Source organism: Alnus glutinosa, chromosome 6 (genome assembly GCF_958979055.1).
Source record: "Alnus glutinosa chromosome 6, dhAlnGlut1.1, whole genome shotgun sequence".
Taxonomy (NCBI): Eukaryota; Viridiplantae; Streptophyta; class Magnoliopsida; order Fagales; family Betulaceae; genus Alnus; species Alnus glutinosa.
This window is the reverse complement of record NC_084891.1, coordinates 4662622-4733200: the sequence shown is the minus strand read 5'-3', so window position 1 is coordinate 4733200 and position 70579 is coordinate 4662622. Positions and strand designations below refer to the sequence as shown.

The window sequence follows — 70579 nt, the reverse complement described above, 5'->3', positions numbered from 1 at the left end:
CCCTGGATCAATTTTTCATCCACTAGGTTAACAGATTCCGTTAGTCTGCCATGTCACACCCAATAGAAAGCTAACATGTGTCCATTACAATAAAAAAAAAAATATAAAATCTAATAAAAATATAAATATTTTTTCTTTAAAAAAAAAAAAAACTAAATAAACTAAATAAAACAAAGTGGTGGCTGCCGCTTTGGGAGGCCACCCCTAAAATCCTTTGGGGGTGGCGCGTGGCCGGGGGTAGCCGCATGCCACCCCCAGGTGCTGGGGGTGGCCTTCGAGCCACCCCTAAAATCCTTTGGGGATTGGTTGTGGGTGGCCTGGCCACCCCCAAAGGCAGCCACCTCTTTGTATTTTTTTTTATTTTTTTTTTAAAAAAAAAATACAAAAACAAAAACAAACAAACAAATATTTATATTTTATTTATTTATGTTTTTATTAGATTTTATATTTTTTTTATTGTAATAGACACATGTCGGCTTCCTATTGGGTGTGACGTGGCTGACTAACAGAATCTGTTAACTTTTGGGTAGAAAATGTGTTCAGTGACTGATTTGTAATTATTGTTTACCACAAAGATCTCTCATAAACTTTTTAAACCAAAGGGAGTGAAAAATAATTATGGCCAACCCCAGGGACCAACGGTGCAATTTCTTAGCAAACATTCTTCAAATACGAATCGTGATGATAATGATGTTTCTTCTTCACATGCTTATGTGCCGTTAAATGATGCTATGTTTGTCAAGCTTGTGGTTGATAATGAAGTCAAGGCCAAAGAAGCTTGTATGGACAAAGGAAAGACAGATGTCAAGCCGAAATCCATGACTTCTCATAAAAATCAAACTTTAGATAAGTTTGTACCTACGTGTCACCATTGTGGGATCGGTGGTCAAATAAGGAGTTCACTCTCTCAAGAACAACCAACGGGGAGTTAGAGCAGAGACACGTGAGGAGCGGGTCGTCCTACAGATTGTCTTGGTAAAATTACTCGATCTATTGCTTGTAGTTTGTTCTTCTTTTAGTAGAGTGGAATTCTAGGTTTGACTGCCCCAAATAGGTTTTTCCTTGGTGCAAGATTTTCCTCTTCATCAACAAAAACATTGTTAGGGATAAAATCAACCCTAGAGACACGTGGATCCAATGACATCTCGGAGTTATGTCTCGGACATTTGTTCCGCACAATTCCGCCCAGCAAAGAAAAGGTCGTCTAGGTCTAAAGACATCTCGGAGATATGACGATGTCTCGGTCTTAACATTCCAAGTTACGGTATATAAAATATCCTGGGATCTCCCAGCCAAAACAGAGCGAACATATCTCGGATATTTGTGTCTCGGAGTAATAACGCCTCGGTATGATATCGAGTCGGTGTGATATCTCCTCGGGGTGATATCTATTGGATGTGTCAACATCTCGGAGTATAAACATCTCGGACATACACAACCCCGTTATGGTGCGGATATATCCCGAGATCTCCAGGTCAGAGCGAACACATCTCGGATATCATCACCTCGGAGGTTGGCTGAAATGTGCTACAGTCTTCTAAAAGGTGCCATGCGCCACACTCGTCTTAGAGTGCGATAAGGATAGAATCCCAGAAGATCAGGGATAAACTACAGATCCATAATTTATGGGATAAAATGGTTATTGACACGGAATCAAGTTTAAAGAAGTACAAACGCAATCAACTACGGACTTCACACTCCTACTCGAATTCCCTGAGGATATGGTTAAAGTTCAACCAAGCTAGGACTCAAACTCCTAATCCAACTAGGTGTCAAGAAGGTCCGGCCTATAAATAAAGACCGTCACACCAGGTATGAGGACACGAATTCTCTAAGCTCTTGAGATTAAGATTTAGAATACTCTGCAGAAAACTGATTTAGACTGACTTAGGCATCGGAGTGGGCGTGGTCGGCACCCCCGACGAGTTGTTTGTTCCTCCTTGCAGGGTTGAGGTATTCGGTAGAAATCAGCAGCGAATCTTTAGGCGACACGTCACCATACCGGAAACTGTACCAACAGTTTGGCGCCGTCTGTGGGAACGATCAATTGTTCTTACGAAAAACAAATCCGCGATGGTGACGACAAGACGTTCCAAGTCGATTCAAAATGAAGTACCGCCTACCAGCCGAGACGATGCTCGTGGAGAAGCAGAATCTGCAGGACTAGAGGCCCGGATAACCCAACTGAGTCAACAGTTGGCCCAGGCGCAGAAGAATGTGGAGGATTTGCTGGCTCAGAATGCTGTGCTCCTAGCCGCACGAACTCCGCCGCCGTTCAATCATGATGCAGTCGATGGGACAAACCCTGAGGGAAACCCCGAAGGGTCAGGAGAGAGAGACGGGCGAAACGAGAATCATGGAGAGAGAGACGGGCGGAACGAGAATCATGGAGAGAGAGACGGGCGGAACGAGAATCATGGAGAGAGAAACGGGCGGAACGAGAATCATGGAGAGCCCATCAATCCGAATCATGGAGAGCCCATCAATCCGGTTCCACCCACGGAGGCAGAAAGGAGGTTGCAGAAGATGGTCCAGGATCTGGGCGCAAAATATGACGTGCTGTCAAAGACGATTGACCAGAAGCGTGATGGGAAGGAGTCCCTTGTTGACAACCTCTTCCAGCACAAGGAGTCCATATTCACCAAAGAAGTGTCCAACTGCGACTTACCTGGAAGATTCAAGGTACCTGACATTCCTGTCTTCTCAGGCAGTGAAGATCCAGTGGAGCACTTGGACAATTTCCGGTCCCATGTCTCCCTGCACAAGACACTAGATGCTGTGGCATGCCGAGCTTTTCCTCTCACCTTGTCAGGAAAGGCCCGAGACTAGCTCAGGAATCTCGCACCAAGGTCGATTGATTGCTTCGACACCCTTGGAAGAAAATTCCTGGCCCAGTTCGTATCCGGGAGAGCTAGAAGAAAACCCCGAGGATACTTACTCTCTGTACAGCAGGGACCGAATGAGTCTCTAAAAGACTATCTGTGGAGGTTCAACTAGGAGAAGCTGGACACAGAGAGTGCACCAGACGACTTCATTTACGGTGCGATTTTTCAAGGCTTGAAAAAAGATGGACCTCTGATGGCAGAATTGGCGTTGAAACCGCCGAAAGATCTTCAAACCTTTATGGTGAAGATGGACAGGTACATCAACCAGGAAGAAACGCTCCGAGCCCTCCTCAATAATTCCCAGCAACAACAACAGCCGTCCACCGAGAAGCCTAAGAAAAAGAAGAATCCTGAGCCCATACAGGATGCTGGTCCCGCAGAGTATAAGAAGGCGAAGAAAAATTTTGAAGATTACAAGTGGACACCGTTAAACACCTCCATCACCGAGGTGCTCATGGAACTCAAGAAAGATCCGAATTACCAGAGACCGAGACCCATTCAAGGAAATCCCCCTCCGCACTTGGCTCACAAGTACTGTGCCTTCCACGATTCACGCGGTCATCTGACCGAGCAGTGTGTTTCGTTGAGGCAGTTGATCGAGAAATTCATTGAGAATGGGAAGCTAGTCCGATTCCTCGTCAATGAGAGGAATCAACAGGAGCGAGATCACTATCCGAGGCCTAGGAGGGAAGAGGATCGGGATAATAGAAGAAACTATCAACCGAGACAAGATGAAAGAAGAGAAAGAAGCTGAGAGCCAGCACCTCGGCCTCGGAGGGATGAAAGAAGAGAGAGAAGTAGAAGCAGGCCTCGGGGGGCGCAGCAAGGCAATCTCCCTATCATTCACACTATCTCGGGAGGATTCGGAGGAGGAGGTGAGTCCAACTCGGCTCGAAAAGCGTATGCCAGGCAACTAGATGATTTCGAAGTTTACTCGGTCCAGAAGCCCCCAAAGTCTCGAAAATATAACCCTCTGGTTATAGGGTTTTCTGATGATGATTATGCTAGAGTCTCGCTTCCGCACACAGACGCCCTTGTGGTCACCTTGACCATAGCAAATTATCAGACCCGGCGGATCCTCATTGACACTGGGAGCTCGGCTGATATTCTTTTTAAATCAGCTTTCGATCACATGGGTGTTCCATCAGAAAAGCTGGTTCCAGTCTCGTGCCAGCTACAGGGTTTTGCTGGAGAGAAGGTGTTGCCTCTCGGTTCTATCGATTTACCTGTGACAGCCGGGACTTATCCGAGGCAGAAAGTCATTATGGTGAAATTCCTAATAGTTGATAAGGTCTCGGCCTACAATGCCATTATAGGACGTACGGCTCTCAACGACTTCAAAGCTGTGACTTCAACACCACATCTCAGCATGAAGTTTCCAACAGAAGAAGGAGTTGAAGAGGTAAAAGGAGACCAGAAGGAAGCTAGGAGATGCTACAATCTGTCCTTGAAAGATACCCCGAGGCAGCACAGTCGGGGGGAAAAAACTAAGGAGGATGGAAAATAGCAATCACCGTTGGGGGAGCCTGTGGAAGCCTTGGAGGAGTTCGAGATAGGCGACTCGGGAAAGAAAGTTCATATAGGCTCACAACTCCTCAACCCATGAAGAAAGATCTGGTGGCGTTCTTGAGGCGCAACAAAGATGTATTTGCCTGGAGCCATGAAGATATGCCGGGGATTGATCCCTCGGTTATTGTCCATAAGCTGAATGTGGATCCAAATTATCGCCCTGTGAAGCAGAGAAGAAGAGCTTTTGCTGCCGAACGAAACATGGATGTTGCTGAAGAAGTAGAGAAGTTGCTGAAAGCTGGATTCATCCGAGAGGTGGATTATCCCGAGTGGCTGGCCAATGTAGTGCTGGTGAAGAAGTCTAACGGGAAGTGGAGGATGTGCGTAGATTTCACCGACCTGAATAAAGCATGTCCGAAGGATAGCTTTCCCCTGCCTCGGATAGATTTATTGGTGGATTCGACGGCCGGACATGAGCTCTTAAGCTTCATGGATGCCTTCTCGGGGTACAATCAGATCTGCATGGAAGAAACAGACCAGGAGAAAACTGCTTTCATCACAGACCGAGGACTTTACTGCTATAAGATGATGCCCTTCGGACTGAAGAATGCTGGAGCCACATATCAACGACTTGTGAACCGGATGTTTCAAAGTCAAATTGGCCGAAACGTTGAGGCATACGTAGATGACCTGCTGGTTAAAAGTGTTCGGGCAAACAGATACATAGAAGACCTCCGAGAAACTTTTCGGACTCTAAGAAAATACAACATGAAGCTCAACCCCGCGAAGTGTGCCTTCGGAGTTTCTTCAGGCAAGTTTCTGGGGTTTATGGTGTCACAAAGGGGCATTGAAGCTAATCCAGAGAAGGTCAGAGCTGTCCTCGAAATGGAGGCCCCGAGAACAACAAAACAACTCCAACGACTGACAGGAAGGATTGCGGCCTTGAACCGTTTCATATCACGGTCGACAGATAAGTGCCTTCCCTTCTTTAAAATTTTACGAAAAGCATTTATATGGAGTGAGGAGTGTGAGGAAGCTTTCAAAAAGTTGAAGGAATATCTAGCCAACCCACCACTGTTGAGCCGCCCAACCGAAGGGGAGATTCTTTATCTCTATCTGGCAGTCTCTCCCTCAGCAGTAAGCTAGGTGCTAGTCCGAGAAGATTCAGGGGTTCAGAGACCGGTTTACTTTACAAGTAAAGCACTGCATGGCGCGGAGGGGAGGTATCCTCGGATCGAGAAGTTGGCGTTCGCTTTGATCATTTCAGCCAGAAGATTGAGGCCATACTTTCAGGCTCACGCTATCAGAGTTTTAACCGAGTATCCGATGAAGAAGGTGTTGCAAAAACCTGACCTCTCGGGAAGATTGGTCAACTGGGCGGTGGAACTCGGACAATTTGATATCGAGTTTCATCCTCGGACGGCTATCAAAGGACAGGTTCTAGCAGATTTCCTGGCAGAATTCTGCAACATTCCTGAAGCAGAAGAACTTCCTAAGGAGTCAACCTGGGTTGTGTTTGTAGATGGCTCTTCTACACAGAGCAGAAGCGGAGTAGGAGTTCTCCTCAGGAATCCCGAAGGGCAAGAGTTCGGTTTTGCTGTAAAACTGGACTTCGTTACGACGAACAATGAAGCTGAGTACGAAGCGGTGATAGCAGGTTTGGCATTATCCCGAGATATGGGGGCAACTAATGTCGAAATCCGGAGTGACTCTCAGGTGGTCGTAGGCCAAGTCCAAGGGCAATTCGAAGCACAAGAAGATAGAATGGCTAGGTATTTGGAAGAAGTACGGCGATTCCAATCCTATTTCGAAAGTTTCGTCATCACAAAAATACCTCGGGAGGAAAACATCCGAGCCGATGAATTCTCAAAAATCGCGTCGCGAACAGAGGAAGAGATTGAAGCATCAAGAAGGCAAATTATTGTTCTGACCGAGCCTTCGATAGCCCAGAGGACCAAGGTTATGGAAGTAGACTCAGCACCAGAGGAGCCAAAGTGGGCAAGGGACATTATCCAGTTCCTCAGACATGGGTTGCTGCCCGAAGATAAGGTTGCGGCTCGGAGGGTGAAGATACAAGCAGCACGGTTTTGCCTTCTCGGGGAGATACTGTACAAAAGAGGATATTCCGAACCCCTTCTCAAATGCCTCTCCAAGGCCGAGTTGAATTATGTTCTCAGGGAAATTCATGAAGGTGTGTGCGGAGACCACTCAGGAGGAAGGACGCTGGCACAAAAAACCATCCGAGCGGGTTACTATTGGCCTACGATCAAGAAAGATTCAGCTCTTCTTGTCAAGACCTGTGACAAATGCCAGAGATTCGCAAGAATCATGAAAGCCAGTCCCGAAAAGCTCACCCCCCTCACTTCTCCGTGGCCATTTGCGAAATGGGGGGTGGATATAGTTGGTCCAATGCCGGTAGGAAAAGGTGGACGGAAGTTCTTGATTGTAGCTGTAGACTACTTTACTAAATGGGCGGAAGCAGAAGCATTAGCAGCTATAACTACAGCGAACGCCATAACTTTCCTCTGGAAGTCGGTGGTGTGCCGGTTTGGGATTCCTCATGCTTTCATCACAGATAATGGGAAGCAGTTTGACTGTGAACCATTTCGGAAGTGGTGTTCAGAGCTCCGTATCCGAAACCATTATGCTTCGGTACAATACCCAAAGGCGAACGGTCAGGTAGAGGCGACGAACAAGACCCTGGTAAAGATTCTGAAGAAAAAGCTTGATAAGAAGAAAGGAGCATGGGTTGAATACGTTCCAGAGGTGCTGTGGTCGTACCGAACCACCAGAAGAACTCCAACGGGCGAGACACCATTCTCACTTACGTATGGAACCGAGGCGGTAATACCTGTGGAAGTGGGATCTCCAAGCTTCCGTGTGGCTCACTACAATCCAGGACTCAACGACGAGAATGCTAAGGTACACCTGGATCTGTTGCAGGAGAAAAGAGACGACGCTCATGTCACATGGGCGGCGTATCAGAATCGAACGGCTCGGTACTTTAACAAGCAGGTGGTGCCCAGAAAGTTCCAGCTTGGTGATTGGGTACTCAGGAAGGTGAGCTTAATGACGAAAGATCCAATGGAAGGCAAAATGGGACCCGTATGGGAAGGTCCCTACAAGGTAATAGGATGCCATCAGAAGGGAGCTTATCGCTTGATGACCGAGACAGGGAAGATACTTCCGAGATCATGGAATGCCGAGCACCTGAAAAAATATTTTATGTAATTCATTGTTTTCTTTTTCAGCTTTTTACAAACAATTTCATATTCAATAAAGAATGTCTACTTCCAGTATTTATTGACAATCGCAGAAATCCAAGAATCAATCTGATTTATACTTAGGAAAAGTTTCTCGGTTAGTCCAACACCGAGAGCAGGAAAAGTCTCTCGGTCATTCAACACCGAGAGCAGGAAAAGTCTCTCGGTCATTCAACACCGAGAGCAGGAAAAGTCTCTCGGTCATTCAACACCGAGAGCAGGAAAAGTCTCTCGGTCATTCAACACCGAGAGCAGGAAAAGTCTCTCGGTCATTCAACACCGAGAGCAGGAAAAGTCTCTCGGTCATTCAACACCGAGAGCAGGAAGAGTCTCTCGGTCATTCAACACCGAGAGCAGGAAGAGTCTCTCGGTCATTTAACACCGAGAGCAGGAAAAGTCTCTCGGTCATTCAACACCGAGAGCAGGAAAAGTCTCTCGGTCATTCAACACCGAGAGCAGGAAAAGTCTCTCGGTTTGTCCAAAACCGAGAGCAGAAAAAGCCTCTCGGTTAGTCCAACACCGAGAGCAAGAAAAGCCTCTCGGTTAGTCCAACACCGAGAGCAGGAAAAGTCTCTCGGTTAGTCCAACTCCGAGATGATACGAAAAGACTTCAGAAAAGAAAAATGCCTAAGTAAAAGGTTACTTCGAATGCCATGATCAGAAAAGAAAGAGTTAAAAGGTAAAAGTTTCATTCAAAAGATTTCATATTCGAAGTTTTGTACAGGTGGATAAAAAGAAAAAGAAAAGCTCAGGACAAAGCACAGCTTCTAGCTTGCAGGATCGTCAAGAGGATCTTCTTGGGGATCTGGCGCATCAACATCCCAATTCGGAACATCAGGCATGAAGTCCTTACCGAACTCGTCCATCTCCAAGATGGCTTCTTCAGGAAAACCTACAAGCATCGGTCCAACCGTCTTGGGGTCGAATTTATATTGGGGATTTGTCACCAAGGTTCGAAAATTTTCGAAACCCCAATGGCAACCCCGAGCCCAACTCTGATCCCTAAGGTGTGGTGCATAACTCAACTGCTTCAGATAACGCTTAAGCTTTACCCGATCTGCGTCATATCTCGCTCTGAGCCTAATTAAGAGACTCTCCGAGTGATCCTGTGCCTTAACAGCTTTATCTCTCTCGGCTCCAAGTCTTTCAACCTCATCTTTGAGCTTATCCTTTTCGGCTTCGGCGTTCATAGCATTTTTGCACGCCTCGGAGCATTCGTTCTGCACGGCCGACAAACGAAGAGACAATTGATCTGCACGATCCAGCTCGGAAGAAAGGCTGGCAACAGAACGTGTGTACCGGTCATTGGCCTCCAGTACTTCTTTCCTCAAACGATCATTGGCAGAACGCATCTCGGATATAGTCGAGTCCCGAGATGCGAGTTCCTCGTCCTTGGATTGAAGAAGGGACTTTAGTGCCCCAACTTCGTTCTCCAAGCCCGAAATACGAGCTTGCACTTCGGGGGTAGGAGCAGGCGGGGACGCAGGACGATTCTCGTACTTCTGCCAGAGGGCGGTCATCTTCACAAGAAGCTATAAAGAAAAAAGTAAGCAAAGTCAGATTCAAGATGCAAACAGAATGAAAAGGCCTGGTTCCAGAAACTTACTTGATAATGAGAGATAAGAATGCCCTGAGCAATCTTCTCGGGAGAAGAAACCCCTGTATTTCCCAGATATCCCTCAGGAATTAAGTTCTTTATAGCCTCCATTGGATGACCCAAAAGGCCCCTACCCAAAACTTCGAAACCAGCCGAGACCCTAGAAGAGGAGCTAGGACCCACAGTAGGTACTGTCCCTACACTTGGAGCCGCTTCGGACCCATCAGATCTTAATCTAGACTCGCTCCTAGTAGAAGTCTCGGGAAGCACACCAGCTTCAGGAGGGACATTCTCGGAGTCGATCCGAGACTCCTCAGGCACTCCGAGATGGGGAGTCACTTCGGGTTGACCTGCACCTTGAGCTTCAGAAGCAGAGCACGGCACCTCCTGATCAACCACTTCCCGAGAGGGGCTAGGCTCTTCGACATTTTCAGCCTCAGGTACTCCAGTATGAGTTCCAAGTTGTATAGACGCTTGGGGGGTGGCAGGCCCCGTTTCAAGGTTTTCCTCAGGAAGTGGTGGTGTTTCTGGACGTTCCGAAGAAGGAGTTCGGGGAGTACCTTCGACTTCAAACTCCTCAACAAGAGGCTCAGCTCGGGGGGTGCCCACTTCTTCACCCATCTCTTCAAGAGATTCACCACATGAAGCAATAGGCTCTTGGCGCACTTCCTCGGCATCAGAAGGTCTTATAACCGCTTTACCCCACATCCGCTCGGCGTCCAAGAGCTTTTGAGCAATTCGGTCCTGGGCGGTGAACTTCCGCTTCCTGGCCGGATGTTTTACCCTGCGTGTGACTTGCATGCCTCGAGCCTCAGGAACAGCCTCATCTCCTTCTCCAGATATCTCTGGCTCCAGGGCAATCACTGTCGAAGCTCCGAGAGGAGGTTCCGCAAAAGAAGTTTCTACACCTTGTTCACCCTGATACGATGCCTCGGAGCCAGACTCATCCCTCAAAACAAAAGAGGGAGCAGCACTAGCTTCTGGTGTAGGAGAAACTTCTGGAATGAAACCCCGAAAACTTGCCGATCCCTCTTCAACGTTCACTCCCGATGACGAAACCGAAGGGGGAGTCCTCCTGGCACCCAGAGCAGCTAGAGGAATGCTCTGTTTCTTCCGCGAAGGGACATCCTCGGAAACTTGTTCGGAACTTTTGAAAGGCCTCTTCTTAGTAACAGGCCTCGGAGATGGAGGGGCGTCATTCCTCTTCTTAATAGCCCCTCTCTTGGTGATCAGCTGCTTGTCTCTCGGGATGTCGTATCCGAGAAATTGCCTTAAATTCTCCTCGGTGACAAGGTTATCAAAATCAACCTCTTTGAACTTGTCAGCCTTAACCCTGGCAGCGGACCACCCACTTATCTTCTTGACATCCTCCAGTTCGGATACACTGAGTGAAGGGGGGTCGCTTCGGTCAGGTCGTAGCAATTGCCAAGTCCGAGGCATCATACGGTCTTTAGAAAGAAGAGTGCCTTCGGGGCATTCCCACACCCTGGAAACTCTGAAAAATTGCATCTCCCAGAATTTGTTGTTCGTTAGCCCACTCTTGAGCTTGATGAAGACAGGCGGGTGACGAACACAGAGTTCAATCATCCCCTCTGATGTTTGCCTCGGCCTGTAGATGTTGAAAAATTGCAGGATACTCGTCTCCTTTTTCAACACGAGTCTCCAAAGGATATAAGAAGCGAACAGATACCTCCAGGCATTGGGCATAATCTGACTGGGTGCAACCATCAAGAAAAGGGCAAAATCCCGAGCAATCTCTGGAAATGGTAACCGTAACCCAGCGAGAAACATCCTCTCATACAAGGTAATATCGCCGTCGTTGATGGTCCGAGCTCCAGGCGCCTGATAGAACATCTTCACTGTTGGAGGAATTTCATAGTTCAGACGAAGGACACCCTCATGCTTCGCAAAAAGGGCAGTTTCCACCCTACTCTCCAGGGGAGAGAGATCCACGAAGCCGTCGGACCTTTTCGTCCGAGCCCGAGACGTAGCAGGAACAACCGAACCAGCTTTTTTAGGGGCCATGGAAGAAAGAAGAAAAGAAGAAATAGAGGATACAGGGAAAGAAAAGAGTTGAGGAAGAAGGCGACAATGGAGGATCGAGAAAAAGAATTGTCAAAGAATGAACAATATTTGAAACTTTAAGTATCCCCTCCCCACGTGTCTGAAATGCCAAAGGGCGCCATCATTTCAAAATTTCCGAAGTTGAAAAGGCGCGCCTTCCGTATTCCAGAATTAAATGCACTGCCTCGACCATACCGTTTCATGATGACAAAAGGGCGGCGGTACAGAGCTGACGTCGTCATTGGAAAAAGAAGCGGTAAGATTTAAATATTTGAACTGTTGAAAAGACGCGCCCTGCACAGTATCAGGTACAGACTGGCAGCCGGAAAGTAATTCTCTTATTTCCGTTTATTTCTGAAATCAGAGAATTAGGGGGGTAACTGTTAGGGATAAAATCAACCCTAGAGACACGTGGATCCAATGACATCTTGGAGTTATGTCTCGGACATTTGTTCCGCACAATTACGCCCAGCAAAGAAAAGGTCGTCTTGGTCTAAAGACATCTCGGAGATATGACGATGTCTCGGTCTTAACATTCCAAGTTACGGTATATAAAATATCCTGGGATCTCCCAACCAAAACAGAGCGAACATATCTCGGATATTTGTGTCTCGGAGTAATAACGCCTCGGTATGATATCGAGTCGGTGTGATATCTCCTCGGGGTGATATCTATTGGATGTGTCAACATCTCGGAGTATAAACATCTCGGACTTACACAACCCCGTTATGGTGCGGATATATCCCGAGATCTCCAGGTCAGAGCGAACACATCTCGGAGGTTGGCTGAAATGTGCTACAGTCTTCTAAAAGGTGCCATGCGCCACACTCGTCTTAGAGTGCGATAAGGATAGAATCCCAGAAGATCAGGGATAAACTATAGATCCATAATTTATGGGATAAAATGGTTATTGACACGGAATCAAGTTTAAAGAAGTACAAACGCAATCAACTACGGACTTCACACTCCTACTCGAATTCCCTGAGGATATGGTTAAAGTTCAACCAGGCTAGGACTCAAACTCCTAATCCAACTAGGTGTCAAGAAGGTCCGGCCTATAAATAAAGACCGTCACACCAGGTATGAGGACACGAATTCTCTAAGCTCTTGAGATTAAGATTTAGAATACTCTGCAGAAAACTGATTTAGACTGACTTAAGCATCGGAATGGGCGTGGTCGGCACCCCCGACGAGTTGTTTGTTCCTCCTTGCAGGGTTGAGGTATTCGGTAGAAATCAGCAGCGAATCTTTAGGCGACACGTCACCATACCGGAAACTGTACCAACAAACATTGTGTTGTGTGAGTGTTGATGCTTGTTAATTGGCTTGTTAATTTATAATTGCATTAGTCTAATTTTATATTTAATATCTGTTGCGTATTGGTTAATTGTTCCACTGCGTGTGAGGTCTAAACTATAGAGTTGCTTCAACTCTATGTATTTCTCACCAAGGATGTCACACTTGGACGTAGCGCATGCATAAAGTATGGTAATATCTCAAATAGTATCCAAGACAATGAATCCTTTTGTTAGCCGCTAGCAAGATCCAGCTTATGCATGCATTCTGCGATGCAGCTTGAGCACACTATAAAGACACTCGATGATCAGTCACTGGATATTGCATTCTACTTGGAGAATCACCCATTTCTTCGAGAATTGCGCTCATCGGTTGAAGCAGAATATAAAGTCATTGCTTCCTCTGTGAAATCACCTGGTTTAAACATCTCTTGTCAGATATTAATATCCCATAACTACTGAGCAATAAAGAAACCGTCCACAAAGCCTAAAATCTTGTGTTCCATGAACGAACAATAAATATAGAGATTGATTGTCACCTTGATCGGAAAAAGCTTCACAATGGCATGATTCAAATATTTCATGTGTCCACGGGTCAGCAGCCGATGGACATATTCACCAAAGCACTGGTTGAGCACAATTTCATAATCTCCTTCACAAGTTGGGTGCCATCAATATCCACTCCAACTTGAGGGGGATTGTTAAGGAAGGTGAGCAGCAACCAAGGGATTTGCACCAACCCGCTTAAGGAAAACAATCAAGCGTGACGTGCAATATATGGAAGACAAAATCAGTTGATATTTAAGGGCTAGCACTCGCCATTGATCCAAATTTAGCCTCCCATTTTTGTGTATAAATACCACCGTATAAAAGCTTTTCTACAACACAACAATTCAATTAATTTTTCTTCTATTTTTTGTGTATAAATACCACCGTTTCTATCTCTGACAAATTTTCACAAGTTCTTTGATATGAAGTAAGACATTAGCAGTTAAACAACTAAAAACCTAATGCTTCAACTTTTATTTTGAGCTTGCTTAACTAATAACTACTAAACTTCAGAAGTTTTATGTCTAGAACACTGAAGACAACATAAGCCATATTCTGCTTTTATCCTTTTTAATGTCATACTTTATATTTCTATCAGTTCTACTTTTGCAGACCAATGTGGCCAAGCATTTCAGGTTGCATCCCATCCAAATATATAATTCATAGAATGAGGTGTAAGTCTGTGAATTATGAAAATGGCAACTTAATTATGATTAAAGCAGATTTTATTAGCATTAGGCACTCAAGTAAGAACATTTAACTGGTAGAAAGCTGGTACAAACACTTATATTGCTCAAAGAAACAATATATATATCTTATCAAATCGTTGCAGAAGAAAACTAGTTCTTGACTGCAGAACTAGAGAACCATGACAATATTTGAGCTTACACAGATATAAGCACATACAAGAAGCATAACTGCTATGGAGTGGTGAAACAGTCACATTTCAATGTTGATTTCAGTTCGACTTGGGAGACTTTTTTATGGAGATAATAGCGCACACAGCTTGTATCCAAGTGAGTAAAAGGAGAATAACACCTGCAATAACAGAAACAATGGCCCATGGTGTGTTGAAATAATTTTGTTTCAAGTTTGCCTTCCACTTGTGCCAGGAGGTTCCACAGTAAGTGTTGAGGTCTTTACAAAGTCTAGCAAAATAGAACTCAGTGAAGTCCAAAATAACCCCATCAGCAAGTTTGTTAATAAGAAATGACCCTTCATTGCTGTCCCCAAGCCTGTTCTCAACAATTCCATACTTGACCAGCAAGTCCACATCCTTCTGGGTGTTCACAAGGCGATCCATGATGACAACATAATCATTTATGTAATTCTCCTGATAATAGCATTGCTCAAAGGCCAGTAGATTACGAATTGAGAGTTCTGTCTCATCACCTATAATAAGTTTTGGAATTGTCAGAATCCCTTTATTGAATTGAAGGTCAAATAAATTTCTGCTTGATCCAACTTCAAACCGGACTCCGGCACGGTGTAGCTCCGTCATGCTGGGCGTGGTTAGTGTTTGAAGTTTGCCTTTTTGCTGCTGCTTCTGCTTCAAATCTGGTAGATGTAAGTGTCTTAGGAAGTCCACAAAATGTTTAACTTCAGAACGACAGATTTTCCCCAGCTTGTCTTCCGTTCCCTCCAAATGCATTAGATCTATAAAGAAGTTATGTGAAAGCTCATAGATGGAGAGCCCCTTGGATGAGACTGCTACTTTGCCAAGGTCAAAAAGATCCTCAAGAATGAAGAATGGAAGCTGATTTTCAAGCAATAGCATGTCAGGCCATACATCCTGCAACATCCATGGTCTACTAAATATGCGGTCATTTTCATCTTGCAAGTCACGGAATTTGAGCCTCAATAAGACACCAATGATGAAGGCAGCATCCACAAGAATGATTTTGACAAATTCATCACTGCTTAATTGAATGGTTTCTGCATAACAACCACGCAGACTTGATTCCTTCTCCTTTACAACTCTGATAAAGGACCCCAAGCTTTCATTGGCCCGTTCAATAAAATCTTTCAGGTACCTCTTTTTATGCTCTTCCATGGCTTTTAAGCCTTCCCTACCATGATGAAGCGGGCCAATGGAGACTACCTTAGGTGTATATGCTCTTTCCTTGACATGACGTAGTCGCTCTGGAACTCTGTAGATACTACATGCAGAGAATGAGAGAGACAAGTTGTCCAACTCCTGTGTTATTGAATTTTCCAATGCATCTTGAGGATTTTCTATGTCGAATGAGGCATGATTATTTCCATCCATTTGCTTTCTTTCTGTGTCTACAAATTCCATTAAAGACGTTGAGCAATGAGAATCACTCAAGACACAATCTATTATACCTTTTTATAAATGACAATATAAGACAGAATTTAGATAGCTTTAAATAGATTTGATCATTGTCTTGCTTGAGTTTTATTCAAATTCATGAGCAAAAATGGAAAGAAGACACGATTTTATAGTGCAAGCATAGGATATTGGTTGTTTTATTTTTCTTTTTTCTTTTTTTTAGGAGAAAATTCAAATTGAATTGGGTTCGCCTCCGATTGGGGTGTCCGAAATGCACGCAATTCGGGCAATCTCATAGAGAGGGACGAGGGTGATGCAGGGCCCACTTGTCCCAAGTAGGCTCCGCAGTCTCCCTCACGCAATTCGAACATCCCAATTATTGGAAATCCTCATTTATTCGATTCATCACTCATCATCATTGGATCTTTTATAAATTCAAAGGAAAAGTATGTCAACAGAGACTGGGAATTCAACCTCTAAGGGCAAGGTCAGAGCCCTAACAATGGAAATTAGAAAAGAGTAAAAACTGGACAAACATGCAAACTCTCACATCATCCCTTTTTCTCTATTCTTTTCTTTCACTTACTGGTGTTTTTAAATATTATAAAAACAAATAAAAGAAGAGAGGATATTTGTATGCATGTCCTCTTGTTCTACCTCTTCAGAGCACTCTCTAATACATCAATTTAATTTGCAGGATATATACCAGATGCCAATACTCATTTAAATCTCAATGCTTCAATATAAAGAATTATTCCCACTCTTAGCACAAACCAAAATTCCAAATAGAAGGGAAAAAAAATGACAAAAAGATCAACTTTTGGATCAAATTAGCAACTTTTTATGCCATCACCAGAAATCGCCATTGCAGTAAACATAAGTAACTTTGAACTTTAAGAGAAAGGGTGTTAAAACTAACAAATCTAAGTGATATCAGAGGATAAAAAGATATAAACTCAAGAAAGAAGAAGGTATTGAACCTGCTGTAGAGAAGTATACAAGTATGTTTTGCCTCTGTAGATCACTGGGAAACGCTGCAGCAAAGAGCTTTACTCTTTTTTGGATAAAATGCAGATTTGCTTTGCACCCAAAAGATCAGAGCCGCCTCTCTCTTTGATAAGCAAAGATCAAACTCCCTCTCCCCAGTTGTATGATACATGTTCCTCTAAAAGTCAAGTCAACTCAAGTTTTCCTTTCAATTCTGTTTCCTTGTACATTCCTAGATTAAGGCTTTAGAGGATGATTTGTCTTTTTGTTTGTTTATATAATAGTTAATGTAATTTTTGAGTGTTTTTTGTTTTGGGTTGTTTGTTAATATTTTTGTTTTAAAAAAAAAACAAAACAAAACAAAAGGGAAAAGAAAAAATATTATCCAATGCAGGCCCCATGGCATCTGTACAGCCAATAATTGCAACCAGGCAGGTTGTCACCCTTCCTTGGATAGAAATATTTGTTTCATCACCTACCTTCAACTGTAGCTCTTCTTAACGGTTTGAGAACCACAAAGAGAAAAGACCACCACCATGAAGCTATAAAAGCAATGCAATTAGGTGTTACTTCTCCATGTTCTTCGTCTTCTTTCTTCTTTTACTTTCCTTGATTAGCCCATTTATTTCTCATTAACAAATAGATGTGTTACCAAGTAAATAAATTTTGTACAAGTGACTGGAGTTCAATCATCACGTGTGGGTTCAAACTCTTCCACAATGAGTGAGACCCAACACGTGAAATATTTAATTAAAATGAAAAATGAATGTCGGAAACAAGGTTCAAACTTAGGACTTAAATTACCGCTTATCCCGAAAGCTTAATTAATATTCTAACCGGAAATGGCAATTTCATAATTCTTTTGTTTCATCTTATTGTTTAAGGGCTTAAGGGAACCAAAGAAAGCATCAGATAGAATCACCATTTGCCTTGCATTTCACTTTCTGTATCAACGTGCTCTTAGAGTACTCTGATCTATAGGTGAAAGAACTGAATTTTGAAAAAATTAAATGCAATAAAATTTTCGAGAACTTATTTTGGCATGAATGTTTGAACAAATTAAAATGAGAAAAGTATTACATTTCAGCTCATTTCAGGTCCGATTTGGGCACTTCTAACAACCATTTTCACACATTATAGTATACAAATGAGAAGGCATAGATCAGGGCAATCAACATGGTTGAGCAGATATGCATAGACGGCTAGCTTTCAAAGGATTTGTGTTTTCTGGCTTTCTCAATATCCCTTCCTTGACGAGACCACAATTTACAAGAAAAGTCCCAAATGTACTCATCCTCCCTGGTCTTAGAAGATCAACATTAACTTCCTGTAACAAACCTGGTACAAAAGCCACAAGAATGAAATGAGAAAAGTGGCAGATAAAATCAGAAGAGAAATCCTCATATGTAGTACTCAATTGGGTAAAAGGATAGAGCTGGATGTTTGTGTTGAAAATTGCGTCAAATTCAGGTAAATCAAAGACACAAAATTTATCTGATTCGGCAAATGTCCACCGGCGAAGGCGATCACACAGAAATTTCTTTAACTAAAATAGACAAAGATGGTCACAAATACTCAAACTCTAACTCCCAACACACCCAAAAAGCCTCACTCTCTCACCCAAAAGAGTTTTTGACAACAGCAACAGCAACAGCATAGATCTCACTTGCAATCAATTCGGAGGAATAGGCATTCAATGGTGTTGTGCACCTCAAATCTTCATGGGACCCTAAGATAAAATGGCATCAAAAGCAGTGTTACACTTACTTACCGCATAAATACAAGGCTCTTTCAGGCTGTTCAGAACTTAGAACGGGGCATATACTTGTTGAACGGATGCTGTTCTTTACATGCAATGAGCAATGTTGGTGCTGTTCGTAAATCTGTTAGTATTGAAAAATTGTATTTTTTAGGTCAGGAGGTTGATAGCAAGATCTCAAATAAATTATTTGGCTCAAAAGGCATAAGTTCTTTGATAAGTAAAATGAGGTGAAGCATTACCAGTTAATAACTAGAAACCCTGAAGCTTCAATTTTTGCTCACACCTTGGTTAACTAATAACTAAACCCTTGACAACATTCTTTCATTTATCCTTTTCAATCACATACTTTATAATTCCTTCAGCTCTCTTATTGAAGTGCAATGTTGTCAAGCATTCAGATTGCATCATTAAACTTGGAAGATCACCCAATAATTCATATGATAAGGCCTAAGTTTGTGAAGAATCAAAGGCATCTTAACTCAATTAAAGCAGAATTTATTAGCATTAGGTGCTACAGTAAGATCATTTAACTGGTAAAAACTCGCGGTACAGCCAGAGCATATATAGCTTGCAGAAACAGAAGTTTATCTTAATCAAAAAAAAAAAAAAAAAAAAAAAAAAAAAACACAGTTTCTTGAAAGAACTAGAAGACCATGAGAAAATTTGAATCTACACAGATATAAACAGAAGAAGAAGAATAACAGCAGCAATAATAGAAACAACTGCCATGCAGTGACCTATCAATGTTTCTTTCCATCTTAAAAGGTGGACATGATGGAACACGCTGTTTGTACAAAAGTGAGTACAAGGAGAATAACACCTGCAATAACCGAAGCACTGGCCCATGGTGTGTTAAAATAATTTTGTTTCAAGTTTGCCTTCCACTTGTGCCAGGGTTCAGTTCTTCACAAAGACTTGCAAAGCAGAAGTTATTATTGTCAAAAATAGCCACCCTGCCAAGTTTGTTAATAAGAGTCAACCCTTCATTGCTGTCGCCTCCTAGCCTATTCTCAGCAATTTTATACTCAACCAGTAAATCCACATCGTTAGGAGTGTTAACAAGGCAATCCATGATGATAATATAATCATTCATGTCATTCTCCATATAATACAATTGCTCAAAGGCGAGAAGATTGAGAGCTCTGTTTCATCACTTAAAATAAGTTTTGGGATTTCTAGTTTCCCTTCACTGAATTGTATGTCAAATAAATTTCTGCTTGACCCCACATTAAACCTGACTCCAGCCTGGTGTAGTTCTGTCATAGTGGGCGTGGTTGGTGTTTGAGTTTTGCCTTTAGGCTTCTCCTTCAAAGGTAGATACAACTATACAAGTGTCTAAAGAGATCAACAAAATGTTCAACTTTGGAAGAACGGATATTCTTAAATCTGTCTTCCGTTCCCTCCAAATACATTACCTCTTTGAAGAAGTTATGTGAGAGATCAATGATGGAAAGTCTCTCATTTTGCAGGAATGAGTCTGTTATTTTGTAAGCGCCAAAAAGATCCTCAAGAATGAAGAGTGGAAGCTGAAGCTGATTTTCAAGCAATCGGAGGTCAGGCCATACATCCTGTAACATCCACGGTTTATTAAATATGCAGTCATTTTTACCTTGTGGCTCACGGAAATAGTGCCTTAGTAAGACCTCAATGATGAAGGCAGCATCGACTAGAATGACAAATTCATCACTGCTAAACTGAATGGTTTCTGCATAGCAACCACGCAGTCTTGCTTCCTTCTCCTTTACAACTTGGGTATAGAACTCCAAGCTTTCATTATTGGTCCGTCGGATAAAATCTTGCAGGTACCTCTTCTTATGTGCTTCCATGGCTTTCAAGCCTTCCTTACCATGGTGAAGTGGGCCAATGGAGACTACCTTAGGTGTATAGGCATTTTCCTTGACATGAAACAAGATGTTGACAAATTCCAATGTTGTGATTAAACAAGATGTTGACAATCGCTGACAACACAATTGACAAACGTTTCATAATTTAGAGCACAAAACCAAAACTTAGAAAGATAGCTATCTATGGCAAAGCCCGAAAATAGTTTTGATCATTGTCTTGCATGAGTGTGTCTATCAACCACTTTGAGCTCTATGGTACTTCAGCTTTATCCAATTTCTTTTGAAAATATGGAATGAGGAAAAAATTTATATATAGTATAGTGTAGAATATAGGCTATTTATTTTTATTTTTTTATAAGTAAGAAAACTTTATATATAAGCATAAGGAGCTCCTAAATACACCGGAAGTATACACAGGAATAACCAAAGCTAACCTATAAAAAGAAAAACCCAAACAAACTCATAAGGACCAACCCTAAAACCTGCATGTAGCACCCACAACACCCATAACCGCAAGAAACCCAAAGCCCAAAAAACCAAAAAAGCCCCCCAATATTCACCCAAATCTACCCAAAAGCACCCAATCCCAACAGAAAAACAAACCCAAAAATACAAAAAAGCCCGAATTACATCTGAAAAGCAAACCCAAAATACAAATCAAACCCCAACTACAAAAGAAAAGCCACAGCTATAGCCAAGAAAAAGAACAAAAAAAAAAAAAAACTACAGTCAGTAGCGCGTGACGTCACGCGCACCGCCGAGTGGCGCTACTGTCGCCGACGCGGCGTTGAACCAACCGGAAAAACTGTCGGACGTCGCGGAATCTGCTGGAAAATCCGCTGAAGGGGCACGTGCGCGGCGAAGAGGTCCCCGACACCGTAGATCTAACTCCTAAACTTCAAAAAATCCCTTGGCCACGTGCGCCAGGACGGCGCGTGGCGTCCACCCACAACAGCGCTAACAACGGGGAAAGCCATACCATGACGGCGAAACCACCGGTGAAGCACGTGCACTGGTAGGAGGACCCAAACACAGTAGATCTACAACCCATGATGCAAAAGAACCAAAACCCACGCACGATAGCGCAGCAGCCAACCATAGAAACGGCGTCGACGGAAGAGACCGGAACAAGCCGGAGAAGGCCCAACCACTGAGAACTACACCCAAGAAATAGATAAACCCTAAGAACCCAAAGAGGCAAAGGGAAAGAGAAGAAGACGTGAGGAAAGAAGAGAAGAGGAAGGGAGGAGGGAAGAGGGGAAGAGACAAAGCTCTTCCCTCCTCCCCTAGAACAGCCACAGAAGGAGGAGAAAGAGGGGGGAAGCAGAGGAATTTGAAAAAAAGAGTGAAGAGCTTCTCTCTCTAAAAAATAGAGAGAGAGAGAGATTTTGCATCTGCATAGGCTATTTATTATTTTTTACTCATTGATTTTGCTTTTAAGGATCAAAGCTCAACCGTTGTTGATAAAAGGAAAAAGAGTATTTCATTCAGTTTCATCACAGACTTCTTTCAATATGTTTGAGTTATAATCTTAAAAGGAAAAATTTATGAATATGTTTGAGTGCAAGGTCAGTGTCCTGGCAATGGAAAACAGCACAGATAAATACTTCCTACAACTCTTTTTCATTAAAGCAAATATAAAGACCTTCCACAAGATTCTGAGGTCTTAAGTAAACCCAGTGCTTATAATTTTTGTGGGAATGGCAGACAAACTTTTGGTTTTAAAGGTTTACTCATCAGGCAATCGATTCATGCAAATCCTTATGAAAAGGGTTAAAATTGCACAGAACTGCAAAAACTCTCTTTTCATCTCTTTTTCTCTTTGTTCTTTTCTTTCACTTATTGGTGTTTTCTTAACAATCTTTTGGTTGTTAGAACGGAAGAGAAACATATACATTTTATTATTTGGGGGCCAAGGGGAAAAAAATGAAAAAGAAAAGAGGCTCTTTCTGTTTACATGTCCTCTTGTTCTACCTCTTTAGAGCATTCTCTACTACATGAAGTTTATGTGCAGGACACCAGATAGTGCACTCAGAAATCTCAATGCTTCAATTTAAATCCTATAACATTGATAAAATTTTCAACTCTTAGCACAAACAAAAACTCTAAAAGAATAAATGTCAAAATGAGATCAAAAAAAAAAAATTGCTCAAACTTGAACCACATCATGCCACAACCAGAAATCACCAGTGCAGGAAACATATGCAACTTTTGAGCATCAACAGAAAGGGTGTAGTATATGCAAAAACAAATAGACCTAATTGATATCAAAGGATAGAAAGATATAACCTCAAATAAAAAGAAAAGAAAAAGAGAATTGCACCTGCTATATAGAAGTAAGTTTGTTTTGCCTCTTGTGCATGAATGGGAAATGCTGCATAGACCTTTGCTCTTTAGTGACCAAAGCTTCCTCTCCTATTTATAAGTAAAGATCAGAGTCCCTGTCCCCAGTTGTAAGCTACAAGCTCCTCCAAAAATCAGGCCAACTCCAGCTTTTCTTACATTAGTTTCTCTGTGGCCCAATGCATGCCCCTCAGCCGCAGTAAAGCCAATAGTAGCAGCCTGGCAGGCTCTCACCCTGCCTTGGTTAGAAATATTGTCATTAACTACCCTCCTAGTTAGCTCTTTTAAGAGAAATTTACCAAGTAGATTGTTCCTTAACGGTTTGAGAGCCTTTAGGGTTCAGAATCCAGAATATGGTGAAAAGAAAACACACCATGAAGTTATAAAAGCCATTCAAGTAGATGTTTCTTCGTCTTTTTTGTCTTCTGGCTTCTTTTATTTTTGAAATAAGCTCAGTATTTCTCATGAACAGATTGAAGACGTGTCGTCATGTAAATAAACTTTGGTTGATGTCGTATCAATTTCGTTTGTTAAGGGAGAATAGTCCAAACATAAAATACTCAAAAACTACTTTTATTTTTATGTCACATCAAAACAATTTTTCAACCAAAAGGTACCCTTATGAGTTTTTCAAATTTGTTTTCCCTTGTGAGCCATCCAGTTGCCATGGGGAAAAATTAACAAGATATGGGATATATATATATATATATATATATATATATATATATATATTCTTACGGCAATGTGGGGTCAAAAATGGCAATTTCCCAATTCAGAGTTGTCTTTTGTTTCGTCTTTATTAAAGGCCTTAAGGGAACCCCCAAAAAAGAACAAAAGTAGTGAGAATCACCTCTTGCCTTGCATTTCACTTCAAGGGCTTAAGGGAACCAAAGAAAGCAGCATCAAGAATCACCATTTGCCTTGCATTTCACATCAAGGGCTTTAGGGAACCAAAGAAAGCATTAGCAAGTATCACCATCGTCCTTGCATTTCACTTAAAGGGCTAAGGGAACCAAGGATAGCATAAGCAAGAATCATTTGCTTCACATTTCACTTCCGGTATAATCCTGCTCTTACAGGATTGGGATATATAGGGAAATGAACTGAATTTTGAGAGGGCGATAAAATTTTTAAAATTGATTTTGGCACGAATGCATACAGTTTGAACTCATCGCCATTGAAATTTTTGACAAAATGAGAAGTATTACATTTCAACTTATTTCAGCTTAGATTTTGAAGAGCTCTGAAGAGGCTTTGCCACCGGTCGGGCAGGGGCACTCCTAACAACCTTCTTCACATCATACTTTACGGATGAGAAGGCACAGATCAGGGCAATCAACATTGTTGGGTAGACATAGACGGCTTTTGTAGGATCTGTATTTACTGGCTTCCCCAAAATCCCTTCCTTTACAAGACCCCAAATTACAAGAAGTGTCCCAAACATGTTCATCCTCCCTGGTCTTAGAAGACCCACAAGCGCTCCTGCCACAGAGAAGTAGCTTCCTGCAAGAACCTGGTACAAAAACGACAATATTGAGATCAAAAAACCGACGGATAAATCAAAAAAGGAATCCTGAAGGAACTATATGTAGAATCAAATTAGTTAAAAGGATAGACCCGGCAGTTCATTCAAGGGTAACATGATAGTTATGAAATTAAAGTAACTTGAAGGACAAAAATGAAAGCAGAACTAATCAGTGATCTATATTCAAGGCTATCTATTTGAAATTGTCAGTTGCAAGAGGGCCCTTAAGTGGCAAGGATAAAGAAACTCAATTATCTAATCTTCTTAAACTTCATCAACAACCTAACAATGATTCTAATCACATAAGGAGAAGATAGATAAGTCATAACTGAAGGAAATGATTGGACAAAGAGGATTCATGTAGTCAACCCCGAGGAGTTCGAAAAAGGCTAGGTTGAGTTGTAGTGAATAATTCAGAAATTCATGGGAAAATGTTGGGGAGAACCAGTTATACTGCTCCAATAAGACAAGATTTCCAGGAAAGAAATCAATGGCAGATGTTAACGTCAAGATTGCTAGGAAGCATCAAAACAAAAATTGGCTGCCACCTTGATATTTTTCTCCATTATTGGAAATCTCGCAAATGATGTGGAATCATTATATTAATGACATGCAGACCATTAACAGGGTGGGCAGGAGGAATAAAGCACACCAAACAGAAACTAGTTCATGATCAACTAAAATATCTAGAGTCTATTGTCATATCGATGGCTGTTTTAGACCTAGCAAAAGACATTAATTGAGGGACCATTAATACAATATTAGGTGCCTCCATCCCCCCCTATAGATCTTTAGACTTCCTCAAACAATCTGAATATGCATTAAAACAATTAAAAAGGGCAATGATCAGTTATTAAACAGAACCTCTAGGCGTTGGAGATCAGTTACTGCAGGAGCTTCCTTCACACTGGTCAAGTTATAGATATCTAACAGGTTATCCCAGCTCGGAATAGTCATGTTCTTAACAAGGCCATTTGCAGCAGCACCAGGGTACAAAAGGGTCTTCACAACAGCAACAGGAAAGATCTCACTTGCAATCAATTGGGAGGATGTTACATGCAATGGTGTTGTACACATACCAGATCTGCATGAGACCCTGTCAAAGTAAAAATATAAGTACCTTACTCAAATGCAGCAATAAACTACAATATTATCTTCAGTAATTGATGTATTTACAAATCAACACAATCATGGAATAAGAAGAAACATCTTTAGTCAGTGTACCTACGCAGATTTTAATCAAGAAAGGGCATTGGAACAGACAGAAAACTCAATATGTTGAAAGAACTTCTAGAAAATGCACATAGAAGTTATTGGGATATACTTGTCGAAGGGTGCCCGGTTGACTCTTATTAAAAGTACGCTCTCCAACATTCCCACTTATTACTTATCTTTGTTTCCTATTCCAGTGAGGGTGGCTAATCGTCTTGATAAAATTCAAAAGGATTTTCTTTGGGGAGGCATTGGTGGCGAGAAAAAATTTCATCTAGTGAATTGGAACAAGATTTGTACGCCTTTGTATGCAGGTGGGTTGGAAGTTCACAATCTCATCCAGTTCAATCGAGCGCTACTGGGTAAATGGTTGTGGAGATATGGTAGGGAGAGAGAGGCTTTATGGCGGTTGGTGATTGGTGATTGATGCCAAATTCCAGAGTCTGGAGGGTGGGTGGTGCTCGAAAGAGGTTTCGGGTTCTTTCGGAGTGGGTGTATGGAAACATATAAGGAGGGGGTGGGAGAAATTCCGCAACTTCGTTTGTTTTGAAGTGGGGAGTGAATCAAATATTAGCTTTTGGCAAGATTGGTGGTGTGGGGATGGTTCCTTGAAGCAATGCTTTCCAGCTCTTTTTTCTATAGTAAGGAACAAAGACGCGTTGGTGGCGGATAATTTGGTGGTTCATAATGGTGTACTTCAGTGGAATGTTCTTTTCACAAGACAAATCCAGGATTGGGAGATGGACATGGTCCTTTCTTTCTTCGATCGATTATATTCCACTTCGACTCGTCAAGGAGAGAGTGACAGATTAGTGTGGAATCCCTCCAAAAAAGGTTTATTTGAGGTGAGATCCTTCTACGATGAGCTCATTAAGGAAGATGGCCCTTATTTTCCTTGGAAGAATATTTGGCGTGTTAAGGCTCCAACAAGGGTGGCTTTCTTCGTTTGGTCAGCGGCTTTGGGCAAAATATTGACGCATGATAACTTGCGTAAGAGGAATGTAATAGTACTGGAGTGGTGCTGTTTATGCAAGAAGAGTGGGGAGTCTATAGATCACTTGTTGCTTCATTGCGAGGTCGCCCAGGCTCTTTGGAGCTACATTCTTATTTTATTTGGGGTTGAGTGGGTTATGCCACGAACGGTGTTGGAGTTGTTAAAGAGTTGGGGAGCGGCAATGGGGAATGGTCAAGCTATAGAGGCTTGGCGTTTAGCTCCTTTGTGCTTGCTTTGGTGTATTTGGAGGGAGCGGAATGCTCGTCTGTTTGAAGATGTAGAGACATCTATGGTGGAGCTTCGGAAGCGGCTGATCGATACTTTATATTTTTGGATAGCGCCACACCATAGTTTGAGTGTATTTACTTATGTAGATTTCTTAAATTTATTTTCTGTTCGACCCTGTTAGGGGCTCTCTTGTATACTTCCCGTGTATAAGGGTTGCGCCCCTCTGCGCTTTTTAATAAATTGCTATTACTTATCAAAAAAAAAAAAAAAAACATAGAAGTTATTGGGATAACATGAAATGAAATGGCCATCACAGATTTAGGACACTCCAGGGGAAAGTAATCTTAATAATATGTAGGCTTCTGCCAAGTATGGACAACTACTGTCGTGGAAGCCCACAGCATCAAAGGTGTCCCAAAATACCCTCAGAAGCAGTCAGCTGCCCAAAACAGTGCAATCTTGTTTTCTAGTTAAACATGCTGGTGGCGACTCGCCTGCTAGTGGAAAATAGACAGGTTTTCTCACATTGCTGTTAGGGAGAAGTGTTTGTGAAATATTGTCCAGGGAAAAGTTGGAATGATAAGATAAAATGGCATCAAACACAGTGTTGCACTGTATTGCTGAGTACTTTGGTAGAAAATTTGGGAAGGCATCAAACACAGTGTTGCACTGTATTGCAGTGTACTTTGATAGACATAACGATGTGGGCAACAAAAGAAAAGGTTTTATTTTTTATTTAAATTTTAGAAGCAGTGGTATTTCTTTGATTTTTAGAATTTATAGAGAAGGGCTGTACTATTTTTTTTTTTTTTATAAGTATAGTATATTTCAAAAAAAATGCAAAGGGACGCAACCCAAAGTACAAAGGATGTATACATGATGTCCCTAATCTAAAGAGAAAGAATAACACAAATTTAAAAAATCAGAATAAGAACAATCAAACATAGACTGTAGCGTCACTCTCCACGTAAAGAAGGTTTATATCTCCAACTTCTTCAAATTACGCGAACCAGTCTCACAATCTTCAAAACTGCATACATTCTATTCCTTCCATAGACACCACATCAAACACAATGGAACCATTCTCCAAATCGGCACCAACAACCGGTTGCCCCTTTGCCCCCTCCAACTCCCCAACATCTCTATCACAGATCGAGACATAACCCACGCAACACCAAACAATTGCAATATTGTACTCCACAATTCTATAGCAAGAACAAATGATCAATGGACTCTCCACAAGTCTTACACATATAGCACCACTCGATCAACAATAATATTCCTCTTGCGTAAATTATTCAACGTTAGAATTTTACCTAAAGTCGTCGTCCACACAAAGAAAGCCACTCTCGGAGGAACCTTAACTTTCCAAATACTCTTTCAAGGAAAAGAAGCTTGTATAGGAAGAGATAATACCTTATAATAAGACATCACTTCAAATGATTTCCTTCTCGAAGGAATCCAACAAATTTTATCCTCTCCTTCATACCTTACTTTAAGAGAATACAACATCTCAAAAAATATAGAGACCACTTCCACCTCCCAATCATTTGTACTTATGGAACAGTTCTTTGTTATGGGTTTCATTCCTTATTAAGTTTCATTTGTTATTTACTTCGAGATAATTAGTCAAAGCCTATTAAGTCTGAGTCCAATTAATTGTCTATTTATATGGATATAATTTTTTTTATAGAATATAAAAGACGTGTTGCTAAAATTTCAGAAGCTACAAAGCTTTGTTTGAGGTTTGTATAATGCAACCCCAATTCAAGGTGTGATGCCAAGGAAATTTTAGATGTGATACTTAAGAAAACTAGGAGTGAATCCTATATATCTTGTATCTTCTTCTTTTTCTTTTTTCACTTTGAGTTCTAGCAACTTTATCTCCCTCTAAACCCTAAGATCCGTAGAATAGAAACCCTTTCATCCATCCATCAAGTAGACTCTAAACTACACAAAAATTGAATTTACTGTGTCTCGGGTTACTGCTTACAGCCCTGGAACATTAGTCCAAAACTTGCACCTAATTTGGTTGGCTATTTAAACAACGTTTTCAGTGTTTAAACACAAAAAAAAAAAAACACTTTTTAAACATTAGTTACCCAAATAAGTTTCCAGATGCGATCTCACAGAAAACACTTTGGAGTAATTACCTTTCCCCCCCTCCCTCAACTACCGGCAATTGTCTACATGCCACCACGAACTGACACATCGACCAAAAGAGAGCATGGAACTAACATTTTCATACCGTTACCCCCTTTCCATTAGGGAATCTCGTTAAATCGGACGGAATATTCTATTTTTAGACGTTAAATTTTGTTTAAAGACAAAAATGCCATCAATCAGTAATTTAATAAAAAATATTAAACCTAATATATATATATATATATATATATATATATATATATTTTAAAAAAGAAAAAGAAAAAGAAAGGGAGGCTGCCACCTCTTAGGGCGGGGGCCGCGAGCCACTCTCAAAGGTGGCACCAGCCACCCCAGGTTCCAAGGTGGCCGCGCGGCCACCCTAGGTTCCGGGGTGGCCGCAAGCCACCCCCCCCCCTAAGGTGGCCCCTTTCTTTCCTTTGTTTTTTTGTTTTTTTGTTTTATTTGTTTAATTTTGAGCGTATTTTATATAAATTTTGATTTTAAGTTGAGGGGTATTTGAGTCTTTTCATGAATTTGACTGACGGAAGGGAAGTAACGGTATGAAAATAGTAGTTTCATACTCTCTTTTGGTCGAGGTGTCAGTTCATGGTGGCATGTTGACAATAGCCAGTAGTTGATGGGGGAAAATGTAATTACCCCAACACTTTTTAGTTTTCATTTTCAAAAAACAAACCACAGTAAAAAAAACAAAATAACACTTTTAGAAAACTTCCCCTACTTTCAAATAAGAATGTTTTCAAAACACATGCTCAAGTTTTCAAAAACAAGTGTATGATCCTCCTATTAAAAAGAAATAAATAAATAAAATTAAAAAAGAAAATGAGTAAAAAAGAAAATGGAAAAATAGGTTGTGGTGGGCACGACTCAACCACAGCCATGGCTGGGTCGTGCAACCGCCACAGCTAGGTCATACCCAACCACCACTGTGGTTGGGTTTCCCAGCCACAGCCATGGTCAGTTCCTCGGCAGCGGCTGGGGTCGTGACCAACCATGGCCACCGTGGCTAGGCACGACCCAACTGTGGCGATTGGGTCATATCTAGCCGCAGCCATGCTACGCACAACCTAACCACAGTCATAGCTAGGTTACCCAGCCACCATGGTCAGGTCATGACCTAGCCTCTTTTTTTTCTCTTGATTATTTTTTATCATTTTTTTTATTTACTTGACAGAAAAATGGACGAAGGTCGCAAGTTTAAAATGATTGTAAACTAAGGTCCTAAATTTGCAAATTTTAAAATTGTTGTCTAAAAGTCAAAATCGGGTAAATTACAAGAGGGTTCCATAACATTTTCTCAAGATAAAAATAGAAACTCATGGATGGATTCAGTAATTTTTCGTTTTTGTTTTATTTTTTGGGAAAAATACTCATACCCTCAAACTACTACTCCATTCTCAATGTCCCTTCCAAACTATTGATTAAGTCAATATCCCCCCCCCCCCCCCCCCCCCCTCCCCCCTAAAACTATCAAAATTTGTCAATGTTCCCCCCAATGACAAAAATACCCTTCATAAAAATTTAAAAAATAAATAAAAAAATTAAAATTTAAAAAGTAAGGGGGTGGCTCGGCCAACCCCATGGCCTCATGGGTGGTTCAGCCACCCCCTATTTTGGCCAAAGGGGTTGGCCGAGCCATCCCCATTTGGCCAAGGGGGCCCCTTGGTTTTTTTAGTTCTTTTATATATATATATATATATATATATATATATATATATATATATATATATATATATATATTTTTAGTTTTTTTTTTTTTTTTCGAATTTATAAGGGTATTTTTGTCTTATTAAAAAAATTAAGGTCATTTTTATCTTTTTACTAGCTTTGGGGGGGACATTGACAAATTTTGATAGTTTGGGGAGAAGGGGGGGACATTGACAATAAGGTAGTAGTTTGAGGGGAGTACATGTACTTTTCCTTTTATTTTTTTATGTTTTGAAAAATTGTTTTCAATGTTACTTCCAAACACTTTGAGTATTTTTCTGTCAAAAACACTTTTCAAACATAGTCATCCAAACAAGTTTTCAGATGTGAACCTCATTCTCAATTTTCAAACGCTGAAAACACTTCTCAAAAACTCATCCAAACACACTCTTGACTTATCCTCTTTGTCTCTCCTCCAAATCCTACCCTAAATCTTGCCTTGTTTTAGAAACTCTAGATTCCCTCCTAACTTTTATTTACCTTTACCACCATGATGTCTTGAAGCTCGCTCTTCCTAAAGCCCACAACAAATAACTGTCCAGAAACTCTTGCAATTTCACCACTCTTTCCAGCCCTTTAAAAGGCTTCAAAATTAAAACTTTCATAAGCTGATTTGAACCATAACCTCAATCCTAGAAGCATCCAAAGCCTGCTGTATTACACCAATTTGATGTCAAAGCTTTAAACTCCTTACCAGATCCAAAAACAATCCCCTTTTATATCCTTAAAGGCTATCAGTCACACACTACCCCTTTCAACCCATCAAAACCTAACCTAAATTGATTAACATCCAACAATATCGAAACTTGAACTGGAATAATGTACGTATATAGATAGTGTTTAGTAAATATTTCTTACAAGGATTTAAAAATGATGAAGCTAAATTGTATACTTCCATATGGTTTCTGTTTGTAAAGAAGTCCAAAAGAGTGGATTACACTTCGATTTAATGATAGGAATAGTTCGTTAAGTTACAAATACAGATAACAGGACTTGACTACTAAAAAATAAGTTCATTGCAATAGAAAGCATTACATAAGTTCGGCTAAATAGATTGATCTAAACTTCACATCGATAACAATATAAAGATCATGACACCAAGTGCTAAGCTAGTAATATATGGGAACACATTAAGTACTTCCTCAACTTGAAGGGCCTCCTCTGAATTTCACAATTTATGAAACCATTCAAGATTTTAGTCCCTCAAACATCATGTTTATTGGAATATAATTTCATTACCAATGTTTAGGTGCTCAATTGACGTAGCTTAATTTGTTGCAAATGAGAGGATATGAAACAGCCTATTCGCTTTATGATAGCTATGCATTTTTGTCATGACCTAAAGAATTGCAAGCCACATCTACGTACTATCCAAAAAGTCTAGTCACAATTAGAACTCTCTTTAATTGCTTATATAGCTTGGTTCCACCTACTACACACCAAATGTAGAACTTAAGACATGCTTATGCAACAGCTTCACAATCCACAGAATTTTGATATCAAATCTCTCACTCAAATCTTTGATATCCTCATCAAGAATTATGTTGCACTGTAGTACCCCTACGCAGTATGATGTTACTATGTAGGTTCGACTATTTGTCACAACTCATCTGCATGATATCCTAAAAGGACTAGTCACAATTAAGACTTCCTTGAAGTCACTTATATAGCCTAGTTCTACCTAGTGCACACCCAATGCAGAACTTTCTCATATGTCCACACAACGGTTTCGCAATCCACACACTCCAAAGCATCATAATCTTTCCCACTCAAATCTCTCCAACCTGATCATGGCCCACGTTGCACTGTAATACCTTTACGTCGTTTGGCTTTACTAGGTTGGCTTTAACAAAGTTTGCCACAACCAAAATGAGTAATCATAATTAGAACTCCTTTATAAGTTAAAATCACTTATATAACCCAGTTCCACTAAATTTTTTTTTTTTTTATAAGTAAGAATTCATTAAAAAACGCAGAGGGGCGCAACCCTAGTACACAGAAAGTATACAAAGGAGCCCCTAATTAAAGGACCGAAACGAACAAGAAAGTAAAAAATCAGCGTACGGCATACTACCCAAGCTATGCGACGAAACTAAATATATTTTTTTTTATGAATAATAAGATCTTATTGAGAAAAAAGGGTTAAACCCACTAAATATATATCCAATATAGAGGTTTTAGCACATGCTCATGCAATGCATTCACAATCCACACAATCCGAGGTATCACAATCTCCTCCACTCAAAATCCTTAATTTCCTTGTCACAACTCACGTTGTACTGCAATGTCCCTATGCCACATAAGTTATTAGGTTGGCTTTGATACCATTTGTCACAACATAGGGACGTGCTAATTACATCAATGAGATACCCCAAAAGGATTAGTCACAATTAGAACTGTTGAAATCGCTTACATAACTGTTACGATCTTGAGTGACTGAACGCGTAACGGGTTTGTGAACTGGAAAATTACCAGGATCGTTCTTCCTTAATTTCCCTATTTTAGAGAAAAGAAAGATAAAACAATTCTAGTTTGTAGGATTTTCGAGGAATCCTGAACCTCCTTTGTAGAGCAATTAGAGGAGCTCTAGACTCGTACAAACACAAGGTTTGAATAATTTCTTAGTTACCTCCATTCCATAGCAATGCAGCTTATTTACAGAAATACAATAGAGTTCTACTTAAAACAGGACACTAAGACTCCTGGTAGCATACCAGTGACTCACATAAAGATAAATACTAAAAAGAAGATTAACAAAGAGATAAAGATAACTGCTAACAAGCTAAAGATAACTTGATAGACTCCTAACAACAAACCAAATAGAATTGAATTACTAATACCCCACATAGATAAAGATAAACTAGAGAAACTACTACTGCATTGCAATCCACCACTCAGCATTCCAGCCCCTTAGCCACGTACACGCAACAATAACCCTATTCCACCCACTACACATCTAATGTGGGACTTAGTATATGCCCTTACAACGCCTTCAGGCCCTTCACATTCTACATAATTCAAAACTCTTTCTCACCATTGTGATAAAATAATAAGTGTTAACTACAAAATCGAAGGACTCTTAATACAATTGTTGATGAAAGGACACCATCATTCTAGTTCATAACAACTTCTTCAACCAACACAAAGCTGGAATTTTACACAACTGCAACAACGCTATTAGAGATTCAATACAAATATCAATATACAACATAATCAATAAGGATGCAGTGGGGTGCGTCTTTCCACCCCATCCCTACCCCCACAAGTTTAAGCCTCTCTTTATATGTCACATACACAAAATGAGGCAACATCTTAATCCCCTCCTCGCCCCCATATTAAAATTTTCAATACCCACCCCCAATCCACCCTGCCCATTAACCCAAAAAGCCAAGCAATTCCAAGAAGAAAAATAAACTCTAAAGCAACCAAAGCCTAGCAATTTCAAGAAGGAAATAAGATAAAAGAGAGAGGGAAAAAAATGATGGCTATTTTGGAGCAATGAGTATGTCTGCATGGGAGATAGAGAAACGACTATTGCATGGTATTTGGAAGATATATAGTGCCCATTTGGTGTAGCTTTTTGAAGGCAAAAACATGTTAAACGAGAACATGGAAACCGAGCGTCTTGTAGCTAAGTTCAAAATGTGAAAATTGCAAAATTTAAGATTCAAAAGCGCATTTTGGAAAAGCAGGAAGGGAGATGCTTCTCCAAAACGCACATTTGTCCACATTTTACCAAATTCGCTTTCTCAAAAAGCTATCCCAAACAATTAGAAGAAAAAATTGTAAATATATTAAAGATGTGGTGGGACGAGGCCACCTAAATCTGTCCTCGCTTCATACCCCAAGACAGGTTATAGTTAAAACCCTAATATCCACCCATGCCCGCCCCATTAAGAGCGAAGATGGCACAAGTAACCCTTTTAACCCGCCCATCGCCATCTGTAATAATGAACCTTCCTTTAATCCTTCTGGGCGATTATGAAATTTCCAAGCAATAACTACCCAGGTGCTAAAACCAGCAAAAACTAACTAATTTCCTATCGCAAACAGGTTGAGTAATTACATTTTGAGGAGAACTCAACAAGGAACTAGATCACTTTTCAACTGTGTAGTTCTTTTCTATAACAACCACGATACCAATAGATAAGATCAAGATTTACATGTAAATTTAAGTGCCCATATGACAGCATATCTTTTTTGCATTTTTTTTCTTCAGGGCTGCCATTTAATAGCATATCGAATTCAAAAACAAAAATGGAAGAGTAATGAATAATCAGTGAATTGGGTTTGTGGGGCAGAGGATGTGATAAAAGAGTCTGAAAAGGTTGTACCTGAAAAGAGGGATCTGAAGGATGATTAGGAAGAAGTAGATGCGCGATGCTATCGATGAGAGATTGCTCGCCAGTCTCTTTGCTGATGACGATGATGATGATGAAGAAGAAGAAGTTGCCATTATTGGGAGAGAGCGAGAGAGGGGCTCTGGTGCTTCTTGACGCAGCTGCTACCTAATCAGTGGCCCTAAAGGCTTAATTTAATTGCATCTCTTATTTTATATTGCATTCATATATATATGTTTATTTAATATATTAGACATCCAAAAAAAAAGTTTAATTAAGCTGGATAAATATCCTTTAATATTTGTTACGCGAAATAGCAATTTTATTGAAAAAATAAATAAAATAGACATGCAAAAAAAGATATATATTAGTCATTTTACATTCAAAAAAAAGTTTAATTAAGTTGGATCAAGATCCTTTAATATTTCATACGCGAAATAGCTATTTTATTGAAAAAATAAACAATTATTATTATTATTAAAAATAAAATAAAAGAAAAGATGCAAAATTAGTCTTTGTGATTAGCTTAATTTATAAATCGATTTCTATTGTATCAAAGTGAATTCAGAGGTCTCTAGAATATGTCAAAAAAACAATTTAGTCACTGGATGCAAATTTCGTTAAAACATTTGACGGATTTTGTTAAGTGTTACGTCGAAGCCAATAAATTGACGACATGTATTACTCTTATATATATATATATATATAACTTTAAAAAAGAATAAAAAAAAATAAAGAAATTAGTTGTTGTTGGTTCTGCAGCCACCTCCATGAGCTGGGGAAGGCTCGTAGGCCACCCTTTTACTTTTTTCTTCTATCTTTTTTTTTAAAAAAAAATAAATATAATTAATATAAGTTTTTTATATATATATTTATATTTTTAGTATATTTATATTTTTTTTAATTAAGAGTGGCATGTGTCGTCATTTTATTAGCGTTGACGTGGCACCCAACGGAATGCGTCAGATGTTTTAACGAAATTTGACTTCATGGACTAATTTTTTTTTTTTTTTTTTTATTTTTTTTTTTTTGCATACCCCAGGGACTTCTGAATTCACTTTGATACGATAGAAAGCGATTCGTAAATTAAGCCAACTACAGAGACTGATTTCACATTTTTTTCCTAAAAGAAATTTGAATGGGATATCGGTTCATATTTTTTAGTTTAGTTGTAATACCGAAATAGAATATTGAGAGTGTCTTTGACACTGCAATTTCGCAAATCAAAAGTGTGATTTTACACCAAATCGTAGAAACTATATCGTTTAGAAGTTTGTTTTTTAAAAATTAAAATTTGGAAACGTAAAAAAAAAAAAAAAAAAAAAAAAAAAAAAAAAAAAAAAAAAAAAAAAAAAAAAGGTGTTTTCAAATCGCATGCAATGAGGTACGTTTTTTAAAACGCACAATTTTATAGGCTAAACTGTGATTTTAAAAGCCAAACTGTAACTGCGTTTTAAAAACTCACACATTTTGAAATTGCAAACTCAAACAAACAACAAATATCTACTTCATTTGCTTGGTAGAGTACAATACATTGATAAATAGAATCATATTGTAACCAAATTTCTTAAAATAATCTACCCAAAAAAAAATTATAATACAAATCTATTTTACATTTTTAAGAATTTTTTTTATTTATAACTACTATTTTAATTTGTGCATGATGATGATGATGTGATCAACAAAATGAGCGAATAAGAACCAATAAAGTTTTATTCTGAATTAGGTTGAAAAAATTTTATTCAATTCAATCTATTAAACTAACATGTACAAATATAATATTTGTGATTGCATGCATTTTTAATCCTCATAAGCAATTTTAACATGACACGTGATTTTTTTTAAAATTTCAAATTTTTTATTAGAACACGTTATTCAAATGCATATAAAAATCACATGTATTTTGAACATATGTCAACTTAAAAGGCTAGGTTGAAAAGAAAATTTCCTTCGAGCTAGTTTCAAGAAGAAAAAAAAAATTTAATCGACCTAAATTAGTCTGTTTGATTTGGATTTCCAGGTACTAAGAATCGAATTGCGCCCTTAATAGGCTTGTTTTTGCTATAAGAAAAAAAAAAAAAAAATTTGAAAACCCCTAAAACATTGTTGTGTATGCCTAAGGACAATTAAAAACGGGCATTAGGATTGGATCATATTGAAATACTTAGAAAACATCAATATTTCATTGAATTGAAAGAAAAAATAAAATAAAAATTACAAATATTATCCTTACATTTTGATGTTAACTAGTGTCATTTTGATCCTTAAACGTTCAATTTGAACACGTTATCCCTTAATTTCTTAAACATTACATTTACGTTGAATTGAACCATTTGTTGAAACTAACAAATTTAAAATCGTTAAATGATATTATTGTCCTTTATTATTTATCTAAATTATAAAAACAACCACTCTTTTCTGTTAATAAACAGATTTTCCCCCACTTCTTCTAATAACCCCTAAAATCCGATCAGCTTGAATTTGCGATTTCAAAAAACACTCCCTTCGTGGCATTTGAATTTGCAGTTTCAAAAACCACTCCCTGAGTGGCGGACTGGTTTACAACTAATTCTTAAAAACTAATCTACTAAATTGTGAAATGTTCTTTCAAATGTAAAAATCACATATTTTTTTAATAACATGTATTTCTCACATATTTTCTAATAACATTAATAGATATTTTAAAAACACATATCAATTACTTTATTAAACTAATTTAAATTAGCTACAAATTAGTTTGTAGCAATATATATTAGACATACATGTACATACATACATCTGCGTTAGGTTTTGCTTTAGAAGAAGAGGTGAAGGACATGTGATGTGATTTTTTTTTTTTTTATAAGTAGATTTCATTGAAAAGAAAGCGTAAAGCGCCCATACGTACACAGGAAGTATACACAGAAGAACCACAGCTAACCCGAAAAACCCAAAAAAAACCCAGGAAACAGCCCCCACGTCAAAACTTAGAAAACAAAGAACCAACTAAAATACCACCAGCAAAAGAAACCAAACAGCACCCAAAACACCAAGAAAACCGGAGAACAACCCACCAAAAAAAACCTCAAAGCAACCAACCCACAAAAGGAAGGCAGAGGACAGAGAGGCACGCAATTCAGGCTAATTTGAAGGCAAGAGGACAGAAGGGCGTGGGCCAAAAAACAAATGATATCCCCTCAAATCTGACAACTCTGGCCGGGAAAATCTACTCTAGTCGAGAAAATCTCCCTGATCTGGGAACTGTGGTCGGCACTGATCAGGGAACTATGGTCGAGAAAATCTCATCTGATTTGGAAACTAAGATCGGGAAAATTTGTCACAATCCCAAGAAATCAATTATTTTAAAAAGTGTGTCATCATCTCTTGGGATTTATGACACATCATTTTGAGACCTATTTTTGAAAAAAAATTTGAGAATTCTACCATTTCTCTATTCTCATTGCCCGACCAAGTTATACAGGTCGACCGTGAAAATTGGGGGGCCGGGGGGGGGGGGGGGGGGGGGGGGGGGGCAACTCGGTACACAGAAGATGGTGAAAGTGACCTAACTCTTACGGGAACAGCCACTGTACTGACAAGGACACACAAGCAAGCACCCATGGCATATGAAAATGCAGACTCGAAAGCTTCCTATCAATAGCAAATCATTACTAAAAGTGCCAGAGGGCTTTCTTCCAATGAGTTAAGAGTCTCAAAGAGGGCCATTCTTAATCAATAGATCCAATCCTACAAGGAAAAACGCATCTACGCCATCACAGTTCGGACGCCAACCAGGCTATCTCAACAAACACGGACAGTTCCACAATTATGGGGTACTTTTCTTATACTCATGCCGGTCGCGGATGGTATGCATCCCCTGCCGGTCGCAGATGGTATGCATCCCCACCCGGTCCGGGCATAAAAAAGCCAACTGAATATCTAACTTTTTATAGTTTCAAACAACATGGAGAGCCGCATATAGATCTTAAAAAGTACAGAAATAAAAGAAAGATGGCTTAGTTTAGATGTGGTCGTCAGCTTGGGTGCATCGGTGCATGTAGAGCTAAATTAAAACAAAACACCATAAATTGAGAAATAAATTGAAAAGGAAATTCAAGAGAGAAAAGTAGAGGGGGGGCTGCAGCGATTGCATGTGACGGGCAAGAAATCAATCTGCCTGCAATCTTCGACGGTGCAATGCTTCCCCAGATAGCAGCATTACTCCATACTTGTTCAGTGTTTAGTTGAGACCCTAAAACATGGTATAGTTGGTATGGAAAATATTTCACCGTAGAAATCAACTTAAAAACCACCCCAAAGTAGTAAAAAACACCGCAATAATTCCAAAAAGAAAAATCCACCACAAGAAAACCAAAAATTGTAAGAAAGTATGACAAGAGAAGGGGAGTTCTTTTTTGGGGAGGAGAAGGGAAGATGAGAGCGACATGGAGGGGGGACATGGAGATATGCGGTTGGAGGGAATAGGGATGATAAGCTAGAAGCGAAGGGAAGACATTATTAAGACAATGAATCAAATTCCACAATGTTTATGTTTTGTTTTTTATATTTCACCTGCATCAAATACGGGGAAATTGAGGAGAAAAAAATTCCTGAAAAATACATGAATACACCCTTTAAGGGATAGATTTATGTAATGAGATCCATCTAACTTTAATTTTGCCAATGGTATGGAACAATTCACGATGAATCAAAATGACCCAAGATTGCAGTATCCATGCAAAACCAAACATAAAGCTAAAATAGGAATTAAACCGTCCAAATCAAAACTTTTTAATTAGTTCCTTGAAAGAAATAGAAAACATTCTCAAGCATCAACCATCAACCATCAAGCCTCAAGCCTCTCAGGCTCCTCCACAAAAAGCTTACCAACTGGTTTGGCCAACAGGTCTGTATGCTCTTGGAACGGAGACTTTGTGAAGCGAGTTTCCCTCCAGAATTCAGGTGTAAGAAACCCGTAACTTAACATTAGACATTCAAAAGTTGCCTGCAGAGAGAGAGAATGATCAACGAGTAACTCAATCAAACAAACCAAATTGATTAGAGACGAGTTAAAAACCAAACCTTCACAAAGTTTCCAAGAGTCTTAGTGGAGCCCCTGGATGAGGTAAACACGTCATCAATCCCAGCAAACTGGAGGACCTTCTTGGGAACCCTGGCAGCCACAATTCCGGCTCCACGTGGTGCAGGCACCATGCGCACCGTGACGGACCCACACTTGCCGGTGACCTTACACGGCACGGTATGGGGCTTCCCGATCTTGTTACCCCAGTAACCCCTCCTAACGGGAATCACAGATAGCTTGGCAAGTATGATGGCGCCACGTATGGCGGTCGCCACCTCCTTTGCACACTTAACGCCGAGACCCACGTGACCGTTGCTGTCGCCGACCACGACGAAGGCCTTGAAGCGAGTGCGCTGACCAGCCCGGGTCTGCTTCTGGACTGGCATGATCTTCATGACCTCGTCCTTGAGGCCAGGGCAGAGATTGTCCACGATCTGGTGCTCCTTGATGGGCAGAGAGTGCAGGTAGATCTGCTCCAATGACTTGATCTTCCCGTCCTTGACGAGACGCCCCAGCTTTGTCACTGGCACCCACTTCTCCTCCTCGTCACGACGTCCCCTGCGCCGGCCTCCGCGGCCACGGTCTCCCCGTCCACGGTCTCCCCTCGAACGACCACCACCGAAGCCTCGCCCGAATCCACCGCGGTCACCTCCACCTCGGTCAGCTCCACCGCGGTCAGCCATGTTTGTGGTGGTAGAAATATGAGAGAGAGAAGAGAGAGAGAGAAGATAGGGTAGGGTTCGAGAGAGTGAGAGCGCGCAGAGAAATGGAATATCGGCACTTAGGAAGATGATTGATTTTATACGGGGAGAGGGGACTAGGGTTTTGGGGAGGTGTTTGGGTGATGTTTGGTTACGGGGTTGCCTAAAGCCTGTTGTGGGGTGGAAGAGATTTCGGCTTCTTTCCGATTGTTTGGATGATGGGATTTTTGATTGGCTTCTAATGAAGAATAGAGTTGGTTGTTATGTGAAGTACCGCTGTCAATTTTTTATATAAATTGTGAATTGGACTTGAATTTGATACTGATATAATAATGAATAATGATTCAATGCCATCTAAATATACAATTTTTCATCACCTTGTCTATGTGATAAGGTGATCATCCACTACTTTTTGAGTTTTTTTATTTTTTAAAAATAAATTAAAGTGGGGGACCACCTTGCCACATAGATAAGGTGGTGAAAAGTTGTATATTTAGGTGGTAGTGAATCTTTACTCTATAATAATAGATAATTTTTTATATGTCTTGTAAATTTGACATAAATTTAATATAAAATTAGAAAATTTGAATTAAGGAGTTTGAGACATTTAATTAAATGGGTTCGGTTAGTGTTTGTATTGACGACCTTTTTTTTTTTATTTTTTTTTTAACATACTAAATGGATCATCGCAATAGCACGGCTACTTGTCGCTCAAGTAATATATGGTACGCGCCCATTACATCTACCTGATAATCCGAGTTACATGTAACAGAGGAATACAATAATCATTGTGCAGCGAAACACATATCAAAGCGAAAATACACTTTTACAACGTAATTGTTAATCACAAAAGAGTCATATACAAGTCTATCTGTTTAAGGCTTCTAAAGCATATTACTTTAATTACATACCAAAAGACTGGCTCTACAAAATACAAGTATTATGCAAGAAACGAGCCAACAACAAAAGACTACCACAATGGGACATCCGAGTCTGCATCACTGCAGCTCCAACTATATGCCTCAGTCGCAATACCTCAAATATTGTGTTACAGGATCATCCGCTAAACCTATAGCCAAAGCATCAATATTTGTACGCATATGATTATATAAAATAATAAAATATACTAATGGGATTTTGGGCTGAAAGAAGCACTAAACTTATGTCACTTTGACTTTGGATTCTGTGTTCACATACTTTGGGCTTATTTGGCAAGGAAGATAAAATTCTTCCTCATTCTCTTTACTTTTCTAAAAAACAATCAACTTCAAAATATTCTAACTTTATATCACATTAATAATTTATTATTATTATTTAAATAATAAAAAATTCATTACAATATAAAAAAAAATTTCACTTTTTCATACATTTATTTTATTTTATTTTATATCACATCTATCACTTTTTATTACTATCTCCAACTCGTACTCCCTTACCAAGCAATGTCTTTGTCTGAGAAATAGTATGCCTTTCCTTAGTTTATTTTTCTTCAAAAAATTTAGATAATTCGAAAGATCATAGCCATTAGGTACAATTGAATGGAGCAACCATGAATGAAGAACAGTAGAAGGTAGTTGCAAAATAGATTGCTTTTGTTCAAATGGCCTTTCTTGGTTTCTTATTTTGCCAAGGTTCAAAATTTCGACTCCAAGTTATGAAATTATATATATACTTGATGTTAGACCAATACAATAAACAAATGAATAGAAAATAAATGGATTATGTGAAAATTAAGTTAAAGAGGAGAGGTCCTGATTTGGTTGATTATTATTTTTTATTAAGCAAATCAAGACTGAGCTCAAAGAGGATGATGAAATACTTATTATTTGAAGAAAAAAAATGAAAAAAAAAAAAAAAAAAAAAAAAAAAAAAAAAAAGAAAGAAAGAAAGAAAGAAAAATTGAGTGTGATTCCTTGTTAAACTCTTCTTGTCTAGCAATGGCGGAAATTATTTCAAAAACTTAACATTCTAGCGGCAATAATTAATAATGAGTAATGCTACATATTATCCCCTTGTCCTCCTTTTGTCCTCCCAAAATTGATGTGGCTCTTAAAAATCACCATTGAATTTTTGATATATCACTCTTGGATTTTGATCAAATGGTGAGATTTTAAGAACCACATTAATTTTGGGAGGAAAAATAACAAAGGGATAATGTGTAACATTTCTCATTAATAATTATTATATGCAATAGGCTTAAAGTGAAGAAGCTTATTGATCAGAATACGATATGGTGGAATATGACATTGATGAAGGAAAATCTTACAAAGGAATAACTTTTATTATAATTTTTTTTATAACATTTCCATAATTGATGAAATATGATTAAAAAAAATAATGTGACTGGTCAATTTAATTAATGAGCGACTAATTTGTCAACTATACACTTTTTTTTTTTTTTTTTTTATCATTTTACTAATTATAGACTTTAACGTCAGTTTGCAAGGATATTATAATAAAAATTGTCATATTTTAATATTTTTTTACCAATAAAATGTGATCTCTAGGTATACTATTACATTACGAGCAATGCTATACGTACGCTGCACTTTTATCTTATTTTGTTGATATGTTATTGTCAATTAACTCTTGGATCATCCATTATAAAATTAAAATTTAAAAATAAAAATAAAAATCAAGGGTTGTTTGGTAGTGTCATATCAACAAAATTGAATAAAAGTGTGATAAAAATGTGGTATATAGAATTTATTGTATATTATTTATGAATAATGTTATATACCACACTAATATTCCATTATATTGATGTGGTAGGATCCAGTAGTTATTTTTTTTTTTTGAAAAATGCTACTGATCATTCTGTAGTTCATATGTTATATATCTTCGTACAACTTTTTTGCAAATTAACCATTGGACATGTGGGTTTGATTTGCAAAATGAATGAATCGCATATGGACAACTTAATGATAAGTAGCATATCTTCTTTTTCTTTTTCTTTTTCTTTTTTTCGTAATAACTGATCTAAATGCAACTAGACTTTACCACATCAGTACAAATAAGATATATGTATATATATATATATATATATATATATATATATATATATATATGGAAGAGGCTTATTATCGAGCTTTTCTTCAATCTTATTCAACTGGTTTCCTATGGAATTTAGGTACTGGTTGGTGTAATTGGCTTGCTCAATGACTTTCTTAACATCTGTGTTCTCAGATGCAATCTTAAAGGGTGATGCTTTGACCGTAGTGGTTCTATGTTGGAACACTATGGCTTCTTATGGAGGGTGACTTGAAGAAATAACTGTGTTATCTTCTTTTACCCACTTCTCCTTAGAGATGGTTTGAACCTTGTTTTCTACAGGGTAAAACTCATCAACAAAATCGAAATAAGAGATGTTCATCTCTATTTCACATAAGTGTTTCTTAAAGCGGCTTAAGATAATAAATGTTTTTAATCTGACTATCACGTTAGCATTATCATATAGATGTGAGTGGTTTTTACCGTATACTCTTTTGAAAAGTATTTTTTGATTTTGTTTTAAAAAAATGGTTTAATGTGATATAAATGTAAGAAATAATTTTGGATGGTTCTACATTTTTAATTTTTATTAATAGTTTTGGGGCTCTCACGTGTGTATTTTATTTTTATTTTAAGATTAAAATTATAATACATATTAAATCAGTGTTGTGCTCCATAACCTAACCTTATAATCAAGTGGAACATTGAGGTGGTTTGAATGACATTTAAAGGGCAGATGTTATTACTTGGTGTGAAGTCAATCTCAACATAGGGCCTCACCCTTGAGTTAAAGGGACAAGGGCTCTAACCATTAAGGATAGGCAAAAACTTTGACAAAAAAAACAAAAAAAAAAATAAAATTACAGATGTTAAGTGTATAAGTAAAGCAAGTGTCGACGGGCAGGGGATTGTTCATCAGATTCCACCCTTTTGTTTTCTTAGCGCCGCTGGCCGAGCCCTAATCCTTTTATAAGCGAGTCCTTTCAAGACCCTTTGTTGCCTCGTCTTAGTAGGATGGTTGAATATCACATTATCTTACATCAACTCTACACAAAGATGCATAAGGTGTAGGATCCATGCATGTAGGTTCCATATACATATGTCTCATACTTAATATGTCTTGGTATAGAGTTGATGTAGAGTAATGTGATGTAGGAATATCGTATCCCGTCATTCATAGTTACCTTCATTTTTGTGGTTTGATGACGTGATCTCGATCGAGGATCGTCTCCATTTATATTTCAAATGAAATAGATAATACTAGCCTTGTTTGGTAAACTCCTTGTGTGTGTAGGGGTGGGCAAATTATCCGATTACCGACTACCGAAAATTTACCGACCGCCACCAAACCGACTTCGACCGCCTACCGCTTACCCAAAAAAAAAAAAATTCGAAATTCGAAGTTAAAATTATTTCCGATTACATTGTTGGTCGGTAATCGGAAGAAAACAAAATTTCCGTCGGTTACCGACCAACCGACAGTGTATATAATAGAATTAGTCTACTAGATTTTTTTTTTTGCCGCTGTTCTCTTTTAGTCTAAAACTCAGTACCCATTACCATTACCCACGACGTCGTTTTCTATATACTAAAACCCACTACCCAGTAGGCTAGTACCCTGTACCCATGACGTCATTTTCCAAACTCTCATTGGTATATATTCATATTTTTTGCAAAACCCTACATTTCTCAAGTCTCAACCCAGCCCTTCTGCCGGCCCCTTCTGCTGCAGTGCTGCCTCCCTTAAAAAAACCCTAGAATCACTCCCAGCCGCTCGTCCGCCCACGCCCACGCTAAGCCGCCGCTCACGACTCACGCCCACCTACTGCCCGCCTGCCTTGCTCAGCTGGCCACGGCCAACGCCCAGCCCGCCAGCCGCACGTCTTTCTTTCTCTCTCTCTTCTCAGATGATGCAGTGACTGACGGGAGACGGGGATCTAGAACGTCTCTCTCACTCTCGTCTTCAACTGAATCGAGATTCGAGCCATCGGCATCGGTTAAACCAGTCCCGCACTCCCGCTCATTTTTTCCTCTTTTTTCTTTGATTTATTCATTTTCGGCGGATTTGGGTTATTGGGTTTGTTCACTTTGTTGTAATCTTAGGCTGTAAATCTATAATCTTGTTGAATGAATGGTGTGGTGAATCTGTAATCTGTAATCTTTGTTCACTTTGTTGGAATTTTAGGCAGAAAATATGTAATCCTACTGATTTTTCCGACCTCCCTTCACCGATTTTTTCGATTCTTTCGAATTATCCGAAAATGTCGAAAAATTTCTTTCTCGGAATAAAGTCCGGTAATTCCCCGACTTTACCCGACTATTTCGGTCGGAAGTCGGTGAAGGGGTTTCCGACACCGACTTACCCGATACCCACCCCTATGTGTGTGTGTGTGTATATATATATATATATATTAATAGTAATAAAAACTATTAAAAAAATGATTGATGTGATATAAAGTATAAATTTTTTTTTGAATTTTTTGTAAGGAAAAATGAAAAAAATTGTTAAAAAGTAATTGATATGATATTTTGACATCCTAAGACACAACTCTTAATCGCATTGCCAACGTTGCAACTTTTCCCCTAGCTAGCTTTAGGGTTTTTTTACTTTAAAAAAATAAAAAATAAAAATTGTCACGTGGGTAAGGTGATCAAGAGTTGCGTCTTAGGGTGACAATGTATAATATCTCATCGATGTGATATAAAAAAATAATGTTTATTGCACAACTTTTGTACAAGTCGAACAATTTTTTTTTTTTTATGATCAACCATTAAATCTATTTTTCTACATGTGAGCCATAAATATCCAATGACTAATCTTAATAAAAGTTGTTAGAGTTGTGCAAAAATTGTGCAAGAAACATTATTCCATATAAAAAGTAATTGATGTGATATAAAAAATGAAATGTTTTGAAGTTGACTTTTTTAAAGAAGAGGGGAGGAGGGGGGGTTCCAAATAGGTCTAGTATTCATATAATGATTAAGATTTAAAATTAATACATATAAGTTTATAACGGAACGGTATAAATGATGTTACATTATTTAATTTTTTTTTAAAGATGTGATAATATTAACATAAAGTACACTATTAGATGCACAAATTTTAAATATCGACGGTAAAATAAATACTATTTAATTCATTTAAAATGAAGAGAATCTTTCTCTTTTAATTGCTTGCCTTTTATGTGATTTTGGACCTAATAAGCCATTTAATGGGTAGATGTTAATTCTTGTCCTTATTTTATATTTTATTCGGGACAATGATATGACACGTGCACTCCTCCGATGGGCTCGAATTACTGAGGGGGAAATGAGAAAGAGATGTAAAATACGTACTTATATAGATATATGTTACTCTCTTATCTTTTTATTTTTCAAAATTACTATTGTCCCACGTATCTAACAGTAATTTAAAAAAATGAATAATTACATCATTAGTTTTTGAGGTTAGTCATAATTATTTTTTATTTCCTGTAGCTCAAAAAATTTATTTGAGATTCTCGTGATAAACAATAATTATAAATTAATCCCTGAACACATTTTCCATTCAAAAGTTAACAAATTTCGTTGGTCAGCTACATTATGCTTAATAGAAAGATGACACGAGTCAATTAAAAAAATATACAAATAAATAAAATAAAGATATTAGTTTTTTTAAAAAATAAAAAATACAAAGGGTGGCTGCCCCGCTCTTTGTTTTATTTTTGTTAAAAAACAAATATTTATATTTTTATTAGATTTTATATTTTTTTGCTCTGGAGTGAACCACTGAAACGCAGTGGCCAAGCAAAAATGATGCAGAGAGCTTCACCTCTCTGTTCTTCAAACTCGCTTCTTTCGTTACCCACCACTCTTTCGACCAGTCAGCTACTCGGAGCTCCGTTTCGAAACCGAACCACCCGGACGGCCATAGCCTCCCACTCTGTTCATTGGCCCTGGAACCGTCTGCAAAGTTTCAGGCTTGCCCTTCCTACTCCGCACAGCACTGGTAAATTATAATTCTTTTTGGTTTGTTTGGTCTTTTGGGTAGTGGGTTTGTTTCATTTTTCAGTTTTGTGGCTTGGAAACTCAGGAAGTGGGTGAAAGTAGTGAGCTTGATTAGGAATTTATAGAAATTTGATATATATATATATATATATATATATATATATATATATATATATATATATATATATATATATATATATATATATATATATATAGTTTTGTTTATGTGTTTAATTGGAATAATTAGTCTTTTGTGTGATGTCGTGTGTGTTTGTTTGTGAATTGGCTCTGGCTTGAGTTTGTTGAACAGGTAGTGCTGTGTTAGAATTCTCAATTCTTCATGGTTTTATATCATGTAAGAATCTTTTTTGGACTGTTATCTATATCCTGGATTTCTATGATTAGAAGTTTGTTTATTCAACATTAAGTATAAAAGGTTTTAGCATATCAGCGAGATTAATCAGAACTCGCTCTGGTTGGATGCTTTATTAGATGTTGATTTTTTTTTTTTTTGGCTTTTTTCTCACTGCATGGCTGTGTAAACTATAGAGATCGAAGAAGTGTACAGTTTTGGGAGTGTGAGTTTGAAGTGAGGTTTACTTCACTTGAGCATCTGGATTCTCGAGATAATGTTAAAAAAAGGAATTGCGTATAGAACATATTCATTTTACGTACACATGCATGTTTATGGAAATATCAGCGCATTAATGGGTCAGGAGAAGTTATTCTTTTCTTTTCTAAATGTAATTCTGGTGCAATTAAGTTATCGTTAACAATTCCACTTCAGTTACAATAACCTTTTTCAGATCAATACTTTCTAATTCCCTGACGTTTGATATCCTTTTGTACTCAGTCATATAAAGGGTATACTTTATTGTTTGTTTTGATGCTTCAGCTACTCAGGAGGCTTATGAAACCTCTAAGACTGGATCAGAGTTTGTTGAAATTGGGTACATATATAATGTTCATGGACTTCAAGGAGAGATTCGTGTGAAACCCAGCACCGATTTTCCTGAATTGCGGTTTTCTAAGGTAAAACAAACTATTTTTTCAGAAGACTTCTTATATTTGGCCGCTTGTTCTTGAGTATTCTGCATTATGTTATGAAAAGCATTGTTTTAATCTTATTAGCCTGGAAGAAGATGGTTAAAGCAACGAGTTTTGGGTCAAGAGGTAGTTCGAGAAGTTGAATTGGTAGAGGGAAGAGGACACCCTGGGCAGAAGAGCTGGATACTTAGATTCAGAGGAATTGACACAGAGGACCAGGTGAGGTTTACTATAACATTTGTTTTTGTTTGTTTGTTTTGTTTTGTCTCTTTTACTCGTCTTAGTACGTTTGCTTCTGATTCCATTGAATATGTATAGAAGGTATATTTGGATGTTGTTTGTGGAGGTCTCGTGAAGAAATTTTGTTATCTATTTAGGAAGGAGGAAGGCATACAAGTTTGAGCCTTCTTCTGGCAAAAAACCATCATGTATATGTTAGATTGTTGAGCTTTATTCTTAGTCTTCCGTCGGTACATTTCTTCATCAACATTGTTGAAACTTGTTTGCTTTAATTAAAAAATTATATATAAAAAAAATTATGATGTATTGATAACTAACAGCTACATCAAATGGAAGGTGATTATTAGTATATGTTGACAGAAAGGTTGATCTTTTTCAAATCAGGAGCTTATCTTTTGTCTTTTAAGTTGAGCCACACTATCGAAAAGGTGAGCAATAATAATCAAAGCCCTTGCTTTCTGACTGAAAATTAACTCATTTGAGCCTTTCATCAAAATATTTTTGTAGAAGGTTAGTGCGACTTCAAATTGGATGGTGTAATTGTGCATTGTGCTATACAAGCTTCTAGAGAAAAAAAAAGGAAGTCCCTTTAAGATTTTGAAGTTACCTTGTCTCATTGTAACTCAAACTCAACTTGACTCAATGAGCATATCCCAAATGCTCAGGGTTGGCCATTTTATTCTTTCCAAGATTCTTGTCCTTCTTGTTATAAACTTGACATTTTTGGCAGTGTTATGGAGATACTCACAGTATTCATGTAGCCCATTTTATCATATTAACATGCATACCTGTTGTTGTGATTTTTTGAAATGTGTTCAGGCTAAGCAGCTTGTGGGCTCAACTTTTCTTGTCAGGGAAGAAGATAGGCCAGAGTTGGATGAAGGCGAATTTTATACTCGTGATCTTATTGGCATGAGAGTTGTTCTTAAGGTTTGTGCTTATTATTATTTTATACAGATCAATTCCATGTGTTATTTTTAACAAGCGTTTTATTTGTAGTCCGAAGGTCTGTCTGTTTCAGAAGAGTTGGTACAAATAAAAATTTCTTCACTACATAACTTGGACTTTGACATTGTGTTTGGTTTATGGTACAAAATGACAAGATGATTTTCTTAAAAGATGATATACGTTGTTTATATATATATGTGTGTACACGGAAATGTATATTTTATATACACGGACACACACAATAGATGTGCTTGTTATCATGTTTAGTCTTCTACTGCTGTGGTTCTTTTCATATTTGTTTGTTATTTTTCTCTTCTTTCTTTTCTTTTCTTTTCTTTCTTTTTTTTTTTCTTTTTTTTTTTTTAATGAATTTTGCCTCTTTTGGGACTCAAGCTTTGATATTTTGAAGGCATCAATTGTGCTTCTCCTTTCAGGAAACTGGTGAATTTGTGGGAACTGTTGTTAACATTTACAACAGTGGGGCAAGTGATATTTTACATGTCAAGCTTGATTCATCTGTAAATATGCTGGATAAAACTGGAAAGCCAAGGACAACAGAAACAGTAGCATCTGATCACCTTGTGTATATTCCATTTGTTGAAGCAATTGTTCCAGATGTTGATGAGAATAGAAGAGAAATGCAGATTACACCCCCACAGGGACTCCTTGAGTTAAATTTACGCTTTGATGAAAGATCCAAGAAAGAAAGGCGACAGCTTGTGAGGCATACTCCTTTTAACTTCTACTACTGATTAATTAAAGTTTTTAAGTAATATCAACTTTCTGCGAAAATTAAATACATTCATGCATTATGTCCAAGTTGTGTATTTTACTGGATTTTTTTTTGTGTGTGGGGTAAACGGGAAGGTCAAATCGAAACTTTGGCTTTTCTAACTGTATTTTGGATGCTCGTATGCATATATATGTTTTCATTTCCACTATCAATGATCTACAGATTCTTTTGGGTTATATTATTTCCTTAATTGCTTGCTCCTCTTTATCTAGGTGCTAGTTACCTGAATGATATTTATCTGCAAGGTCAGTGAACTTGCTTTATAACATATGTGTTTGAGGGAAGGCAATTGTTGTGTACTTGTCTTCCATGGCTTGAAAGTTCCTTTCATAGCTCGATTACGAAAGGGAACTCGTACGATGCTGTGGGTGGTTCTAGGTGAATTGTGTGGTTCTAGGTGAATTGGGTGGTTCTACGATGCTGTGGGTCATATGTGCTTGGACATTACTTCCTCTCTCCTTTTCTTATTGGCTTGTGTCGAAGAAAATTTTACTAGTTTACTTTCATATTATCTAAGCTCCTTACTGGCAATCAATGCTGATTCTCTTTTAGAATAAAGCAGTTGGAAGTGTTCTAAATTGGGACCTAGCTCCATTCCAATGCAGCTTGAATATTTGGTTTTGATTAGTTGGGTTTTCCCTCTTTACATGTCTTTCCTTGCAAGTAGATCTAGAGCTGAAATTAATAGTTTATGGTACAGACATGGAAAATCTGAATATAAATGTTTCATCTCATGTAAATTGCATATTTGATACTTGTGTAAGTATAATTACACACCTAAAAATATACAATTTATAATTAATCCCTTTAATGATATTTTAATTTGTTTTGGTCTTTAATATGGGACTGCGGGTAGAATATGAAGAAAATGTGGGTGATTGGGATGAAACATTGTACATTTTGAGACTTGAGTAGAGTGACGCTTTTTTGAAACTGAAATGTTATTGTCATTGTAGTGAACTATACATATGCCTTCTAAAAAAATTTCAGTGGAGGTCACTATAGTACATTATCCAATGTAGATTATTATTATTCTTTTTTTTTTTTTTCTTTTTTTTTCCAGATTTGTTTGCATATATTGGTTTCTGTAGAGTCAAAGTCATTCATTTTTTTGATATATTTTAGGAGTGGAAGGAAAGGAAAAAGTTTCAGAAGCGCCTCATAGCAGCAAAAAAGAAACTATGTGAAATGGGGCAACAACATGTATTTCACGGGTTTAGATTTGGGGAGAAAGCCCAAACGAGCTTGCTTGCTGATCAGATTGTTGGTGTGAATTCCAAGTTGCTTCAACAGGCATTGCAGAATATTGATGTACCCTCTAAGAGGTAAAGTTATTATGCACTAAGAACATTAGATCATTGGATTTATGTAGGGAGCTGGAAAGGTTGTAAATTTTTTCTTTATATCTGATACTATTTAGGCTCAGAAAAATAAAAAATCTGATACTATTTAGGATTTTCTCTCTCTTTTTGTACACATGGTGATTCAGTTGTTTATGTGTTCAATATATATATATATATATATTGAACACATATTTTTGCTAGTTCATTACAATTTGTAGTACCAAAGCTGTTTCCCTTTGTTTACTCTACCAGAAGTGTTGAACCTGTTACTTTCACCTGATTTCTTGAATCAGATGGAATGTAACTGAGTTGTTTGAAGCCGCAGAAGCCAAGCCAAAAAGTACTCTGAAAATATCCGAAGAATGCCTCACTTCAAGTGCAAGTAAGGAAAAGTTGGGTGCAAATTTGATTTTTCGAGAAAAGGGAGTCCATCTCATGTCTAAAGGGAAATTGGCCATTGTTTTATTTGTGGAGGAAAGTGAGAAGCAAGGAGGGGGCTATGACTCTGATCTTGTCGACTCTGAAAACTATGAGACATCACCATCTTCCCTCCAGAAATTGCTTTTTGATGATCAGAGTTTTGTAAAGGTGGTATGGTACTCATTTTTAGTTTTTCATTTGTATCATTTTCTATTAAATTTTACAAAGATGAAAAATCTATAACTTGTATGTTCTTTGATGTAGAATCTATCTGTTATATGTTCTCTCATTGTAGTATTTGCTATTGATTTATGATCACGTCATGTCCTGTCTATTGTGTTACTAATTGCATGTGAAGGGGATGTTTTGTTATTATGTGTATCAAGATTTTTTGCTTTTGTACTCCAGTTTTAAATCTTGATCGTATATGTTTCCTTATTGAAACTACAGCTTTTAAGAGGTTCATTTTCCACAATATCTGTTAAAGAATAGGGGCATTGTTATTAAGATGGATCTAGGAAGTAATTGTTGGGGACCCAACTGATGGAGCGCTCTTAAACTTAAAGTAACGTATGCCAAAACTTTTGGGGCACCAAAGCTATTTTAAATGGGCTAATTGGTAAATAAAACAATTTCTTGTACAAATATTAGAATTTCGGCATTTTGCCCCCCTTTCCCCCCCGGAACCCCTGGCAACTTAGTTACTCTTTCTCTGGCTGTTAGAATGGTCTCAAGATCAAGCTCTTCATAAGACTCGTACGAAGTTTTTGATTGCTTTTAGCCTAAACATGCTCCAATTTCTTAGGCAGAAAGCTACTTAAGTAGCATTAGCTCTCCACTAAGATAAGCATTTTAATTTGGACTCTTTAAATTTTTGTGTAGTCTCGTTTAGAGATTTTTTTTTCAACTTAATCTGATGAACTATGTCCATTGCAGATAGAAGACCATGCATCTGTACCCTTGATTTTGGTTTCCTCAGCTGTTGGAATCCAATCATTAAGAAAGCTGTTCTCTGATAACGATTACTTTGGCTTTGAATCCCAAAAGGTCAGCATTTGCAGCATCACATGAAGAATACCTCTTTATAGTTTGAGATGTGTTGCTTAATGAGTGAACTCATTTCAGAGTATCTTTCTTCTTTCTTTTTTTTTGGCTTAGGAAAATTGAATGTTTTAAAGTCATGGTACTGTACGAGTAGTTTCCATTGTTGTCTTTATCAGGTCTGTTATTAAGGATACCATGGAGAGTCAATGCTTAACAGCGTAAATTAGATAAATATGCAAGATTATAACCTTTTAAGCATTCCTATGTTTCAGCTTCTCAAAACTAGAGTCAAATTCAAACTGTTTTTAAAAAACAGCTTTTACAACCTTTTATGGAATGGCCTTGCACAACCATGGTGTGCATGGTTCAATCTAATCGTGTGCCATAGAGTCTTGAGGGTCATCTGACCCCCTTTGATATGTGCAATTTGTGCTAGAATTTTAAAGAGGGTAAATGTTTGTATTTTGTGGTAAAAAAAAAAGGGATATAGCTTCCTACTTAACTTGCATATAGGAATGTGTTTTGTTGTCTTCTAAGAAGTCCCAATTGATATCATTTCAACTAAGATTTGTGATTACTCGTCTTCTATATGCTGCTTACTTGGCTTTCATATGGTCTAATCCTCTCATAGGTCTGGTTTCTGAAAGAAGAGAAGCTGCCAGTTGTTAGCAGTTCGCTGGAAGAACAGAACAGGCATAAGATTTTGATGAAATCTCCATGGGAAATACTCCAATCACCTGTTGGTTCTGGTGGAGTTATTAGCTTGCTTTCATTGCACAACATTCCAGATAATCTTAGCGAAATTGGTGTGGAGTACATTGAGGTTAGATATTCATTATACTGTTCAGATTGTGTTGTGACACAATTTAAAATTTACATGCTGAAGCCTGAAGGTGCTAGCCTAGCCAGTTGTTAAGGTCTCTTGGGGATTGTACTTGAGAGACTTTGGACCAATTTTATACAGTTTGCTTTTTGTGGAGCAACCTTTTTTATTATTTATTTATTTTTTTAAAAAAATTTCCATTTCCTTTTTCCCCTTGTCACTGAAAACACAGAAATAATTTGGACTTGTAAAAAGAGTTGCATATGCCTCTAGGCTCTAACTTTGCTTATGGCTTTCAGAAAGTCTAGGGGTTTATGTTGCTAGAGTCATGTATGCTTTTCATTGATTCTTTTTAGCCAATAAACATTCACAAGTGAATGCATGTTAACCATGGAAAACATTTACCTATGGATGGTATGTAAAAGGAAGGACACATGCAGACGCCGAAATGATTGTATCTAACCCTGTTAAGTCAGTGTGTCTATCATGGGGTCATCTCAACCTCAACCTCAACCTCAACCTCAACCTCGCTTTATTTTCAAACTTTCCTCTGGGATCATATGCTAGTGAAACTGATGCTTATTTGTAAAAAAATGTTGTTCTGATTTACCCTTCTAATATTTGAGTGTTATCTTTCTGTTTCATATTTACATGAAGAGAACAAAATCTGTTGCTTGAAAAGAATATACACCATTTATATGGTTGTCTCTCCCTATAATGACACAAGGTGAAAGAGAGCTTCAGATGTCAGGCTGCATTCTAATCTTTCTTTACCATCTCTTCATACATCTAATATATTTGTTGTGCTTCATATGTTCTTGCAGGTATGCAGCACCAGTCAAAGATACATTGGCATGAACTCACTTCTTCTTGGCTTTGTTAATTCGCGCGAAGCAGATCTCGGGATCAAAATATCAAAATATGCAGAAGATTTTGAGGGAAGTTTCGACGTGATATTCTCGATGAACTTTATGAAGAAGTTAACGAGATGGATCGATAAGCTCCAGTTCTTTGCAATCCAAAAGCCAAATTCTCATGTTGAAAAGGTTAACAAAGAGTGGGTTGATGTTATCCCCTCATCCTCCAACTCATATGAGCTTTGTTCTACGATTTACAGTTCCCTAAATGCCTGTTCTTTTGATAAGGTTTGTGTAATGGAGATCACAGACTAATATATTGATCAATTAATTTTACAAAATTATCACTCCCAATAACAAGAGAACAAATACAAAGCTACTATATATCATTGCCATTTTTCATCTTGTTTATGTGTTGACATATAGGCCTTACTGATGCTCTGTTTTTATCAAGGGATATTATAATACAGAATCCCCAACATTGAAAATAAATTAAATCAACTTCTGGTGGTGTGGCATAATCAGATTATGTTTAGGATAATTCACTGGTAATGAAAATAGATAACTACTTGAATGCAGTAGATCTTATGGCTGGCAAATTTTTGCACAATTCGCGAATCCGATACGAATTCAACATGAAATTGTGGCTCAGGTTGAGGGTCTGATTCGTTTGATTAAATAGGTTGGGTTTAGAATGACTTATAGTCTTATATTCATGTCTTAACACAACTTGAATCTAACACGTCAACGCAAATTGCTAGCCCTTTGGTTCTTGTATGATGTACCCTACTTACCGTTTTTATTTGTTTGTTTTTAATCTAGTTGGGTTTGTGCGAAAAAAAATTATCTGAATAAGAAATAAAGAATAACTTCTATAAAGACATAACATAAACTAGGTATATTGTGCCCTCCAATAACATTAGGCTACATTAGCGTATTACATCATAACAAATTTAGACGAAAACATCGAATCAATTGAAAAAAAAAAGAGATCAAACACATCCATTTATCCGTTCCTATGTCTCTCTCCTACTCTAGTTCAGTCACACCCATTTTTACACTTTATTAGGTGGCTTTTAAAACTATCATTGAAATAAAGACCATTCAAAATTCAATGGTGGCTTTCAAAGTAACCTAAAAAAATGTGAAAAAGATTATAAAAAGGGAAAAGTACACATAACCCCCTCAAACTACCATTCAATTGTCAATGTACCCCATAAATTACCAATTGTGTCAATCTCCCCCCTTAAACTACCATAAAATGTCAATGTCCCTCTTAAGACTAACAAAAAGACAAAAATGACCCTAATTTTTTTTTGAATAAGGCAAAAATGTCCTCATAAATACAAAAAAAATTAAAACTAAAACTAAAAAAATTAAATAAAATAATAATTAAATAATTAAATAAAATTAAATAAAAAAAGAAAAAAAAATTTTAAAAAAAGAACAAATTTTTTAATTTTTTTTTTTTTAAAAAAGTAAACAAAAAATAACTGAATTTTTTTTTTTTAAAAAAACAAATGAAAAAAATAAAAAAGAAAAACCAGTTTTTATTAAATTAAAAAAAGACAAATAACAAATTTTTTTAAAGAAAAAAAACGAAGAAACAAAAAATAACTGAAATTTATTTATTTATTTATTTTTTAAAAAACCAGTTTTTATTAAATTAAAAAAGGAAAAAGAACATTTTTTTTAAAGAAAAAAAAAACGAAAAAACAAAAAATAACTGAAATTTATTTATTTATTTTTTAAAAATTAAAACAAATGAAAAGAAAACCAGTTTTTATTTAATTAAAAAAACCAAAAAGAACAATTTTTTTTTTTTAAAAAAAAAAGGAAAAAAAACTGAAAATTATTATTTAAAAATAAAAATAAAAAACAGTTTTAATTTTTAATTTTTTTTTGGAATAATTTTTTGTTATTTTATATTTTTTTAATAGTTTTTTTTTTTAATTTTTATTTTATTTTAATAATTTTATGAAGGACATTTTTGTCATTAGGGGGACATTGACATTTTCTGGTAGTTTAAGGGGGGAGATTGATACAATTGGTAGTTTGGGGGGTACATTGACAATGATGTGATAGTTTGAGGGAGTTATGTGTACTTTTTCCTTATAAAAAAAGAAAATGTGTGTAGCGTTACTCTTAAGAAATAACCGGTCATTCATCACGGTTGACACAAGTCATTTGAGCCCTCCAATAGAAAAGAAACACGTCAGCAAATCACACCAAATAACATAAAAGACGAAAACACAAGATCTCACCTCACCTAAACCCCTAAACCTCGGTCTCAAAAGCTCGCACATTTTTACTTGCTCTTTGTTAGGAACCCTCAAATTTGCAGCGCCAACGGTTGGTTCCCACGGCTGCACGCCGCCGCTTCCAGCTTTCCCCTCCGCCGGAGAGAACGCCGTCAGCCACCGCGTCAGCCCCCGGAAAATCGTGCTGCACCCCAGCACAGCACAGCTTTACCACGAGCGGTCCACCTCCTCGTCGATCACCACTTTGCACAGGTAATCCACTCGCACGATGGCTCACTGCACCGTATAGAAAAACACCCAAAAAAGAACTGCTCTGATACCAGATGATAAGAACCGTAGTTCTTGTTCACGGAAATCGGAGAAATAAATTAGAAAAATGAAAGGTATGACCGCTTCGAGTGGGTCTGTCCTCCACAAATTGCTTATGGCAATTGATAGAAATTGTTATTCTGTCAAGATGCTTTTATAGAGTAGAAATAATCCTAACCTTCCTAACACTCTTTATCAAAACTGAGCTTCACACACAGAATTTTCGTAGCAGAGCGAAATGGAGGTGCCTCCAATTGACAAGGTACATGTTGCATTTTTAGGGTTTTAGGTTTTTGTTCAGTGTTACTTGTGTCAGGTTTTTGACGGTTTTGTGATGGGGGCTATTCAATGTTTGCAGGAGATTTCTGAGGAGTTAGATTTGAGAATAAAGAAGTACCTTAGAGGCGGTGCTGCGAATTTGAAGGTGGGCTTTTCAGGGATTTAGATTGTCTTGGACATTGTTCTTTTTGTTTGTCTGTTTTATTTTATTCGTTTCATTTGGAAATGTGAATATCCATGTTTGCACTTTGCAGGGTTTAGAAGATAAAAAGCTCAAAGGTCAACTTGCCCATAGAGAAAACTTGTTTGGGAAATCTGCCAAAGCTGCTGCTAAGTATGAGAAGGTGAATTATTGTTGTTTCTTTTTGAACTTCAAACAGTTGTTTTGAATTTCATTTTAGTAAGGCATATTTGTTTAAAGTTCAAACAAATTTGCTTCGTGGGGAAATTTTTGTTGTGTCTAAATTGATATCTACCCTGGTAATCTGTGTTTTACTTTACATTGTTCAATTCAATCTTCTAGCAAATGTGATAATATCTTCCTGGGATTTGAATGACAAACATAACTGCAATCAATTTATACAGTGGCTTATGCCAAGTGAGGGAGGGTATTTGGAGGCTGATGGTCCAGTAGAGAAAACATGGAGAATCAAGCAAGAAGATATTGGGCGTGCAGTAGATATCTTGAGTGCAAGGAATCAACATGATGTTATTTTACCAGGTTTACATCTACTTTCTGATTGCTTTCTGTGATTATTAAGTCAGTATCATATGGAGGAAATGTTATGTGGTATATATATATATTTCTCGGGCTGTCTTTTCTTAAATATATAATCTTGAAACTCTCTTACTAAGAGGTAGTATGTTTCTGGCCCATGTAATTTTCTTCAATTATGTATGTTTTTAACACATGAATGCAGAATTTGGTCCGTACACAATGGATTTTACCTCGAGTGGTCAATATATGGCTGTTGCTGGACGCAAGGGCCACCTGGCTATTGTTGACATGAAGAATTTGGAAGTACGGAAAGAGTTTCAGGTATGCCCTGGTACTTCAAAGTTGGGGTGACCGTTTAGGAGAACCAGAAAGATGAAACCCTTTAGTTAGTGACATAGAAATGCTGGGATTATATATTTGTTAACAATTTCTTCTTTTGTATGTTAGATGTATCAAAATGTTATCCTATATAAAAGGCCCTTGTCTTTCTCTTGAAATCGATTTTTGAGATCATAATATGGATGAATTTTAATTGGTTCCCGTAAAAGAAGTTGGACTCTAATTATTTGTTTAGGTAACTTATTCTTTTGTTATCTTGTGTAATTTATTTGATTGAGAGTGGGAATCAGAAGAAATAAAGAAATCAGTATGCAAGTACTTCCTACTTGCTTTGACCTTTTGATGCTTCTGCTTCTGTATTTGGTTTAGCGAGTTTGATAGTGCAAACCTTGAAATGAAAGTAGTTTTGATTAAGCTAGCGTGAAGTCTAGAACTCAAACTTGCTATTTTGACTTTGACTTTGACTTAACTACCCATAGGCTCAATTGCCAATATTCCAGTGAAATGTTGCCGAAGTCAGTTTACCCAATGCTGTAAGGACACGTTTGGTATGCAGAATAGACTCCTGGAATGGAATGACTATTCCTATGTTTGGTTGCACATTATGCCGAGGAATAGCCATTCCCATGAGTGGAATAACTATAACTATTCGTTGAGGAATGAATGGGTTTTCTAAAGAACCCATTATTATTTTTTTCCCTGCAAACCTAAAATAAATAAAAAAACAGAAAAACATTAAACATTCTATGTGTGGCAAACGTTTTCCAGTTTTTTTTTTTTTTAATAATTATAATTATAATTATTTTTTTTTTATAAAACTTGGGTATTTTAGAAATTTTTATTCAATTCTAGTGAGAGAATATGTGTTGTAACCAAACTAAAAAATAGGAATTGTCACTCCATTCCAACTCTTTGTATTCCCAATAATAGCCATTTTTATTCCTAAAGGAATGACTGTTCCGTGTACCAAACGTGCCCTAAAAGTTTTGTTAGGTCTTAAGGAATAAATAGATCTGAAGCAATGAGTTGTAATTGTCTATTATTCATTAACAAGTTGGACCTGCAATTTTTTCATAGAAAACTCTGTTGAGTTTTTTTATAGACAAATTAAGCCATATGAAAACTAAGAACCCATAATTCAATTTTATCATTTGATTGATCCATAGGCTCAAAACTTCGTGCAATATGTTCAAATGCTATGTGAAATGACTTATACCCATCGTATTTCTTCTTAAGTGAGATGTTTATATTTAAAACAACCCTTATTTCCTTTGCAGTTTCACATTGTAGGATTAGAACTCATAAGTGCTTTTGTGATGCCATATAGTTGTCAACACCTTGGAAGAGTTTTAACTTTTCCAATTGTTCTCACGGAAAAGTAACATTATTAATGTGTATCAAGCTCGTTCCTTCTCCTGTACTATAAAAAAGCCTGGTGGGAGTTGATCTGCAGCCTCCCACAAAAGGGTGAATGATGAAACCTCTAGACCCAAAGGTCATTACGAGAAACATCTTTCTCAGTTTTTGGTTAAAAGAAATAAAGCAATTGGAGGAGCTTCAATTTTTGGGCTTTTGATGAGGTGCCTGCTTCTTTTAGACAGGCGCATATTAGTGAGAATCTCTTTGGCTTCTGTGAACTTGTGCTTCATTGTTTGACTGGTTCGGCATTGTAACTAAATTTGGATATTTTTTACTCCATTGGTAGTGTGAACTTTGTAAGAGAAATGTGAACATTCAATTTCAGTGCAAGTTTATGATAGATGGTTTCTAGGTAGACCTACTATGTCACAAGATTTCTTCTTGTATAGTGCTTCCTAAATAATGAAATATATGATTCATGGAGTGATCAAATGAAGGGTATGATACAATATGATAGATTTTGATTTCTAGCCATGGATGTTTCTGTTTCTTTGTTCTTTAAGTGGGAGGTGGGTTGTGCCAACTGAGGTGCATTGAAGGTTAAAAAGCGATTGCATGAGGATGCAAAATTGCAATAGATAACCAATGTTTTATTATTTTCTAGGCCTTCTAGCTCGGGTGCCTTTTTATTTATTTATTTTTTGTATTTAAACTTTACTGTTTGACCGCAGGATTACTGATTTGCTAATTGTTGATTGTTTCAGGTTAGAGAAACAGTGCGTGATGTGGTATTCTTGCACCATCAGTTGTTCTTTGCTGCTGCTCAGAAAAAGTATGGCCTTTTTGTTGGTAGAACTGTTTGCTCTATAAAAATCACTTAAGCTGAACATTACATGGTAAATCTATATAATATAATCTCCCCCCCCTCCCCCCCAAAAAAAAATAAAAAATTGTAGAAGTTAGATGCACATGTTTACGTGGTTGATACCTGTTGTCTTTTGGATGTGATTTCGGTACAAAGTTTATATGGTTCCAGTTTTAAGTCATCTTAACTACTTAGGAAATGGGGTTCAAGCATAATGTTCAGTTTTTCTCATTTTCAAATGATGAATTGAGGTTTGATGCAAGTTGATATCATCTGCTTTGCTTTAGTCTTTGGACTAACTGATAACAATTCCAGAGGTTGTTAAACCTGCTTAATCCAGTTTTGAACTGCACTTGTGGGTCTCATTCTGCTTATTCCTTTTGTGGCTGCACAGAGATGAAGCAATCACATTTTAATGCTGTTTGGGTTCCTACTTTTCTTCACCTTTATTGCTCTATGAGAATTGATTTTATTGCTTTCGTCCAGTTTTGGACTGAACTTGATGATGTATTGTCCTGTGATTATCATATTTCTCCTTTGTGATATGATTTGTTGATGAAAATTTTGAAACTCGATTCTGAAGAGCATGGTTGCTTGCGATTATTTATTTACTTATTTATTTGGTTTTCTGTATAATTGTTTGTCCACCAAAGATTTAGGGCTTTCTATGGTCATATTATTTAAAAAAATGGCTATAAAGGACTGGCATACTGCATTGAGATGGTCTATTTCAGTTATATGCTTTTGACCAAGCTTTTTACTCTTTATTGACTTGCCATCCTGCTCCAAAGAGCACCTTGTTTTTCCATTGAATCATTAGTCCTTAGGTCTTTGGTTGAAGCCTGGATCAGTGTCTATTTTGGTTTTCCGTTTGTCCTTCTAGACTCTAGTGCTACAGTATAAACCATAGCACCATAGTTTACCTGTAATCAGGTTTTTGTAACTTGTGACCAACTCTTCTTCCTCTAAACTTTTTGCCTCTTTGGGCCAACTTAAGTCTTCATGGATTCGTGTAATCTGGTTGTCCTTGTCTTTTCCTTACCATCTTAATCTTATTATTTCAGACATTTATTCAGGGCAAATGTTTGTTAACTTTTCAACGTGTTTTACCATTGCTTGTGGCTGCAAGTAGGTATTTCCCAATATGATCTGATAAAAAGGTGTTACCATCAATAGTTGCCTGCTACTATTGGTAAAACTATTAAATTTAAAGGCTATGCTTTTGGTGTACGTCTGTTTTTCTGTAATTTAATCATTTCTGTGAAGTGTTATTTCAAATTTTTATGTTTTTTTCTCAGATTGATTGACAATATTCTCAGAGCTTTAATGAAGCTATATCTGAATAATATATAGCTAACCACTCTCATTAATGACAGATATACATACATTTATCGTCCAGAGGGTGTAGAAGTTCATTGCCTAAAGGTGAGCGTACTGGCTGGGGATGAATTGTTGTTTGCCTTTTAGAGCTATAGTAGTGTTCCTTAATTCATATGGATTAATGATTTTACTCTGATACAACATGTGTCTACATTCTTTTATTGTGTCCATATGGGTCTATATACATACATACATACACACGTGTGTATTGGTCATTAACACCTGTATCAACAACTGCTTAAGTGTAATATATAGTGTACGTAGATTCAAAATTTTCTGCCTGGATTTATATTGATTGGACAAGACCTGCATTTGAAAATTGCTGTATCCATTGTATGGACAGTGCATACATATAAAGGATAATTGCACCGTTGGTCCCTGTGGTACTTCATAATTATTTTTCACTCCCTATGGTTTAAAAAGTTCATGGAGGTCCTTGTGGTATGCAATAATTACGTTTTACTCCCTGGGTCGATTTTCCGTCCATTTTGACGGAATCGGTTAGCCCTACACGTCAGTGTTACGTGTCGCCAATAAGATGGCGACATGTGTCTATTTTAATAAAAAAAAATAAATTTATTAAAAAATAAATAAATATACTTTTTTTTTTAAAAAAAAAAAAAAAAAAAACCAAAAAGAAAAGAAAAGAAAAGAAAAAAGGGCAGGCTTGGGGTGGTTGGGCCACCCCAGCCAATGGGGGTGGCGCGCGGCCACCCCCAGTGGCCAGGGGTGGCGTGCGGCCACCCCCGGCCACCTCTGGTGGTGGCCGCGGCCTCCCCAGTGGCCGGGGGTGGCCATCGGGCCACCCCTAGTAGATTTAGGGGTGGCTCGAAGGCCACCCCCAGGCCCTTGGGGGTGGCGCGCGGGGGTGGCCGTGCGCCACCCCTGGTGGCCACTGGGGGTGGCGCTTGTGACACCCCCATTGGCTGGGGGTGGCCTGGCCACCCCAATCCTGCCCTTTTTTCTTTTTTTTATTTTTTATTTTTTATTTTTTATTTTTTATTTTTCTAAAAAAATAAGTTTATTTATTTATTTTTTAATAAATTTATATATTTTTTTTTATGAGAAATGATCCCTACACTCATTTCTCACAACAGCCCCACAACAAGCTGACGTGGCTGGTAATATTTTATTATTTTTTTTGTTTTGTAAAAAAATAATAAAATATTACCAGCCACATCAGCTTGTTGTGGGGCTGTTTTGAGAAATGAGTGTTGGGATCATTTCTTTTTTTTATTAAGATGGACATGTGTTGCCATCTTATTGGCGACACGTGGCGTTGACGTGTAGGGCTGACAAATTCCGTCAAAATGGTGGACGGAAAATCGACTTAGGGAGTAAAACGTAATTATAGCATACCTCAGGGACCTCCCATTAACTTTTTAAACCATAGAGAGTGAAAAATAATTATGGCATACCACAGGGACCAACGTTGCAATTATCCCTAGATATAAAGCTCTTCATGTGGTCTGGTCCATCCCCTAAGATTTTTCGTCTTTTTTCATAACTTGGTTAATTGCGGGGGTTTATTATTATTTTTTCGCTTCAGTGGATCCAATGGGTGGTATCGTTTATTTTACTATCTTATGTGTATTAGGCAGGCTACATGTGGTAAAATATCAAGTACTTATCAAGAAATATAGTAAAATACCAAATCAGAGAGAAAACCATGTCCACCAAGAATATTTAAATGCGGGTCCATCAAACTCTTGTTACTGAATGTCCCGTATTGTATGCCCCCATTTATTTGGTGGTCTAGATCAAATGCATATAGGCAGACCTAACATGCTATAGCACAGGTCATGTCTCTCAATGGGACAGGATTGAAGGTCCATTATCCACATTTTATGCATTATTATTCTTCAGGCTTGTCAGTTCCTCAGCTTAAATGTTGAACTGAGAATCCACATGGGTCCACGTACGGGTGCAGCTCACTTTCAATTATCAACTCCAGATTGAATGTGACAAAGGAGTTCGTGGTGCTTAATTTGTTAATGTCTTTTGTATTTTAAATTCTTAATTGAGATGGACTATAATTAATTTGTGCTTCAATATTTCAGGAACATGGTGCAGTGTTAAGGCTTCAGTATCTGAAAAACCACTTCCTCTTGGTATCCATAAACAAATTTGGGCAGCTCCATTATGAAGATGTATCAATGGGTGCTATGGTAAATAATTTCCGGACCGGCTTAGGCCGTACTGATGTAATGCGAGTGAATCCCTACAATGGAGTTGTTGCTTTGGGTCATTCGGGTGGAACAGTTACCATGTGGAAGCCCACCAGCTCTGCTCCCCTTGTCAAGATGCTGTGCCATCATGGGCCTGTTTCAGCCCTGGCATTCCATCCTAATGGCCATCTCATGGCCACAGCTGGGAAAGATAAGAAAATTAAGCTTTGGGACTTGAGGAAATTTGAGGTTCTCCAGACTTTTCCGGGCCATGCAAAGACCTTGGATTTCAGTCAGAAAGGTTTGCTTGCATGCGGAACTAACTCCTTTGTACAGATTCTATCTGATTTGTCTGGAACTCCCAATTATAGCAGATATATGGCTCATTCGATGGCGAAAGGTTACCAAATCAATAACTTGTTGTTTCGACCGTATGAAGACGTTCTAGGCATAGGGCATTCCATGGGCTGGTCTAATATTCTTATTCCAGGATCTGGGGAACCCAACTTTGATTCTTGGGTGGCTAACCCATTTGAAACAAGCAAACAGCGGGGAGAGAAGGAAGTGCACCATCTTCTCGACAAGCTTCCACCGGAGACAATTATGCTGGACCCTTCAAAGATCGGTACAGTGAGGCCGGCAAGGAGGAGAGAGAAGCCAACAAAGAAGGAAAGAGAGGCGGAGATGGAAGCTACCTTAGAAGATGTCAAGGGCAACATTACCCTGAAGAAGAAAACAAAGGGAAGGAATAAATCAAGCAAGAGGGCAAAAAAGAAAGAGGAGATTGTTGCTAAAGCTAAAAGGCCTTTCTTGGAGGACATGCAGGAAGAACAATTGTCCAGAAAGAAGCAGAAAATAAGTGAGGAAGTTGAGCTTCCGAAATCTTTGCAGCGGTTTGCTCATAAGAAAGCATCAACTTGATTTTGCTAGTCTAGTCAAGAAATTGGTTTTATTTGCCGATTAGCTCATTTTTGAAATAGCTTTGGTGCCCCAAAAGTTTTGGCATACATTACTTTTAAGTTTAAGAGCGCTCCATCATTTGGGTCCCCAACAATTACTTCCTAGATCATGAACCTCTTAAAAGCTGTAGTTTCAGTAACACAATAATAGACAGGACATGACGTGATGATAAATCAATAGCAAATACTACAATGAGAGAGAACGTATAACAGATAGATTCTACATCAAAGAACATACAAGTTATAGATTTTTCATCTTTGTAAAATTTGATAGAAAATGATACAAAGGAAAAACTAAAAATAAGTACCATACCACCTTTACAAAACTCTGACCATCAAAAAGCAATTTCTGGAGGGAAGATGGTGATGTCTCATAGCTTTCAGAGTCGACAAGATCAGAGTCATAGCCCCCTCCTTGCTTCTCACTTTCCTCCACAAACAAAACAATGGCCAATTTCTCTTAAGAAATGAGATGGACCCCCTTTTCTCGAGAAGTCGAATTTGCGCCCAGCTTTTCCTTACTTGCACTTGAAGTGAGGCATTCTTCTGATATTTTCAGAGTACTTTTTGGCTTGGCTTCTGGGGCTTCAAACAACTCAGTTACATTCCATCTGATTCAAGAAGTCAGGTGAAAGTAACAGGTTCAACACTTCTGGTAGAGTAAACGAAGGGAAACAGCTCTGGTACTACAAATTGTAATGAACTAGCAAAAATATGTTTTTAAATATATATATATTGAAGACATAAACAACTGAATCACCATGTGTACAAAAATATAGAGAAAATCCTAAATAGTGTCAGATTTTTTATTTTTCTGAGCCTAAATAATATCAGATATAAAGAAAAAAATTTACACCCTTTCCAGCTCCCTACATAAATCCAATGATCTAACTAAAGGGTTTCATCTATCTAGTTCTCCTAAAGGGTCACCCCAACTTTGAAGTACCAGGGCATACCTGAAACTCTTTCCGTACTTCCAAATTCTTCATGTCAACAATGGCCAGGTGGCCCTTGCGACCAGCAATAGCCATGTCTTGACCAGTCGAGGTAAAATCCATTGTGTACAGACCAAGTTCTGCATTCATTTGTTAAAAACATACATAATTGAAGAAAATTACATACTACCTCTTATTAAGAGAGTTTCAAGATTATATATTTAAGAAAAGATAGCCGCAGAAATATATATATATACACACATAACAGGTCGTCCATACAATACTGACTTAATAATCACAGAAAGCAATCAGAAAGTAGATGTAAACCTGGCAAAATAACATCATGTTGATTCCTTGCACTCAAGATATCTACTGCACGCCCAATATCTTCCTGCTTGATTCTCTATGTTTTCTCTTCTAGACCATCAGCCTCCAAATACCCTCCCTCACTTGGCATAAACCACTGTATAAATTGATTGCAGTTATGTTTGTCATTCAAATCCCACAAAGATATTATCACATTTGCTAGAAGATCGAATTGACCAATGTAAAGTAAAGCCCAGATTACCAGAGTAGATATCAATTTAGACACACAACAAAAATTTACCCATGAAGCAAATTTGTTTGAACTTTAAACAAATATGCCTTACTAAAATGAAATTCAAAACAACTGTTTGAAGTTCAAAAAGAAACAACAATACTTCACCTTCTCATACTTAGCCGCAGCTTTGGCAGATTCCCAAACTAGTTTTCTCTATGGGCAAGTTGACCTTTGAGCTTTTTATCTTCTAAACCCTGCAAACATGGATATTCACATTCCCGAATGCAACGAATAAAATAGAACACACAAACAAAAAGAACAATGTCCAAGACAATATCAATCCCTGAAAAACCCACCTTCAAATTAGCAGCACCGCCTCTAAGGTACTTTATTCTCAAATCCAACTCCTCAGAAATCTCCTGCAAACATTGATAAAGAGTGTTAGGAAGGTTAGGATTATATAAAGAGTCTATATATATAGGCCCCTCATTTACATCATAATGTGTGATTCAATATATAACTTTTCTCTCAACATGGTATCAGAGTATAGGTTCTGAATCACCTTTATTTTTAATTTTTTTTTTCGACCTCTTTCCACCAATTTCCCGGCGCCGTCGTTGCTTCCGCCATACCTCATTGCTATGTCTTCCTCGGTTCTTCTTCTTCCAGTCCTTGTTTCGAGCTAATGCATATACCCCTCGAAACCTTGGGAAACGATCGTGCTAGAGCCGCTGAGAACAACCCAATCGGAGTCTTCACTCTCCGCCACGTGCCGTCTGAAGATTCTGTCGCCAGACACTTCTGCCATCCTACTACCAGCCGCTACAACCGTTTGATCGCTCCAGTTGCCACCCAGATCGATAGATCAACCGCCTACCTGCTCAGAGCCACCAAGAACGTCCCAATCCGATGGTAGACGCGCCTCCACACGTCGATAGAAGCTTCCTGCCTCCTGGTTCACGCGCCCACGCGCCACCTCCAGCTGCACGTGCATCACACGCGACAGTCTCCTTCTACTGTGCCACATCAGCCATAGTGATGTTGGCCCTAGTGCCACATCAACACTTGCACCACGTCAGCCCTTGTGCCACGTCAGCACCCGTTGACCGTTGACTTTGACTACTACATCAGTTGACCAAGTGTTTTCTACTTATTTTTTTCGTTCTAATTTCATTTTTTTGCTATATTTCTGCATTTGACTCTCCAGATGGCACAAAACGAGATTATTCTTACTCATATTCATGCTACATTGGATGACACCAACTACACTGTTTGGTCTCAATCTATGCGGAGTTTTCTTAAAGGCTGCAAGCTCTGGTTTTATGTGACTGGGGATATCCCCAAGCCAACTAAAGTCACTGTTGAAATTGATGATGTTTTCCGCACTTGTCTTATTGATTGGGACAACAAACATCATCAAATTTTTATGTGGTTTCGTTACACCACCATTCATTCTATTGTGGCATTATTTGGCAGTTTTGATGATGCTTAGGGTACTTGGGATATGCTTACTTCTCGCTACTCCTCTTTTGATGGTTCTTGGGAGTACCAGCTTATTCTTGATCTCTATCGTCTGAAGCAAGAATCAAATTAGACTATTACTGACTTTTTTGCTCACATGCAATTCTTGTGGGACCAGTTGGCTCTTTCTGATCCTGCTTGGAAGGATCCTACTGATGCTCAGATATATATTGAACGCAGAGATCAACATCGTTTCTATCAGTTTTTGATAGCTTTGCGTGATGATTTTGAGCCTGTTCGTGGGCAACTTTTACATCGTGCTCCTCTTCCCACTTTGGGCCAGGCTGTCTGTGAGCTTGTTCGAGAGGAGACTAGATTGTCTACTTTACGCTCTCATCACACTTTGCATACTCATCAAGTATTAGCTGCTTACTTCCCTGATGCTTCATCTTTTCAGACTAAGCACTTTGACAGGTCCGGTCGTGGACCTCCTTTCAAGAATCGTGACAAAACTTATTGTCGCTATTGTCGCCGTCGTGGGCATACTATTGACAAATGTTGACGCAATGCCAAATCTTTTGCATCTGCTGCAGCTGTTACCACTACTGAGTTTTCACCAGCAACTCTATATTCTTGTGAGTTTCAACAAGTCGATTCATAAGGATAACATAATCATTGATGTAGTTCTCACTGTAATGGCGTTGCTCAAAGGCCAACGAATTTCGGATTGTGAGTTCTGTTTCAGCACTGAAAATAAAACTTGAGATTTCCAGTTTCCCTTTCTCTTTGTCGAATTTTATGTCAACTTGATTTCTGCTTCTTGGCACCTGAAACGTGACTCCGGCCTAGTGTAGCTCTGTTTGGGTGGGCGTGGTTAGCTTCCGAAGTTTCATTTCATCCCTCTTACTAGGCTTTAATTGCACGTGTCGTAGGAGATCAACAAAATGCTTAATTTCGAAACAACCAGAAGAGAACTCTTCCCATCTGTCTTGTATTCCCAGCGATTCCATTATGGATTTGAAGAAGTATTCTGTAAGCCTACCGAGTGTTAGATTTTCCGACAGGACTTCTTTGCTGTAATTTTCGAAAAGATCATTGAGAATGAGAATGAACAACATGTCTGTTGGTACAGTTTCCGGTATGATGTGAATCTGCACGTTCCTTTGATGTTCTTCACGCTTCTCAATAACTCTGCAAAACAACAAAACCTAGGGACCCTTCCGGGGGTCCCGCTCCGATGCCTAAGTTAGCTTCTGTGGGGAAATAATGCTTTGTGCATAAAATTGAGTCTCTTTTTTATACCTGGGGTATGAGCCTATTTATAGGCATAGAGGTGGAGTCAAACCTGGATTAGGACTCCTGCTCCTTGTTGATCTAGAACTGCTGTCAGAGTTCTAATTGGACTTTAATCCTTTATTAGACTTCTGATCTGATATCTTCTTAGACTTCTGATCTGATATCTTCTTAGACTTCTGAATCTCCTCTTTGGATCGGGTTGAGTGGGATTTATCCCCAACAGTTACCCCCCAATTCCCTTATCCAAAGCTTGCTTGAATAATGGGAATTCCATGTCTAAAGAAACCCGATCTTTGTCTCCTTCTGAAAACCTGCTAACCTGCAAAACCCGAGGGTTAAATCTTACCCCCCAATTACCTTCTTGTTTTTCCTTAGGGTTTTCTCCCTGTATCTTGAAAAACCTGCAAAACCCGAGGGTTAAATCCGACCCCCCGAGAAGTTTCTTCTTGCTCTCGGCTAGGATTGATCCGAGAGGCTCCTTCTCGGCAAGGACTGATCCGAGAAGTTGTTCTTGCTCTCGGCTAGGACTGATCCGAGAGGCTCCTTCTCGGCAAGGACTGATCCGAGAAGTTTTTCTTGCTCTCGGCTAGGACTGATCCGAGAGGCTCCTTCTCGGCAAGGACTGATCCGAGAAGTTGTTCTTGCTCTCGGCTAGGACTGATCCGAGAGGCTCCTTCTCGGCTAGGACTGATCCGAGAAGTTGTTCTTGCTCTCGGCTAGGACTGATCCGAGAGGCTCCTTCTCGGCTAGGACTGATCCGAGAAGTTTTTCTTGCTCTCGGCTAGGACTGATCCGAGAGGCTCCTTCTCGGCTAGGACTGATCCGAGAAGTTGTTCTTGCTCTCGGCTAGGACTGATCCGAGAGGCTCCTTCTCGGCAAGGACTGATCCGAGA

At 38.3% G+C, this 70579-nt stretch overlaps 5 protein-coding genes and 1 pseudogene across 10 annotated transcripts; 2 read left to right on the top strand and 4 right to left on the bottom strand.

The window, feature by feature from the left end:
* Window positions 1-13879: 13879 nt before the first annotated feature.
* On the bottom strand, window positions 13880-16673 carry LOC133870163 (UPF0481 protein At3g47200-like). 2 transcript variants are annotated; one of them, XM_062307221.1, is made up of 2 exons: window positions 16436-16673; window positions 13880-15442 (listed from the first exon to the last, which is right to left on the bottom strand). In XM_062307221.1, the coding sequence occupies exon 2, from the start codon at window positions 15429-15431 to the stop codon at window positions 14121-14123; it is 1311 nt and encodes a 436-aa protein (XP_062163205.1). In that variant the 5' UTR covers window positions 15432-15442; window positions 16436-16673; the 3' UTR covers window positions 13880-14120. The 2 variants fall into 2 exon arrangements, with proteins under 2 accessions (XP_062163205.1, XP_062163204.1); XM_062307220.1 differs by having other exon boundaries at window positions 13882-15448.
* Window positions 16674-18843: 2170 nt separating this feature from the next.
* Window positions 18844-20030, bottom strand: LOC133871429 (UPF0481 protein At3g47200-like; annotated as a pseudogene).
* A 3469-nt stretch (window positions 20031-23499) lies between these two features.
* Window positions 23500-34753, bottom strand: LOC133871334 (uncharacterized). Its single transcript, XM_062308761.1, has 3 exons — window positions 34555-34753; window positions 24781-25012; window positions 23500-23904 (listed from the first exon to the last, which is right to left on the bottom strand). Exons 1-3 carry the CDS (start codon window positions 34674-34676, stop codon window positions 23608-23610), a joined length of 651 nt encoding a protein of 216 aa, XP_062164745.1. The 5' UTR covers window positions 34677-34753; the 3' UTR covers window positions 23500-23607.
* Window positions 34754-39185: 4432 nt separating this feature from the next.
* On the bottom strand, window positions 39186-40408 carry LOC133870819 (small ribosomal subunit protein uS5w-like). The gene is made up of 2 exons (XM_062308047.1): window positions 39622-40408; window positions 39186-39544 (listed from the first exon to the last, which is right to left on the bottom strand). Exons 1-2 carry the CDS (start codon window positions 40303-40305, stop codon window positions 39386-39388), a joined length of 843 nt encoding a protein of 280 aa, XP_062164031.1. The 5' UTR covers window positions 40306-40408; the 3' UTR covers window positions 39186-39385.
* A 6660-nt stretch (window positions 40409-47068) lies between these two features.
* On the top strand, window positions 47069-55221 carry LOC133870204 (uncharacterized). Of its 4 annotated transcripts, XM_062307279.1 has the most exons (11): window positions 47069-47302; window positions 48197-48333; window positions 48433-48567; window positions 49408-49518; window positions 49971-50255; window positions 51455-51654; window positions 51966-52263; window positions 53029-53139; window positions 53768-53959; window positions 54617-54686; window positions 54784-54909. In XM_062307279.1, exons 1-10 carry the CDS (start codon window positions 47107-47109, stop codon window positions 54635-54637), a joined length of 1686 nt encoding a protein of 561 aa, XP_062163263.1. In that variant the 5' UTR covers window positions 47069-47106; the 3' UTR covers window positions 54638-54686; window positions 54784-54909. The 4 variants fall into 4 exon arrangements, with proteins under 4 accessions (XP_062163263.1, XP_062163262.1, XP_062163261.1 ...); XM_062307278.1 differs by lacking the exon at window positions 54617-54686 and having other exon boundaries at window positions 48475-48567; window positions 54784-55221; XM_062307277.1 differs by lacking the exon at window positions 54617-54686 and having other exon boundaries at window positions 51966-52260; window positions 54784-55221.
* Window positions 55222-57097: 1876 nt separating this feature from the next.
* LOC133871784 (probable U3 small nucleolar RNA-associated protein 7) lies at window positions 57098-65627 on the top strand. Of its 2 annotated transcripts, none has more exons than XM_062309200.1 (9): window positions 57098-57329; window positions 57619-57648; window positions 57745-57810; window positions 57920-58009; window positions 58251-58386; window positions 58586-58704; window positions 60846-60913; window positions 62323-62371; window positions 64387-65627. In XM_062309200.1, exons 2-9 carry the CDS (start codon window positions 57625-57627, stop codon window positions 65413-65415), a joined length of 1581 nt encoding a protein of 526 aa, XP_062165184.1. In that variant the 5' UTR covers window positions 57098-57329; window positions 57619-57624; the 3' UTR covers window positions 65416-65627. The 2 variants fall into 2 exon arrangements, with proteins under 2 accessions (XP_062165184.1, XP_062165183.1); XM_062309199.1 differs by having other exon boundaries at window positions 57099-57329; window positions 57605-57648.
* Window positions 65628-70579: the final 4952 nt, after the last annotated feature.

What these genes read in the sequence shown, in the direction of transcription:
- LOC133871334 (XM_062308761.1), bottom strand. Translation starts at nt 34,676, where the DNA reads ATGGCAACTTCTTCTTCTTCATCATCATCATCGTCATCAGCAAAGAGA. An exon ending in CTTCAGATCCCTCTTTTCAG is followed by an intron (nt 25,013 to 34,554) that starts GTACAACCTTTT and finishes TTACTTTGACAG; the next exon opens with GGTCTCATGCAGATCTGGTA. An exon ending in CTGATCTCCAACGCCTAGAG is followed by an intron (nt 23,905 to 24,780) that starts GTTCTGTTTAAT and finishes TTTTTGTACCAG; the next exon opens with GTTCTTGCAGGAAGCTACTT.
- LOC133870819 (XM_062308047.1), bottom strand. Translation starts at nt 40,305, where the DNA reads ATGGCTGACCGCGGTGGAGCTGACCGAGGTGGAGGTGACCGCGGTGGA. An exon ending in CTCTTGGAAACTTTGTGAAG is followed by an intron (nt 39,545 to 39,621) that starts GTTTGGTTTTTA and finishes CTCTCTCTGCAG; the next exon opens with GCAACTTTTGAATGTCTAAT.
- LOC133870204 (XM_062307276.1), top strand. Translation starts at nt 47,107, where the DNA reads ATGATGCAGAGAGCTTCACCTCTCTGTTCTTCAAACTCGCTTCTTTCG. An exon ending in CTGAATTGCGGTTTTCTAAG is followed by an intron (nt 48,334 to 48,432) that starts GTAAAACAAACT and finishes TAATCTTATTAG; the next exon opens with CCTGGAAGAAGATGGTTAAA. An exon ending in TTGGCTTTGAATCCCAAAAG is followed by an intron (nt 53,140 to 53,767) that starts GTCAGCATTTGC and finishes ATCCTCTCATAG; the next exon opens with GTCTGGTTTCTGAAAGAAGA.
- LOC133871784 (XM_062309200.1), top strand. Translation starts at nt 57,625, where the DNA reads ATGGAGGTGCCTCCAATTGACAAG. An exon ending in GCGGTGCTGCGAATTTGAAG is followed by an intron (nt 57,811 to 57,919) that starts GTGGGCTTTTCA and finishes TGCACTTTGCAG; the next exon opens with GGTTTAGAAGATAAAAAGCT. An exon ending in ACATGATGTTATTTTACCAG is followed by an intron (nt 58,387 to 58,585) that starts GTTTACATCTAC and finishes ACATGAATGCAG; the next exon opens with AATTTGGTCCGTACACAATG.
- LOC133870163 (XM_062307221.1), bottom strand. Translation starts at nt 15,431, where the DNA reads ATGGATGGAAATAATCATGCCTCATTCGACATAGAAAATCCTCAAGAT.